At 40.3% G+C, this 72089-nt stretch overlaps 1 protein-coding gene across 1 annotated transcript; it reads right to left on the bottom strand.

The window, feature by feature from the left end:
• Window positions 1–14601: 14601 nt before the first annotated feature.
• Window positions 14602–71512, bottom strand: FRK (fyn related Src family tyrosine kinase). Its single transcript, XM_050892977.1, has 9 exons — window positions 71440–71512; window positions 71082–71355; window positions 45420–45541; window positions 37509–37672; window positions 36714–36882; window positions 24203–24361; window positions 19035–19216; window positions 16691–16856; window positions 14602–14861 (listed from the first exon to the last, which is right to left on the bottom strand). Exons 1-9 carry the CDS (start codon window positions 71510–71512, stop codon window positions 14647–14649), a joined length of 1524 nt encoding a protein of 507 aa, XP_050748934.1. The 3' UTR covers window positions 14602–14646.
• Between the last annotated feature and the right edge of the window lie 577 nt (window positions 71513–72089).

Genomic DNA, 72089 nt, shown 5'->3' with positions numbered 1-72089 from the left:
CCAGCGGTCTGTATGTGAAGATTTGTCTCTGAATAGAGTTAAAAGATTTTTTTCTCCATTTTTCTACCCAGAACTGCAGTAGAAATTCTGTGCATAGACCAGTTTCAGTATATTTTAAGCATAAAGGTGCCATGCTCTGGGCAACTCTCCTAGTATTTTCTTCAATATTATGATTTGGAAACACTTTTTTTCTCAGTATAGTTAGAAAGCCATAGAAACTGAATGGTGTTTTCCAAATACTTTGCAACACGCATATTTGCCCCGGATATCACCCCTCAGTTGTGATTCTTGGCATGTGATATCCCTTTTCATTGTACCATATAGCACGATTTATGTCTATACTTTCTTTTCTCCTGAATTCTCTTGAGAGCTTTATGTTTTTCCTGGGCTACAAAAAATGAAGCAAGTTATTAATATTACACCTGCTGCAGATGAAGAAACACTACTTTATACCCATTAATGAATGCTGTGTAAAGAATTTCATGTTTAGATAGCAGCACATCTCCATTTATCTTACACATTGTGTTGCAATGACCCATTTGGTTCAGAACCTTATGGTAAGTCTCAGGCACAGAAGGACACTGGGCTTAAGGAAAGACACGATAGTCTGTGGCTGTAATTTAAACTCTGGCAGCTGGCACCCCCTTACATACTAAATTAAAGCACTTTACAGTGATGCATCAAGCAGATCCAAGGGCAGAATATGGCCCTGAGGAAGCAACAGTTTTGAGAGATGGAAGATGCCATCTGCAATTGTTTTCTTGTCTTAAAGACAGAGAGACACTCTGTCTTCCCTTTACTCTCCACAATTTCCCAGTACTTTGTGGTTTTATGAAAGCTATCAGCATTAGATACATCAAACTCCTTTCACTCCAAGCACCACTGGATAACTTGCTTATTTCCCCAGCCTCCAGTCTGACTTGCCGCAGAAGGTCTGCCAGCCCAGCCTGTTCAATAGCCATCTCTGTGAGTCATAACACAGCAGCTCCAGATGGAAGACAGGGCAAACATCTCCCTCCAGAGTTATCACCAATTCAGTTCCCATCAATCAACCAGCAGCTGGGAGTGAAGAATCATTCGCTGCTTTGCCTGGCTTGCTCATGCCAAAGACTCAGCACATTAAAGCTGCACTTTCCCTCTCATCCAGTCCTTGGGGAAGGAAAAGCCTGAAGCCTCTCACAGACTTCCCACATGGCTACTCAGCCCACCACCTCCAAGCATCACGCCAAACTTACTGTAGGAAGGGGATTTTGTCTTAGCACTTTGACTTGGCATTTTTAATTCAGAGAACAAAGCCTTCTGGCTTGTCAAGCTAAGCATGTGGTTTACAGGTGAGATCAAGTCAGTCTCGCCTCCACCCAAAAGACAGAGGAGCGTTACATGTATTATTCTAACGGCACAGGAGCAAGTGATTGGCAAGCCAAAGGCACGTCTGGGTTAACATGTGGGAAACAAGCACACTGAATAAATGTGATTGCTCATGCCCGTTCTGCAGTTGGTAGAAGTAGTAGGAGTTGGCTGGTGAACTGTGATAATGGTAAGAATCTAGTTTCTGCTCTGTAGTAGCAGACGTGGCAGGAGGTGGCTGTTCCTTCAGCCAAGACAAAAATGGAGAGTGAACAGTTGGAGCACTCTGGCAGCAGAGTTTTGGCACGAAGCTGCACAGCAAATGCTACATCATGCCAGTGTGACCTGCTGAGCGGTGCTCTCAGCCATCACCTGCATGTGTGGATGGCTGCAGAAGCCCATACCTTGGAGGATATGAAAGAAACAAAACTGCATGGAAAACAAATACATAGCCTGAATAGTATCTTCTAATCTGTTACAAACACAAGCAGTAAACACCAGAGAATACTTCTCTGCTCAGAATTATGTGGGCTGGCAGACAGAGCCCTTGGTTTCCTCTGAATTAATAACCCTCCGCCCCCGAACAAGGATGTTTGCTTTTACAGGAGATGATGAGCCTTCCTAAGTGGGAATGGGGACCTGGTCTGCAGGGGAATGCCTGACTGCTGTTCTCAGGAAGGACATTCAGTGCCCCAAATTTGCCCCTCCGTACCATGAGCAGGCCTGGAAGTCAGAAGTCTCCTATTTTGGTTTTTTTTTAAAGCATTAACCCAGGCATTTCTGCCCTGTATTCGATAATAAGAGGGAGCTGAAACAGATCTACACCACACAAGGTATTTCCATTTTGGGGGCCTCTGGTTGATGAAAACTCAATCAAAGACATAGTTCTGATTCTTACCTTTGGCTAACTATGCAATGGCATTATTTTCCTGTGCTGCCTGGGCAAAGTGGGCAGGATCACTTTGCATCATTTCAAATGCATTCATCTGTTAAAAATTTGACTCAAATATTACTGGCATTGTAAATCTGGGGAAAAAGGAACAGTGAGCAGATAGATAAAAAGAAAATCATACGCTGCAGGACAGAGAGGAGGAAAAAAAATTAACCCAAGTGGGAAAAAAACAGTAAAGAAAGAAATTCAGCTGGGAAATTAAATAGAACTATATACAAATTATATATAGAAAGAAAAAGAGAAGGAAATCTACTTCTGTAGGCTAGCCTTTTGTGAGCATCACTTTTATCCCTAGCTTCTATATAAGTAGCAGACCTTGCTTTTGCAGAAAACCATGCATTAGGAAAAGAAAACTTGAATCACCTATGGGGAAAAAGAGAAAGGCCATAGGGCTAAATCATAGGAGTCAAAGATTTGAAACATTGAACTAAAGGTACAAAGCCAAAAAATACGCTGACAAATTCATAAATTCTACATAGTTGCTCCATTCAACATAAGACATTGTTCGCTATCTCTAGTCCTGGGAGATATTTTATTCACCCAGAAACCTGTCTTCAGTCTGTCCAAAATAGTATTTTAGTTCTAAGATACAGGGATATCATTAAATAAAGGGCATCTGACATTGCCGTAGGGCTTCCCAATTGAAAAAATGCTCTATCAGATGAGGGAATTTGGCATCATTGTATTGTTCCTATCTACTGAAGTTAAATAAAAAACTATACCTTCTTTGCACCTTTTGTACTTCGGAGTCTCCAGGGAAATTAGGCAGATCACAACTGAGTTAAGATCCCAAATTGTCATTCAGAAGCAAAACGGGTTTTCAACATTTTAAGTAGGGCAAGTGGATCACTCCCCAGTTTTAACCAAAGGAGTGGAATAGCAAAGAAACCCAGCTGGACTCTGACTCTGACCCTCTTTCTGATTTCCCATAGCAGCACTGAACAGATCTTTTGTAACCTATTGACAAAACTCTCTAAGATTTTAATATCCCCTCCTCCACCCCCATCTCCCTTTTTCCCAAACTCATAATCACTGGAAGCCCACGTGCAACTTGGTGATAAAGCAGGCCTGTTTGTAGTTCAAAAAAAAGTCTCTGTTTCCTCAGAACAGCATTCGGCTCATTCTTAAGCTTTCTTCTCCCAACTCACTCGTCACAATTCAAAAATGTCATGTTAATGTTTTATAGGCAGACTCCTCCTGGCTTCTTCTTAGAAACAGCAGCATCCTTGAATAATTTATACCAGTGTGTTTCTGCTCTACTTTTTTCCTGGACTTCAGTAAGCTTCTGTGAAGGAGAGGGAAGAGGAATCAAATAAGCAAATGCTAGCAAGTATCTGCCTCTGCATCCAGCATTTTTCCTCCATCGTCCCCCCAGTCTGGAAAGATGGGAAAGGAAATTCTTCTCTCAGAAATGTTAAAGGTTGAATTCAAGTTAAAGACTAGCAGGGCTTTCTAATAATAGCTACAAGGATCACAGCAGGTAAAATCAGGCTGAGCAAACACCTGTTTGTCAATATTGTGCTTAGCATCATAATTGAAAGATGTTTTAGTGAAATATGGGGTAAAGAGGGAGTTTGACTATGCAGGGGTCTCCACCCAGGGTTTTACATTGCTTCCCAAGCTGTTCTGTAACTTAAACCATTTATGCCTTTGCTGAAGCAAATATAAAAACAAAACAAAACAAAACAAAGCAAAACAAAAATGAAATATAACCTGCAAAGGCTGCAGGACTGCTGGAGTGTCCCTTCTTTAAGCTGAAACACAGAGCATGAGAAAGGGTGGGGGGAGGCCCAGGGGTGGGTGTCAGGCTGGAAACCCCCTGGCAGCGGCCATTGATGGGGCAACTGCACCCTCCTCCAGCTACCAGCCCCCCCTAGAAAGCAAAAGCCTCCCTCAGCCCGGGAGGGAGAGATGGCTGACACCTGAGGGCAGCCCAGACCTGCCACCCAGGGGTGCACCGCCGCCAGCCTGCTGCCTGATGCAAACCCGGCGTCGAGGGCGCTCTCCCGGCCAGGGCTAGTGTTTGCCCCTGCCTCTTCCCTTACCCTCCGGCGCGCAACCCTCGGTGCAAAGGCCTCAGTTTGCAGTAACTGTCCTGCTTCTGCCAGGCATTTCTGCAAGGCTGCCTTCTCCGTGTGCAGAGGACAAGCCATCCGATCTTGGCATTTTGGGTTTATGACCAACTACTCTGAAGGAATGAGCTTCTCAGTCACATCTTCTAAATATAGGTATGAAACTTTGAACTGTAATAATTTGTAGCTTCCTATTTGTTACAGTAGAAACCAAGTGGTTAATGATGTAAGCCGTTAGGTCCCTAGAGATGTGGGTCTGCCCCCCAGCTCTGCCCTGTGCCAAAGAGCCTGGTTGTTCAAAACGGGGAGACAGAGGTGGCTGTTTCCAATGCCACACAGGGAACATCCCTGCGCTCGCTACGGAGACTGCTGTACCTAAGCCTTGCTGACCTCATGCACCATGTAAACTTTGAAAAAGCCTTTTGTAAAGTTTATACCAGTACTGCTGTCTCCTATGCCACACAAGGAAAGGTAGTCAAACAGCCAAAGGAATTTGTGTCTTTGAAAAAACAGCTTGATGAGTTTCTTTGAATTATTTTTTTCTAGCCAAAATCAACAAATGACATCTAAATCCTACTGGACTCACGTGGTGTCACAAGGAGACCCAGCCTTTTAGCCTCATTATCTTGGAAACATCCAGAGGAGGACTCCAGGTATTTAGCTGTCATACGTTCTTGACTGCAGTGCTGGTCTTTAGACCAGAACACTTTATCCCCATAGGCATTCTCCCTCTTTGCCTCTTTTCATCCCACCTTCAGCCACTTAAGGCAGATATATTATTTTCAGTGTTTTACACTGCAAATCAAAAGTCAGTCTGCAGTTTGTACAGGCCATTCCTAATCTATTAACTGAACCAGGTAACAGCGCATCTGCAGTAACACAGGGTAAAAGCTTTCAGCTGAATGTTTGGCATGTACTGAACTCTGAGTTACCTATGATGGGTAAGAAACAATGGCATTTTAAAAGCTAGCCCAAAATGCCGCTCAGGAGACTATTTATTAAACTTTCGTCTTTCATTTCAAAACCAAAATACTGAACTTGGATGACTAGGTGATTTAGCCTTCTCCTTATCAATTTCTCAAAAGTACAGAGAATATGTATCTTCATTGCTGCTGTTGAAACTTACGCTAGCCTACCTGATATATCTTTACCAGCTAGTGCAGGGGTTGCTAACAGTGAGGCCAAAACATCACAAAACTGCAGAGACTAACTCCGTGATACATTTCTCCAGCTTTCTCTGTGAGGTTGGTAATAGATTCTAGTTTCCTATAGCTATTTGGTAGTGGTACCCAAGTTGTCTTGTAATGTAAAGCTTTCTCTGTAATATCCACACAGAATGAAGTCACACCTTTGCCTGAAGCATGGAAATACCATAAAGAAAATTGCTATTTCCTAATTTCAAAAAGCCTATTTGAAGTACTGGAAGGTTTCTTAACTGCCTTCATAGCCACAGAAATGTATTCACATTGAGAGTATGCAACTGTAAATTTTAATTTTAGAAGGACAAAAGTTTAATTTTGCTCATAAAATATAAAAGATAAGAAAGTAAGGGGTCAGATGTTTTTAGCCTTAAGAAACAGCACCATTATGATTTAGATATCAGTCATAAGTTAACTCCAAATCAATATTTGACACTTGCACTATATTTAAATTATATTGCTGTAAAGTACATTAAGAATTCACTATTGAGAATACAGTTATTCCACAGATCAGGCTAAAGAAGGGCCAATGTAATAAACAATTTATAACTGTAAGTATGTTTCCAGCAATAAAGTTCAAAAAACCATCCTAAATAAATCTTGTGTAATACCTCATTATAACTCATAATTTAGTTATATGAAGAATTAAAGAAATAAATTATGGTTATTCTTTAATACTCTGGATGTTTTATCTCTGCCCTTAAGAATCATTTCACATGATAATTGATTGCTGGAGCCACGTCTCTTATCTCAAGGGTGAATAAGAAAAACTTCACAAAATGATTTGAGAGCTTTGGGACCTATAAGAGGATGTGATATGCACTTATCAGACCTCCAGAAACCACAAGTATAGTGAAATCTCTTATCACTGTATGAGGCAGAGATTAGCAAATACACTTCCTTTATTAACGTGACAATTGATTAGAGGAAAATCATAGCTACATTGCACGCTGCTGAAGTGGAGTGGGTAAGTGTTTTCAGGAGTCAGACATGCAGTAATACCATGTATCACTGTGGTGCCAGGATGGGGAGAGCTATCGGGTCACCCTGAAGCTGTTTCACCCTACTGCTGACCCTACATAGCAATATGTGGCATTACTGGGCCATACAGGGCTAAAGCTACAAGCACGACAGGAAATGAGCTTGGCATAGGAATGCTTCCAACTTTCAGCTAATTCAGTCAGTTTGACACTAGAAGTTACCCTTGCCAAGCTAAATTAAAATTAGCTAGAATGTTCTAGATATCAGTAATGGCTTTGGTTAGGACTAGGTTTTCCTGTGAGGCCAAAAAAAGCTTAATAAACTTCGAAGTAGAAAGGTTAAAATGAAACATCCATACAAACCTAAAGATGTAAATGGATAACTGCTCCAAAAAACAATTAATTTATTGCTCTGGATTCTCTGCTTCCTTCCTCACCTTGTTTAGTTATACCCTCCTGAGAAATTGTGTTAACTTACCTAAGTCCTTCATCTACTTCTGCTAACACAGAAAGTCAATGGCACGAGGAACAGGCCTTCTGCTACTGCAACCTGAAGTCTTGTAAGATCTCCCAAAGATCATGGGAAAGGAGCTGAGCAGGGTATAAACGCTTGCCAAAACAAAGCCTTTCCCTGCACAATTTCCAAGGCAAGAACATTGTCTTGGTTGTGTGTGAGCTCCAATGTACACCAGTGGCATTTCAGAAATCACAGGTCTCATCCACATCAAAAGTCAGAATGATCCCAATTAGGAACTGCTGTTTTCAAATGGCCATTGCCAGATGACAGCAGCTACCCCAGCTGGACAGCCTGAAGTTGGTTGGGGTATTCCTACACATATCCACAGCATACAGACAAATACTTAGTGTTTGCTTTACAGGATTGTAAGCAAAGGCAGAGGTTTTCTTAAAGGCAACTGACAGTGATGAAATTTCCTCTTAGTTTTGGTCTCCGATGTGTGTTTGCTTTTTGAGGCAGACTGCCCGGGAGCCAGACCCTCATGCAGTCACAGTACAGGTAGGAAAAGAGCATACCAGCCTGCCCTCCGACCCAGCCACAGTTGCAGATTTATACTTTGCTAACACCTTAGACTATAGTCATGCCCTGTATCACTGATTGTTCCTCTGCTAAGTGTCTAGTCCATTTTCTATTTCTAGTCTCACAGGAAAATGCCAGATCAATACCAAGACCCTGATGTCAGGAATTTAGGGAACCATCACAATCTTTTGTACCCTACCATCAATGGATTTCTCTTCCCACTACCCCTTCCTACCGAAACAGGCCTGTGTTTCTCTTTCAGGGAAGGCTGTTGTGAAGCTTGTGATGTAGCAGCTCTCATACCTCATTTCTTCCAAATTCCAGTACTTTATTAATCTGACTATAGTAATATTATTCATTCATAGTTGAGGGGTCCCAACGATTTGTATTGAGTCATTTCTCATTAACTCCAAAGGCAGTCTGTTAACTGCGATAGGAGTCTATCTTATTATCTTAATTCAATGTATGTGTGTGTGGCAGAGCGACAGTTAAATAAATCAGAGAAGACCTGTGGGCTTCTAACTTGTTCCTGCATAGTCTCTCTTTCCATAACTGATCTGGTATCTGGCAGGGATGAGAGTACGGATGAGAGCCAGCTTGCTAAAGAGACAGGCAATGCTGATGGTGGAACAACTGGAAGAGGAGAGACAGTTATTATCGAAGTGTTGTGATAAGAGTGTGGATTCAAGTGACATTGCTGACTTTGGAGAACTGGTGCCTACATTTAGAAGATGAGGTAAAAGAAACAGTGAAATATACATTTTTGAAACTTTTGATTTTGGTGCAAAGTAACCCAGAGCCAAGGAGGTCTAGAAGAACATACAAGTTCAGTTTTCATTCTTCTGGCTTCTGAGAGGGATGTGGAACTGAGATGCTGGTGATGGCACAGAGTGGACAGGTATTTGTTTGTAAGAAGCTGCCTCATAGAAAAAAACCACTGACCACATTGTGTTCTATTTTTGGTCATTTTAAATATTTGGCAGAGTAATGGAGCACTTTGAAATACAAACAGGTTTTGCTGTTTGCAAATGTAAATAAACTAATCATAGTATAAAAACATCTGAGTAATTTTTTTTAAATATCAAGAACAGAAAAAAAATAGTGAGAGAAAAAACAATGCTGAAAACCATACATGACCAACAACAAAAACTTTAGCATGTTTAGATATTCTTCTAAGCACAGAGACAAAACTATTCAGCCAGAGAGAGAGACAGGAAATAAAAATAAAACTGTTTTGATATTGCTGTATATATATTTGAATTCTCTAGTATATTAAAACACTGAAGTCCAATCAGTATACTCAAATATTTATATCAAAGTAATTAGAGAAAAGAATGCAGTGCAATAAGCTTTTCCTTAATAGTGTAAATAGCGCAACCAGCTTATCCGCAGAGTGTTTTTCACAAATTCAGCAGCAACTTTCTGTTTGCTCTCGAATGTTTTACCATTGTCTTTTCCAAAGACATGAATAATTGTAAAAGTATGATAAACACTTCCTTCATTTCTTCTTCTTCTTCTTCTTTTTTCTTTTTTTTATTTTGAAGGGTAGTTGTGGGAATAACCTGCAAGTCTCAACAGTTGGTTTTTTTTTACTTTAGAAAAAGAACAGAAAAAACTCTTATCAGCGTAACTATTAAGTCTTTTTACTCTGTGGGAGTTCTAATCCTCCTGTAATAATATTGGTAAAGAACTGGGGGGAGAGGGAAGAAATAAAGAAGTTGTATACCTGTCTTCTCACATATCTGCCTAATTGTAGCAGAATTTATTTTGTTCAAAATAGTGGTGGGAACCAAGGTACAATTATTTCTATCATGTTTTTCAATTCTAGTGATATTTAGATCCAGGAATTGGCTAAAGTTCATTTCTAGGACACTGAATGCTTCAAATGTACATTTTCATTTTCTCTATACCAAAACAAGGAAGGACTGAATTCTTCAGCACAACGTAGCTGTGAAGATTAAAATGCCAAAATACTTTTCAGTGATTTCCCCAGCTTGCTTATACATGTTATTGACTTTTTTCTTTTGTATTAGTCATTCCTGAGAAGCCTGAGACTGAAAAAATAAATTACATGGACCTGCTAATAGTAAGCGTGGACAGAACAAAGTCTTTTTCATAGACCCCAGTTCAGTATTCTGTTCAAGCATATGCAGAGTTCTTCTGGGCAAACTTTTGCAGCAGGTGACTGAGGCAGGGGTCTGTCACATACTGGAGAACACATCTGGCCCAGATGTTGTTGGAACAGAATGGAAGCCACACAGCTTTCCATAAAAATATACCACACATCTGGATCTCTGAGCACAGTGGCACAACTCTTAGGTGCAGCATTTTTATCTGCTCCAAGATCCATACACTACAAACAGCTGACCAGTGAGTCGCAGTGACTGTGGGAGCACTGAGCGGACATGATACTACAACGCTTTTTAAAGGAGTGAAACAGAAGCACATAGGAGAGCATGAGGAGCAATCACTTGAATGAGTCATGTGCTCCATTTCTATGCATTGATAGTTTGAGTCTGAACCACGATAAAATAATGCATTCTGCTGCTTCAGTTCCTTGCATGCTATAAATTACAAATCTACACAAAGAAAAATGCTGCTCATAGTCAAGTCATTCAGAGAGCAAATACGAGATACAATGGACAAAAAAAAAGAAAGCAGTACAAGTGATAGAAGGTTCCCTGTTGCCCTATCACACGTTTAGTATCCCTGCATATGTTCTTGAATGCAGATTAGGTGAGCAAAGGTTCTCCAATAGGAGTCAAAAATAAACACTAGGGACTTCCTAATACTTACAGTTCAAAATAATTGCATTGCTCCATAACTTCCTGAAGAATGGAGAGTTCAAGAAAAATGGAGGTTTTTTCTTTCTGGTTGGACATTTTAAAGTTATCTTTTGTAAGACCACATAAAATGATTTAGTTCTCAAAGAATAACTGAATTACATAAATAAAACATTACATAAAAGACGTCTCAGTACAATTTATGTGAAGTGAATTTCACAAGGACTGGTCTATTGTAGAAAATTCAACTTATCTCTTTCTGATCCTTTTATTCTATCTAAACATAGAAATTTATGTCAGTTCAAAAAAAAGCTATTACTGTTTCTCATAACTGAATCCATTATTTTCCCTCCATGATCCATCAGGTAAAAACAAGTGCAATAGATAGCTCTAGCAGAACCTTGAACATAAAAGGCCTCAAGAATAGAGTGAGATAAGTTAAACCCATCTCGCTGTGCACTATAACTGGAAATGATAACCTTGATGTTTAATTTAAATCGAGTCATAGCAAAGACTTCTGACTATAATTGTTATCTGTCAGATAAATAAAATTATTATAAAATGGAATTGGACTTGGAAAGGTATAGTTTTGCCTGTTGCATTGCCTGTAAGCAAACTGAACTCTGTAAAGGTTTATCACCCTTTGCCGCCTTCTTCCTCCAGTCTTTCCTGGTAATGGATCCATTTGACTGCAAAAATATGGAGTGAAAGAGCTGAGAACAAATGATTAATTTTCCACATTACTCTCTATTTCCAGAGCTTTGCTGATCCCATTGCATTGCTGATTCCTTTGTTCCCCTGCCAGCCCAGGGAAAAAAAGACCCAAAGTTAGAGCTCAAATGAGAGTGGCAGCATTTCACTGGTATAACAGCAGTTTAGGGACAGGCAAAATAAGGCAGTGCAAGCGCATGGATTTAAGCCAGAAAGAGGAACCACTGGATCTCATAGCAGCATCTGTGGTTTCCAAGCTTGGCCTCAGCTGGATTGTTGATAGTGGCAAAGGGGCTCTACCAGGCACCAGACTTTCTCAGAGCGACTCAGGGCAAGAGAAAGATGAATGTTCTGGCCACGTCACCTACCTGCCTTCCTGCCTTTCCTTGCTTTCCACTTCTGCTCAGAAAAGAGCATGCACTCGTCGCAGGACACACACCAATGGGGTGGAGATGGTGTTCAGGTGTGGAAGACAAAGGCTGACTGCACCTCTTCACCTAGAGTACATCGCCTTGGGGAGGCCAAATATGCACATGCTGCCTCAAAGATGAAGACAAATAAACTAATTTATTTGATGCAGTGCCTATAATGAGACACACCAAAGTGAATCTGCCTCCTGCTTGCAGCCTGTGCTGCTGCTTGTCTGCCACCCTGGGCCAGCACATACTAGAGGCAGCTGGCAGATCCAAACTCCATTAACTAGCTGTGGCTGTGCAAGCATGCAAAGAGAAAGCACAAGAGATAAAATGGCAGGATGCAGCAGCAGGGAAACACGCCTGCTGGCAGCAGCCCAGCGTGCCAGGCCATATCACCTGGAGGCCATCACAGGCGGGTGCCTGCTCCTCACACAGCTCAGCAGGGTGCAGCTCACTTGCAGCTTCTGCTCCATTCAGCTAAGGAGGTTCATGAGGGCACACTTGGTAGAGGGAGCTTGAAACAGCTAATTTCAGTTTACAACATGTGAGTTATTACACACAACCCTCAACAAGGAGTCTCATCTCTCCTGGATGCCTTTACAGCAGCAAACAGAAAGAAGCCCGCCAGGGGTGCTTCAGAGGAGAAATGCAATTTTGGTGCACTGATTCACCATCTCAAGGAGCCTCTCTCTCTCCTTTGACTATAGGAGAAATTAAGGAGACAAAGTATTCAACTTAGCTGGACGAACAGACCTTCTATTCCTTGTATGTTGGCTTAGGAAGATATTTATTGTACAGGTGCGCTTTCTTCAGAATTACTGGTGTCACTTCAGTGGAGTTCTACAAGACCCTACTGACTTCCACCCGAGGGCAGAGGCCAGCACAGAGCAGCTTGGACCAGTTGGTATAATCTGGAATTCTGAAAACTTTGCTATTTCCCTGCTGTCGATTCCGCCCCCGCCCCCCCCGGCAACTCATCTCCTATGAACTGCACACGTCTGTGCTCTTTAAGATTTTATTTCTTTTATCAACAGTTTGTTTATCAACTCAACTTTTATTTGCAACATTCTTAATGTTTTAACTCTGAAAAATCATGTTAGAAATAGTGCTTGAACATCAAGATTGCAAATTTGACACAGAGATCTTTCCAAATAACAGCATTCCTATCCTTATTACATAAACTTACTCTGTGGGATTTGCTAACCTCATACTGTAACAGTGTTAAACACAGCTCCCAGCCAGATGAGAGATGCATGGATTGATGGAGGTTTGATAATAATAAATAACATCTCATTGGGGCCATGAGCCAGTAGCTAGCATGAGTCTCAAAACAAACATGGATGGAGGACAGCAGGAGACTTTGCCTCGGACTCTCCCAGTTCCTTCCACACCGGTTGTTATCAGGATGGGTTTGGCAAAGCCATTTAACCTCTTCTTCTTTCAGAGTGGATGATTACCTTCCAAAATCGCATGGATGTTATGACAGCTAATTAATTATCGCTGTATTGTGCTTTACAAATGTAATTAGTATAAAGAGGGTTAGTAGGGAGAAACACTGCACAGAAAATGAAAGTGAACAGAGACAGAATGCTAGACAGACTCTACATGTAGCAAGATAGAAAGAGGAGAAAAACAATAAATAAGGAAAGGAGTTTTGAATAGCAAGTACATAAGAGATGTGTAGGAAAGAAAAAAAGATGTGCTGCCTTCCAAAAGTAGAGGAGGGGAAAAGGAAATTAAAAATTAGAAGCAAGGCACTGAGATGAATGGATTTGAATCATAAAGAGAAGAAAAGAAAATGAAAAAGATGTAATAAAAGCTGCCCAGCCTTTAAAGTAATGAATCTTTTCATTTATTTATACCCTTTTTTGATATTAGAGGAAAATGGTAGCACACTTATACTGAGCTCACACTATGTTAACACAGTACAGCTCTTAATTCCTGGATTATGTTGTTAAATAATTAACTGATGAATCATAAGTAAATAATTAAAACTTGGTTCTCTAAGTCTCACAACTGAGAACATAAAACTGTCACAGTGATATCAGATTTTAGCAGAACCAATATTGTAGTTAATTAGAAAAACTGCAAAAAAATTCTAAAATCTATAGCTGTAAAGACTGCTAGCAGACGCACCTGGGCTCCACTTCCCCATGGAACAAAATAAAATGGATCATCTATTATTTAAATCTCCCATATTAAAGTTACATCTGGAGAATATGGAAGCATGGATTGCTAGTTCCTCTGCAAAATATGTAGACCTGCCCTGGGCCTTGTCCTGTTGGAGAAGGTCCGTGATTTGGGCAGCAGGATAGGAAAGGGTGTCACTCTAAAAGGCTAAGGCAGTCTTGAGTTCATCATGTTAAAATATCTTTTCCTCCAATATCCCTAAAATGAAGAACCGTAAACCAAATCTTTACACTTCAATGGACAATAACGCATCGGTTCTGTGGCACTATTTAACAACATTAAGAACAAACAGCTTCAAGAATCTAATAATAATTGTATTTATTCTTGTAAAAGAGGAACAGTAGATAAACTAAAAAAGGTCACTCTTTGCACCCACAAAACAAAATAATTCCTTTTCTCCTATGAACATCTGTTCTATTTTCTGATATAGCAAAAGCACATGTACTTCAAGTCTAAGCAAGGCAATTAATCTGGATTCTGCCATCATCACAGGCACAGGATTATTTTTATTTTTTTTTACTATGAGAGGACTCTGGAAGCACAGATCCTGCTGTGCAGAGCCATCACATTCCTTCATGAGAACAACCTGGTAGGAACGAAAAATCTAAGGAACAGCAAATAATCATTCCAACAAAGAAATGACAAAACGCTACAATGGTTATTGAGCAACACTCATTTCATTTGTTCATTCTTGCAATCTGTTATTTAAAAAATAAATAGAAGACATTTTATGCTTTAGAAGCCCCCACCCCTCCAGCTTCCTGATGCTTAGTCTTGCAAAACACTTGCCAGCAGCAAAAAATTTTAAGTGTCTTTCTTTGAGTACCAGCGCGGGGATGAAAACGTACCAGAATTCCTCAGCACCCCCTGATAACCTCCACGTCTGAGGTTAGGCTGATTTCACAGCCCCCCGTTCAGCCGTGTTGGCTAGCGTCTGTCCCTCACCCCCCGCCTGGGGGTTCATTTCACCACGGCCTGGGCATGGGCATAGGAAGAGGAATCGGTCTCGAAGTAGCACTCCAGCTGCCCGCAGAGGGCCTCGAAGGTGGGCCGCTCGCCCGCCTCGGCACTCCAGCACTGCAGCATCAGCTGGTAGAGAGGCGCCGGGCAGTTCTCCGGCTGAGGAAGTCTGTACCCCTTGTCCAGCATCTGGATCACCTGGTGTCCTGGCATACCTGCAAGCCGAAAGGAGTTCATCAGACTACTCGGGGTCTACTTAGTAAATGCCGCATATCCCTATCTCTGCCTGAGATGAGGCAACGGGATGCACCGCTGTGAGGTACACATGGACGCTGAGGGCAGAGCTGGCCTCAGCAGGCCCCCTTCAATGGCAACAGGCCACAGGAGTCACTGGAGGATCCCAAACCACCTCCAGCATTTCCCAGCCCCCTTGCCCCGACTGCGCCACCCGAGAGGCATAGCAAACAGGTTTGTCTGGGTCTGAGGCTTCTCCTCCACCACCCAGGTTTGCTGAAATTTTTCTGACATCTTTTTCACTTAAATTGTTCCTAAATCCCTCTAGTCTCAGTGACTCCAAAATCTCCCAAGAAAATCTGTCCTGCTGCTGAATTTTCCTCACATTTAGAAAGTTTTCCCTAACATCAGTCCTAAGTTTCCTCTGGTGCAGCTATGCAATGACATCCTGTCTGCTCTGTCACCACAAGTCATGAAGAAACAATTCCCCCACCTTTGCTATACTTTTATATATTAAGACTATTGTCCCGTTCCCTTTCAATTTTCCACTCTTTAAATTAAATCCTGAATTGCGTAATCTTTACTTCTTTTCCCTAGATCTCTGAATGGTGTTTCCTCTGTGCATGTACATGTACATTGCTCTGTACGCTGCCACCATGGATCAACATAACCTCTTCTCCTAACTGATTACTGAGGACAAGCTCCTGAAAGTAATACCAAGTAAGGAAATAGCCATGGCAAAAGGACATTTTCTACTGTAAAGTTACGGTAAACTATGCCTTTGCAAAGGGATAACGCTGAACATACTTTCAGACAATACCGAGAATCATGGTGTTACATATCACTTATACGTGTGTGTGTGTGTGCATATGCACACACCTATAGTTTATATAAGAAAGAGTTGAGGATTTTTGGCTTTGGTTTTCTTTTTTTTTTTCAGAACAGTTTCACAGGAGGTGAGGGTGGGAATCAAAAAGCAAAATCAATTTTTCCTTTTACAGGAAATACCAGTTTGGGACCCTGTGAAATGTAGTTTATGGCGAACACTCCACCACCTCAGGCCTGTACAGATGCAGCATAACTTTTTTTTGCTTTAGTCCTTCCTTTGTGTTCTCCTCACCAGCACAAAATGAGTCACAGTCAATCATCTCACTGATATCTTGTGTTATTGGAGCCGCAGTTCCTTGAGCATTTCTCACAGTGCTAGGAATAATAGCTGCTCTCATACCATTAAATCTACTTTTGAGGTTGGTGACATTTTATTCCTAATTCTTGTGATCCTTCTCTTTATGAAGACTTTCCACTGCAATAGTCAAATATGAGGGAAGGGGGTAAAAACACCATGGTTCATTTTTCAGACACCTTCTTCCTGCAGTGCCCGTGAAGCACTTCACACATAACAATCTGTTCTTCCATGAGATATCCTCAAAAAAATAAATTAAAAAAAAAACAAAACAAGGGCGGCATGGGGGACAGAAAAACCTTCCTTTTTTCCACATTCCAAGAATTGGCATCTTTGATGTGATGCTGGAGGGAAATAGCCAGTTGGCTTCGGTGCCTGTGCAATGCAGGTTGACTCCATCGAGGGGAAGCTTGAATGGCTGCTAATCACAGCCTTTGGAAAGCTTCCAGGGAACCTGGGGCAGCCAGAAGGTCTGACCCATTAAACGGGCCTCATCTGAACAGCCTTCTTTCTGTATTTACAGTTTTAACCCTTTAACATGCCCGTAGTACAGGCATTCAACTTTTTTGTGTGTTGTTCTTAAAGCAAGAAAACATTAGACATCATTCCTTAGGTAAAAGCACTTACCAGCGTAAGGCATCTTCCCGTAGGTGATTATTTCAAACAGAAGTATTCCAAATGACCAGACATCTGACTTAACGCTGAATTTGTTGTAGCGGATTGCCTCCGGGGCTGTCCATTTCACTGGGAGTTTTGTTTCAGGCCTAGCTTCATATACATTTTCATTTTCTACCTGTCATGGGTAAAATGAAGCAAGCCTGATTTCAGATCTGCTTCAGCAAAGCACTTAAGCACCTGACTAAGCTAAGCATGTGCTTAATCTTATCCTCTTTTAGCCAAGGACTTGCCTTTCATGGTATTAAAGCACGCACCTTCTGAAGTCTATTGTTGAATTGGGCTTCACAGTTGAGAAATGCTACCGTTCATCGGAGGCTTGTCTAAAGCATTTATCATTTCAAGCGAGCACGCAGTGTTGGAGTGGCTCGTGATTAATTATGACCTGCTACTGTGAATTCTGGACCTGGCATGCAAGATTTCAAAAGTCTGTCAGGAGTGGCAGTGTAAGCATCCTGCTGACACTAGAGACCAAATGGCTCCACGTCTGGTCTTCAGTAAACAGAGAAGGCAAGAGCAAGAGCTAATGAATTTCGGAACCTTTCTTCTGTGATTTATTGCGATGTTGAAGGGCCATTGACTTTGATAACAATCACTTAAGCAGGTTGTAGGGACCAAAGAACAAACTCCAAGTGATTCAAATTAACATATTAGCTTACAATGGGTCCAATTAATTCATGTAAAGTGAAGATGAAAGATACATAGAAAAAGAAGAATTATTTACTTGCAAATTTGTAGAATCATGTCCTTGAAGTTTTATAGCACAGACATCTAAACTTTGTGAACGTTTATTCTCTCTTTAATTCCTAAATGTAATTTAGTGTACATCAGTCACATCCAAGCCTTGGTCAGGTTTTTCACATGCAAATCCAGGCAAATGTGTACAAGATTTTGTTTGTTTGATTGTTTCTAATACAGAATATATGTTTCCCAGATGTAATACTCTATAGTTTTGAAAAGACTGGTTGTTAGTGTTTTGTATCTACATACTGATACAATTGGCATCTTGACCATAATACTTATCTCTAGAAACAAGAAATTATTTCATTATGCTAATTAATGCATACAGAAATACAGATTTCATTTCTCACACCTACTGCTTTGGGATCTTTGCATGTGACTATGTTAGTGCTTTGGCTTAGGAGACAGAATATTCCTAAGTCTGCCAAGACGACTCTATGACAGAGTATTTTAGTAAAGTTCAGTTTTAACAAGAAATGTCAACAGCTGTAAATTATTACCCCCTCTAGTGAGGACAGAGGAGAAATATCCATTGTAAGCATTGTTCTTTTAAAAATTTTTTTTTTCATGTTAAAAAATGTGCAATCTGAACTTATGCATAACTAGAAGAACCAAAATTAAGCAAAAAGCACTTTCAAAGTCCCTTGATGCCATTGTCAAGCCATTATTCTATACTTCAGTATGTAATAAATCCAACTCTGTTATGAACCTCAATTTCTGCTGCTTGAATAGAAAAAAACAAACGAGAAGCAGAGGGCTTTTTTCTCTGTTTTTCCTTCTCAGTGCAAGAACATAAATCAATAAAAACAATAATAAAACCTCAGAAATTATGGATTACATATTGAAATCCATAAAATATGGCAAATCAAATCTTTCCAACTCTGATCAAATAATTTTCAGTGGTAGGAAATCTCATTTCTAAACCACAGCTCTTTCCTACGGTGATCTTGGTCAGCGTTACTTGGCATTCCACGTCCTCAAGGGCTAGAGAAAAAAAAACAGTGCAATGGCAAAGAACTTGAAACTGCATCAGATTTAGAGTTCTGAGAGCTCACTTTATGAACTCCGCTGTTAGCTGTGGAGAGGAATAAGGTCCTTTTATGATTACTAGCTGCACTCGCAAGCATCATGGAGGCAGTGGGGAAGTGAACAAGGAGAGAATAGCTGTCAATACATTTTTATATACCTTCCCTTACAAGCTCAGGAATATAATTTTGCCATTATTCCTGTGATCTCTCTCCATGTGGCAGTGTTGTGGATAAAGGTTGTGCAGCAAAGGGTATTGCTTGCCAGGCTCCTTTCCTTGGTGGCTGAGTGGGAAGCAGACACCGGGATGCCATCTTCAGACTGACAGAAAAGCACAGGCCAGCTTCTAACTTGGCATGGGATAATGCAGGTAGAGGATACAAGTGAACACATTAGGGGTCCTTTTCTCCCTGGGCATGCCTTTTGCCTGAACCCAGCAATTCAGAGGCTACAGTTCGTCCTTTAGTTGACTTCTTCCACCTTGTTCCCCAGAGTTAAAGTAGAGCCAATTCACCCTCTCACAACCCACCTTAAAAACTCTTGCAAGTCCAAAGTCTGCCACTTTGTAAACGCTGTGTTCACCAACGAGAACATTCCTGGCTGCCAGATCCCGATGGATATAGTTCTGAGATTCAAGGTAAGCCATCCCGGAAGCCACCTGAGCAGCCATGTCGATTTGATGTGGCAGGAGGATTTGGGAGCCTGCATCTTCTGTTTAAAAAGAAGATTATAAGGATAACATAATATTTACGGTATTCAGATATAAATAACATAACAGCTGACAGGTTAAAATAGCCAACACAAATCAACATAATCACGCAATACAATAAAGTAACAGCCTGACCAAATGACAGAGGTTAGTGAATGACACTACTTAACATCATGTAGCTAGTTTCACGATAACTGAGGCCTGGAAGGAGCTTCTGACACAGTCCAAAGAAAAAGGCATTTATCTACCAATAGTAATGCAGATGTTTGCCTTTCTGACAAGTGCATAACCCATTCCAAACTGTGAGTAAGAGTTAATGTCAGTACCCACTGGGTGTAGCCAAAACTGACTAAAGATGGAAAAGCACAAAATTACGCTGGTTCCCTGTTCTCCAATGATTCTTACTAGGAAATATACCATCTGCTGTCAAGTGTAACTCTCATTTTCACTTTCCAGTCCACTTGACTGCTTCACGCTGTTATCTCTGTTGCTGCTACTCAACAGTAGGACTCCTTGAGCTGCTTTCAAGCTGCCTGCTTCTCTTGTAGAACTTTCTGAAGCAATGTGCGTGCCGTTCCCACCACTGCAAGATCAGCAAGTCCCAGAAACAGAGATTTGGCAATCAAAGATCGGCTGTTCAAACAAAGTAGTAGAACTTTGAGCAGAGCAACTTCCCTCCACAAATGAAGGAAAGAGCCTTAGGCCATGAAAAACTGCAGCCAAAACCAGTAAGACATGTACTCAAAAAAAAGTCATTGGGGTATAACATATTAGAATTCAAATTCAGGGCCTTTGTGGCATTTTGGGAACAGCTGAGCTCCTCATAGCAAAGAATTCATACCCCAAGGTAATCTAGGTAAGCCAAATCAGATCGTATTCAAGCATCACTGTCACCCAAACTCAAACGCTGCAGCACTGAAGCATGAGTGCCTACCTCTGTAGCCTCTAATATTCAAAACAATTTCAACCTGTTTCAGAATCTTAACAATATCAAAAAGCTGAGTGTTTGCTGCTACGTTTATTGATAATTCTCCTTTCTCATTGAGGATGGTGACTTTTCCTTACTGCCTCTGTGTTAAAGAAATAAAACATTTGTAGCTGGCAGTTTTCTGTTGCTTATTTTGAATTAATTTGTAGTGAAAGTGTGTCTTAGCATTGTTTTGCATAGCCTGCTCCAGTTCTGGCATTTTATCTGACCTAACCTTGCAATCACTCCTTATGAAGAGTGTGAAATTCCATTGTTTACTAATCTATTCTGCAATCTCCAGGCCTTGAATTTCCTGCTCATCTGGATGTTCTGAGATGAATAGGTAAAAGAAATGAATTTTAAATTATTAAATTTGCCCTGTATGTGTATTGTCCTACTTCCTTTTTGAGGCTAAACTCATTGTCATGATAATCCAGCACTAAGATTATTTACTTCTGTTGTTGACTCAGAAAGTCTTTTCCTCTCCCACACATATGTTTAATAGCTGCCTTGACCTTTAAAAGAGAGAGGGAGAAAAATCAGGCTATGTGAAAATCTATGGCTTAACCATCAAGAAAATCCATCATCAGGCCACAGAATAATATAACACTGAAGTTTTTCAGTTCTGATAACTGGCAGACATCAACATTTATTATTCAGCTTGCTGGACAAAGACATAAAACCACAAATGACGCTTATGCTGTATTTAATCAGAAAATAACTAAATATGTACAAGTACCTTGCATGAGTACCTGGGTTTTGGAAACTAGCTTATGTGACTCAGTTTGAAATCCCTCTCTCCATGTTCACTTTCACACTGCTCCTTCATCTGCACAGGCTGTGAACTACCTCCTGGTCAAAGCAGACAAATATGCAGACAGACTTGAGCACAGGTTTATCATCGCTCTGCCGATGCTCCAGGCTGGCCTGACACAAGCTTGCTCCAAGAGGCAGAATATGGCAACGTCACGGGAAAAAAGTATGACTTACAAGCCTCGTGTTTAATGAGCTGCTTCAGCGCAGAATAGGAGTTAGAGCTGCTAAACCCTCCCTGTCTTATTCCCTGCAGGACACACAGGTGCACTGGGTTACAGGACAAGGACGAGATCCACCTCTAATGGCGGAGCTGCAGCTAAAAGACTATTTCTTCCATTGGGGCCTGTTTGGGATCCCAGACCAGGCTGACTTACTGCCTTTAGCATGTGGGCTGAGGGAGGGGAAGAGGCCACCATTGCCCTGGCTGCTGCAGTATTTCTTGGAGGGTTTCTTTCTGTGAGCTGCTTCTGCACCACTGCTGTTCTGGTGCTAAAGAAGGGAAAGCTGTAAGGAGGAGCCTCAGCTGATCAGGAGCTGCAAAGTGTGCACAAAGATAGAGGATGAAAGCACGGGTCTCTCTGGGATCTGAAGTGCAAATCATGTATGTTTGTCTCATAAAGGTTTCTGAGTCTACCTCCAAAATCCCAGGTTGGGCCAGCCAAAGCGTGCAAGTTCAAGCACGGCACTCCATTAGTACAACTATGGAGATTTCCAGACCAGAGCCAGCTCCCATCTGGCTGGTTCAGAGCAGGCTGAAAGAGTTTACAGCTGCATTCATATGGGTATACATGTGGTTTAGTTTGTTTTGAAGTGTTTTAAAGGAGGAAAAACTACAACAAAAAAACAAAGTTAATATAACTTCCACACTCAAAACCAGGCACTACTGGTGAATTTATAAAACCTTCCCATGGCTTACTCTTTATCCTATAAAGAAAATGTAGCACCTCCATGTCCTTTTTTACTAATATTTTTTGACAAAACTATTGCCCTTATATGAAAAATTTATTGGAGAAAATATTAAAGAAGGCTTAGAGTCTGCACCCTGTTTTAAGCAATCAATCACAATATCTCATATAGGAAAGACAGGAAAATATTCTCATTGACAGATGCCTGACAATAAAAAAATAAATAAATAAGCAGCACTTTCTCCAGTTGAGAGCATTGCCTCCCTAATAATTCACCGAACTTCAAGACTGCATCCCTGCCAGAACAAGCCCCAGGTCTACTGGAATTGATAAAAACACTCATACATTTATGACAATTTCATTCACATCCAATAACAAAGAAAAGTTTTCAGTTGCATTTTTCTCATACTGGTGGCAGCTCAATAACTCTGCATAGCAGTGTTCATCAAAAAGTATCCCAAAGTACATTCACAGAGTGCACAGGGAATTCACATGCCCATCATTATTAAGTAGCTGTCGTTATGGTGGAATGCGATAGTCACTATGCATGAAATACTAGGGATTTTTAAAGCTGGAAGAACATACCATGCATTTCTAGGAGGGGAAACGTAACCAAAGAATGATCTCTGGACTTTCCCCTCTGCTACTGTTTGCCATATTTACCCATAGTGCACGCAGAGACAGCAGCCTTCTGGAAATGTTTTCCTGGTTCCTGCAGTGGCTGAGTCTCAAGAAAGCTTATCAGGAGCTGTGCACTGACCACTGGCCAATACAGATCCCTTCCCATCACAGAGCTCTACACAAGCTTCAAATCTCTTTCCTTATTACTCTTACTGACGGCAATGACTCTTCTCTGACCAATACCTATCAAAGCACCTGGATCTCTGCCTCCACCTCTTAGTTCTCTTTAGACCCCTGTGCATAGGCCATCAGACAAGGAGAGATACCGCTAGGCTGGGTTTCAACTGGCCATTTTTACAATTATCTTGACAGCTGCCTGCAAACCAACTGACTTTCCACAGTCTCTCTGATGCAGGGCTACAGGAGCAAGCGCTTAGGCAAAGATCAGGCTGCATACATGCGCTGCCCACAGCAAGGGCAGCTGCTGTGCATATGCTGGCAACTGATCCACACACAGGCTGCAGCGCTGATGTGTCCTGGACATGTTGTACTCCGTGCACAAACAGGCCAATTTTCACCTCTGCAATAGCTGTGACTCATCCTGGCTTTCTCAGAGCTATTTCTCCGGTGCAATAAATGTTTTCATGCACAGCAATCATTTCCTGATGTTCCAGGCTCTTTCAATCAGATAAGCAGCAATCTGCACACAAAGGCACCAAAGATGAGAATTTAAAGGAAATTTGTGCCTTGCTACCTCTGGTGACTAAATGCCTACAAAACTGTAGATGCTCTGGCCCAAGCTCGTTGCAGCCCCTCTCTGCGCAGTTCCTGGTGGGGCTGTCCCTCTACTAGAGATTTCTTTATCTGTAATTGTCCCTGGACTGAGCCTCACTTAAAAAATGGTTCCAGAGAGAAGCTGGGGGAAGGCATGTGTCATGGTAAATACTGTCTGTGGTATTTCACAGGGCTTTGCCTTATGGGCTGGAGACAGAGAAGAAATTTAGCAAGACAATCGCAGCGAACATTTTGTCTTCATGAGATCATTACAGCTTTAGAGCCATTTAGCATCTCAGAGACATCTGCCGAACTGGAAATGGGTAACAACACTAGAATCAAGCATTTCTCAATAGCAGGGGTGAACTTAAAGTGCAATCATTATGCTAGTCTGTTCCAGGCTGTACAACTTTATTTTTAATTATTATTCATCTTCAAAAGAGCACTTTGAAGTGCTGCTGAGATAAAAGCCCTGATGCGATAGGCAAGGGACAAATTCACAGTGAAAGGCTATCCCTGCCTAGTAATAGATTTCAAAGCTGTTAAGTACATTTTGTGGAAGTGCCTCTATTTCATGTCAAATATGATGACCTGTCCTTGTGGATGCTTATATTTTTATTCTGTTGGTGTATGTTCCCATCTACTCATAGAACTGGGTGGAAAAACGTGGGTCATTGTAAGACAAGAATCAAACTGCGAATATGATTCTCTCCTACCTCTCAAATACTTTGGTACGTCTAAAATTCATAAACCTCTTTCTTTCCTCTTTTCTCATCCCCACACGCAACAAATAATGTAGCTTTTATATTAAACCAGAGTGTTGTACTTCTATCTTTTATGTTAGTGTATTTACTAAACTGACAGCTGTGGCACCCCTTGAAATGAGTTTATAGTCATTTGCTTACTTTGAAGGTATTCTAGAAGACTTCCATATCTCATCAGCTCAGTAATAATATAAATTGGGTCCTCCAAAGTACAGACAGCATAAAGCTGTATAAGCTTTGGATGTCTCAAGTTCTTCATTATTTGCGCTTCCCTCAGAAAATCCTTTGGATCCATTGAACCTGAAACAACAGCATATAACAAAACATAAGCTGAGGTTATTAAAGGCCTTCCTACCAGCCTGGCAGTCTTAAGGGAATAACTGAGATTGTTTTCTGTCTTTCAAAGTACATTAGCATCTCAAATCTTCACAGTTCCCACAGAAAACAGACAGTGCAGCTGAAATAAACAGTTAATGAGTGAAACATGCCAGTTGCGCAGGGACAGAGGACATATGTGTTGCAGCCACCAGAAATATAAAGGCTAAAATTAACCATCCCCCAGGCCTCCCCCAAACAGAAAAAAGTGAGGCTAGAATGTTAACTGGTATAATTTAAGCAAACAATTATGTTACAAATGGTTAACAAAATGACCAGAAACTGAGGTAAGAGTGCCTAGGTAATGAACATTGCTGACAGAAAAATAGTGCTGCAATAAGAATTTGTTGCAATATTTTTTCAGCTTCAGCAATCAAAGCCTGAAAGCATTGAAATCACTTTGGCATATAAGGAGTAGATGTGTGCATTTTAGGTACATAAATACAAATAACTATTTATAATGTTCACATAATAGCAACCTTATTAGAAATACCAATGTATGCACAGATGTAACAGTAATTTTACACTCCCTTAAATGCAGAAGTATCTTAACAGCTAATGATCTCAATTTTTTAGGTCATAATATCTCTAGTTCTATTCATATACACAGTGAGGCAATGCATAAACTATATCAAAGAAACAGTACAGAAATGGCACAGGGACCTAAAGTCAGTGGTAAATTTAGGATTAGAGCTCATATGCCCTGAACAGGGGATTGATTAGAAAAAAAATGCACAAATGAAGAAGCAAAGCTTTCTCTATGAGTGATCCAGTAGTGATCAGATATTCTCAGATGTTTGAGGAAGATGGTAAATAACATCTACTTCACAATATTTGTACAAACAAATGTGAAATTACCCAACTACTCAAATGTTTCCTTCTTCCCAAATCAATATATTTTCATTAAGAAAAGATTACAGTGAAGGTTGGGGGGAAAAAAAATCTACCCAAGTCTAGTCTGCTCTATGCCATGTTTAAAAACAAACTCTTTTCTTAGTGTAAGCAGACTCATTTGAGAAGCCAAGGCTGCAAGAGTAAGAGTCTTTATTTTATGTTTTTTTAACACTAGGTAACCGACAAGGTTCATTTGGGAGTTTGTCTCTGTTCCAAACACGGATGTTTAAATGAAGTGAAATGCTGGAAGGATGCTAAATGGCTCAGCAATAAAACTCCACCAGAAAATCTGTTCTACAGAACGAACTGGCAAATCAGCCTGGGCCACCTTCACCCAACACCTACCTTGAATGCCATCTCCTGAAAAGCGCTCCAACCTATTTCCCAAAACATAGCAATGATGTGTGATTTCATATCCTCTCATCAATGCAAGAGGAATGACTCAGAAGTGCTTCTGACATAGACTTTATGAAAAAAGAGCCACTTGACATTGCAACTTGTGAGAGCAAAGATTATTGCAAGGGACAGGTCCTCCTCTCCCCCATGTCCTCATACTTTCCTTGGCAATCCCACAGGGTCCAATTTGACAATACTTTATAGGATGCCATTAGGAGGGATGGTGACAGTTAATAGATTTCCATGCCATCAATAAATGGATAGCAGCCAATAATACATCTCCTCAACAGGTACAGGCTATACCCATTTCCTTTTGTCACTGTCAGAGGAAAGTGGGGGCCTGCATGAAAAGTAAATGACTCATACTCGGTCTGGATAAAGCAGAGTTTATGACAGTCAGATGGAAAAAAACGAATATCTGTAATGCTAATGCTATGTCCTTTTCCTGTTTACAGCTTTATTTGTTACAATCTTTACAGCTTTATTTGAACTTTCCACCAATCCTAGATTTCAAAAAAATCCTAGGGTTGCCTTTATAGGGTTTGGACTCACTTTGATACTGATTTAATATTGTGGTCCATTTGCTTACTCTTTTCAAGATATGTGCATTTGTCGTGGAAAGCATCCTAAAGTCTACAGAGAAGGTGCCTGGTGTGAAGTATTCTGCCTCCAAAGGTAAACGCATGAGCACGACTAGTGATTTAGCATCAGTGCCAAAATTTGACAAGTTGATCCTAAAAAGGATAAAGTATTTGCTATCTTGGGGTCTACCAAATCACCTGCCCTCTATGGATCATTATACAGGATTTCTTCACACCATAGAAAATGACAGTCTGATTTGTTCCCATCATCAAAGTTTACCTACAAGGAATCTCTCAGTTTAATCATGCTATAAACTTCTTCCAACAAACTGAAACCATGCAATGTGTTTTTCACATATGACAACAATAAGTTGATCAGGAGGGAAGTATTCCATTAGCTGAATACTAGCAAATCCTTCTTTATGCTGTAAAAGTGATTAATAATAATAACGATAACAAACCAGTGACAAAGATCAATAAGTATTTCCTGCATATTTTAAAGAGCATATGTAACCTTCAGTTTTACTTAGTTTATATCTTTAAATAGCACAAGTAGCAGATAGTGCCCAAAACCCCCCAGAGCCCTGTAGCTCTTATACTGTAGTTAATAAGCGGGTTGGATGCTAATTGAAAAAATTAAAAAGTGTCTTTATCAAGTGTTTTGTCTAAGATTAGGTTTTAGCAACTAGATAAGCAAAGTAAAAACTGCCTCTAAAAACAATCGAACATGCTTGTTACAAATTAGTTAGATAAAGCCTGTCACAATAGTGGCAAAAAAGTTACAATACATTTCTTTGAGAAAGTTTATATAAATGAAGTATATAAAAAACCTGCTACATGGAGTTTCAAATAACTGGGTTTTTTTAGTTTGTAGTTGCATTACATGTGTTTTTAACGAAGTATACGTTTTCAGCTGTAAGTGGTAAACACAGTATGAAGAGCAGATTACTGCAAGTAGAAACCACTTGATCAAAAACCAACTAGTTAACAGAAGCCTTTACTGAAACAAGCATCCCTTGTGTAAGACACCAGTTTCGAAGTAGATTGATCAGTACCTGAAGAAAATACATGTGCTGGGTTCGTGTAGCAAGGAACGAGCTACAGGGGTGGCTCCTGTGAGAAGCTACTAGAAGCTTCCCTGGCCCCAACCTGGACCCGCCTCTGGCCAAGGCCAAGCCCAAGCCCATCAGCAACGGTGGTTGTGCCTCTGTGACAGCATATTTAAGAAGGGGAGGGAAAAAAAAACTCCTGATGTGCTGTGAGAGTAAGGTGGAGGAAGAAGAAGAGGAAGAGGAGCAGGAGCAGCAGCCGCTGTTACAGTAAAGAGAGCAGGAGAGGAAGAAGAAGATGGCAGAAGAAGAGGAGCTCCAGTGAGGTGTGGGATCTGAGAGAAACAGCCATGCACACACCGAGGTCAGTGAAGAAGGGGAGGGAGGAGGTGCACCGGAGCAGAGATTCCCCTGCAGCCCATGGAGGGTTAACGGCAGAGCAGAGATTCCCCTGCAGCCTGTGGAGGACCCCACACCAGAGCAGGTGGCTGGGCCTGGAAAAGGCCGCAACTCTGTGGTAGAGCCCATGCTGGAGCAGTTTGCAGAGGGCTGCAGTGTGTGGAAGGGGACTTGAGTTGGAGGAACTCATGGAGGGCTGACCCCTGTGAGAGGGACCCCGCGCTGGAGCAGGGGAAAGGTGTGAGGAGTCCTCTCCCTGAGGAGGAAGGAGCGGCAGAGACAATGTGGGATGAACTGACCGCAACCCCCATTCCCGCCCCCTGCGCCGCTGTGGGGGAGGAGGTAGAGGTATCGGGAGCAAAGCTGAGCCCGGGAAGTAAGGAGGGGTGGGGGGAAGGTGTGTTTTTAAGATATGGTTCTGTTTCTCATCATTCTACTCTGATTTGGTTGTTAACAAATTAAACTGGTTTATTTTTCCCCAAAATCGAGTCTGTTTCGCCTGTGACCATAAGTGGTGAGTGATCCCTCCCTGTCCTTGTCTCGACCCACGAGTTTTTTTTTTTTTTTTTTTGCTGTATTTTCTCCTCACCATCCCACCGGGGTGGAGGAGTAAGCGAGTGGCTGCGTGGTGCTTTGTTGCCGGCTGGGCTTAAACCACGACAATACGGTTTTGATAACTTGAATAGAAAATGTTTTTGTAAATGTCAAAGTCCTTCTTAAGAACAAAATGTTGGAATATGTTTCTTTGATGTGTTCTATGATGCGCTGCTTTGCCAGAAATCACCTCTAATTTAAGCTTACTTAAAGCAGGTATATCAGTTCTGATTACTTTCTTTCTGAAAATATTTTGTTCTACAATTGAGGAAGCTTCACATTATAAGATAAACACTCATAATTTGGAAATGAGTTAGAGAGGTCGGTTATTTTCCAGTTTCCACTGGCCTAAATGTAAGTGGTCCTTAAACATTTGATAAGCCCCTCCAGAGACCCTTTGTTTGTAACTTTCAATAAACCTTCCGAAATTACTTCAAAGTAGCCTTGTACTTCAGAGCAACCTTGTCTTCTGAATAAGTTTATACAAAATGAACTTATGTACAGAGTACATTAAGCATATACTGTGATCTTCTGAACAAGTTTATGCATAATAAAGAAATAACATTTAAAAGACCATTAAAAAGTTTTTGGTGACACAAGAGACTGAGTGTAAACTATTCACATTAGCAGGAGAATGAGACAGGTATCTGACAATCCTCAAGCAGCTTTCTCACCGTACAGAAATGAACTTACAAGTTAGTGTAAGGTTATGTATTGAACTAAATGGAATAAAAGAATTTCTTTGTTCAGACTTTCCTGAGTGCAAAGCTTTTTACACTGCATATGCACTAAAGAGATGACATATTGAAGAACTGAAAATATTATTAAAACCTCTGCTGGCAGTACCAACCCAGAGACTATTTTGATAAAGCCTCCTGAAAAAAAAAAAAATCATGCTTGGGCAGCTTCCATGCAAAAAGAGAAGCTTGGGAGATGCTTTACAATATGATAATGACAAATGCATCTGTCAACTTGAACAAGCATAAGGAACTTTCTCGGATATGATTACTTTCTCAGATATGATTAATGGGTGATGATAGATGTCTGCTTTACATGCTGACAGTTGGAGAAGCAAGCTAGCCCAGACAATAGGTTCTAGAGAATCCATCACACTCAGCATAGGACAAAGTGCAAATCCCTGCTGCAACGATTTCCACTTAAACAGAAAAAGCAGTGTCTCAGTGAGGAAATAAACAGAAATGTGAAATGACATGGTCAGGCACCTACAGCAAGACAGTGCTGTGCAGGGCCAAGAACAGAAATAGCAATTGTTGGCTTCTAGACCATTTTCCTCTCTGCTGATTACTACACCTCTTTGATGTCTGTGGGTCAACAACTCCAAAGTCAGAGATGTTCCTTAAGGCAAAGATGTTCTTGTGTTTTGTTTTTTCATTCACACATCCATCACTACATTTTTGGCTGGTAAAATGTCACAGATGTCTCCAAAGCAGAGTCAAAAACCAGTGAACAAATAAGAGAAGTATCTGAATGAAGGCATCGCATTACTACTGCTTTTTGTTTATAGTCACAGTGATCAACAGATTGTAATAAGGATAATGAGAGGTAACGGACAAAACATGGACTGAACAATGTTAGAGCAGAAGACAGCGAAGAGCAGAATGCTCATGGGGAATTTCAGTTGTTGTAATTGTGGTGAAGGGACAAGGGGTGGATTGTGTGTAAATTGTCCACTTCCATTCGGTGTTGTGATGATGTTATTTTGATTTTGGTGTGGGCAATTCTTTTTGTTGATGTGAGTGAAGTTTGTGAATTTTGTGAAGTTTGTGTGGTGAATGTGGATTTTAATGATAATTCTTAAATATGTGATTCGCAGAGGCGCGGAGTGGAATGTATTGGGTTTGCATGGCAAGGTTTTGGTAGCAGCGGGGCTACAGGGGTGGCTTCTGTGAGAAGCTGCTAGAAGCTTCCCCTGTGTCCTACAGAGCCAATGCCAGCTGGCTCCAAGATGGACCCGCCACTGGCCAAGGCCAAGCCCATCAGTGACGGTGGTAGTGCCTCTGTGATAACATATTTAAGAAGGGGGAAAAAGTTACTACATAGCACCAATTGTAGCCAGAGAGAGGAGTGAGAATATGTGAGAGAAACAACTCTGCAGACACCGAGGTCAGTGAAGAAGGAGGAGGGGGAGGTGCTCCAGGCACCGGAGCAGAGATTCCCCTGCAGCCTGTAGTGAAGAACATGATGAGGCAGGCTGTCCCCCTGCAGCACATGGAAGACCCCACGACGGAGCAGGTGGATACCCGAAGGAGGCTGTGGCCCCATGGGAAGCCCGCGCTGGAGCAGGCTCCTGGCAGGACCTGTGGCCGCGTGAAGAGAGGAGCCCGCGCTCGTGCAGATTTGTTGGCAGGACTTGTGGCCCCGTGGGGGACCCATGCTGGAGCAGTCTGTTCCTGAAGGACTGCACCCCATGGAAGGGACCCACGCTGGAGCAGTTCGTGAAGAACTGCAGCCTGTGGGAAGGACTCACATTGGAAAAGTTTGTGGAGGACTGTCTCCCGTGGGAGGGACCCCATGCTGGAGCAGGGGAAGTGTGTGAGTCCTCCTCCCCCTGAGGAGGAAGGAGTGGCAGAAATAATGTGTGATGAACTGACTGCAACCCCCATCCCCCTGTGCCACTGGAGGAGACAAGGTAGAGAATTTGGGAGTAAAGTTAAGCCTGGGATGAAGGGAGGGGTGGGGGGAAGGTGTTTTAAGATTTTATTTTATTTCTCATTACCCTATTCTGATTTGACTGGTAATACATTAAACTAACTTCCCCAAGTCGAGTCTGTTTTGCCCGTGATGGTAATTGCTGAGTGATCTCCCTGTCCTTATCTTGACCCACAAGCCTTTTGTTATATTTTCTCTCCCCTGTCCAGTTGAGGAGGGGGAGTGATAGAGCGGCTTTGGTGGGCACCTGGCATCCAGCCAGGGTCAACCCACCACACCAAAAGACCCTAGAGTCTTGTGACTCTTCCTGCAAGGTTAATAGAAATCTTGTATAAATATAAAGATCACAGACTAATCATTCTGACATTTGGAAGATCTTCATAATCCACCACTGGCTCTGAAAAAAGCCTCCAAAGAGTCAGGGGAAAAAAATGTTCTGGATCAATAGACTTCATCTTCTGATGTTTTCGATAGTGAAGTATTGAACATTCTGTTTGGAGATGGACAACAAACTGCTAGCAGAAACACGAATTAATTGAAAAAGTGTGGTTCATTAAATCTGAAAACATCTCTGGTTGAGTTCTTTTTCCTGTAAAATCTCCATTATGGTCCTTAAGGGCTGTGTGTGGAGCTCTGTCCATAGCTAGTGGACTGCAAACCCCAAACTCTGAAGCTGGTTAAACTAGATACTCCATAAAGGCAGGGGGTGACACCCCACCAGGTTCATCAGAAGATGGACATTTCCTGTGGCCTCCTTAGGAACCCTAGTCCTTCTGCAGTTCTTGGTCAGAGGGCTCCCAGGCTGACTAGTTTAAGATCTCATAGGCTCCACCAGCTTGACATTTTCCTCAGTTTTGTTACTGTTGTAAAGTCTGTGGAATTACAGAACACTGCTGGTAGCTGAATTCACCTCCTCCAACAGGACGCAATTATTCAGGCACCTAGATCTAAGTTAGTTGCCCAGACTTTACAATCAATGGAAAGAAACATGCTTTAATAGCATGTTATTCTCTCATTGTAATGTACATTTCTAATCTATAGTACGATTTATCTGACACGTAAGTGCTTATTTCTTCCAACTAATTATTAAAAAACCTGATATATCTTAAGATGTTAGAAGGCTAAAAATAGGGAAAATGTAGCTAGTATGCTATGCATCAATGTTTCTGAAAGAAACACTTGTGAAATTTCCAGTTTGTGTGCAATATCTGAAAAATTGGCTCTTGCTCCAAATTAGAATGGAAACAGATTTCTGAATACCCTAATTACTCACAAGTCAGCAATCACACATTTGCGTCAAGTGAGAACTGGTTCTGGGAAAAATCCATCACTGCCATCTCACCAGAATTCTGGGAGTTTAATTTTTCCTACAGGTTGGAAGGTCATCTACCTAAACACAAGCATTTTAAGCCTTTTAGTAGCAATAGCCAGAAATTAGTGTAAGTCCAGAAAAACCATTTGAGAAATGAGGAGAATACCATATAACAAGAAACTACATTTAGCTTTTCTAAAGACAACTGAAAATTGGTTTAACTCGCTCTGTATGTACCTCTAGAACGGAAAGAAAAAATAATGCATACGAGGGGGCTTTTATTTTATTACAAGACGACATAACAAGAGTTAAAGAGAAGACATCAGGTAAATCCCAGATGAGAAATTAGGTCCACATTCTTACAGGTATAGTGATATACTATTGACACAAACTGTCAAAGATAGCAGAGGCAACTTCTCTCTGTGCCTCCATCTCAGGACTAGAAGACTTCTAGTTATTATCTAGTCGAGAACAAGCTGTGTTTTGATTAAATATAAATACTGTATCTCAGCAGAGAGGTGAAATGTAATGGCATATAACAGCAAAGTATTCAGACTATACGTCATCTAGGACAGATGTACACTGCAAAATAACACTCAGCAGAAAAACTCAGACTAGCAGAAGTCCCTTCTGGCTTTCAGGCCTATAAATCTATGACATACTGATTGCATTATGCTCTTCTATATTGTTTCCTATGTGATTACCTTACTTGATTAACCTGCTCCTGCTTGGTAATGAGAGCATGGTTTCATGTCACAATTTCTCTGGTGGTAAAACCATTTTAACAGAACCTTCTTTATCTCAATCCCCGATATTTGCCAGATCACTTCCAGTTTATCACATTCCTCTGTTGTTCTGATGACTTTCTTTTCCAGTGGATCTACACTGTAAAGCAGCTTAGCAAAAAAACTTTGATTTAAAATACTTCCCCTCCTCCCCCAGTGTAAAGACAACTGATTTAGATCTTTGAGCCAAGCAATAGGAGAGGATCATTTTACAGTGTGTTACACTTGAAGCCTGAAATATTGCCTATGTGAATATTGGAAGCTTCAATCATCAACGTATAACATGATGTATTTCTTGATTACTCATGAACGACTATGTTTTCCATTCACTTATCATCTTTATATTATGATGAATGAAATTACCAGACCTAGCCTTTGCTGTAACTTTATTAGTACCAAGCTAAGCACTTACTACTCAGATTAGGGTGAGGGTATTGGGGTTTTTCTTTAATTATTGAAATTTTATTCCTCATGAGTAATGATGAGAACAAGCTATGGAAAACCAATGTGCTAACTGATTACAGTAAGGCACTCCAAATGGTGAAAAACATTGTGTAGAAGAGGATGAGTCCCTAGAGAAGTATACTACAAGGTTAAATTCTTCCATTTGAGACTGTTTGAACTGTTTTTGTAGAATGAGATAGTTCACAAAGTACAGTGATAAGGGATTCAGTATTACCTATATAGTTTATCAAGATGGCTTCGAGAATCAAAGTCTTCATTCTGAGCGTCCCTAAGTGCAATGCACAACTTCCTTATCACAGTATTAGATCACAAACTCTCTGCTATCCAAGCATAGCATCCAGGTGGGGCTTGTGACTGCCCTAACTCAATATAACCCACTGTGAAATCAATGAGACTACTACTGTTGACCTTAACAGGATTCAGACTAGGGTGAAAAAAACAGAGATGGAAAAAGTATTGATTAATCAAGCCCCTTTTCCCAGCTGAACTATGATACTACAAAAAGTATCACAGTTGAAGGGGTTTCTTCCACTATACTGTGCTAGTCTGTACGTAATAACGAGCTTGCGGTGAATATTATGTTTATTCCAGTGTAAAATTTAATTTTTAGCTAACAAACCTACGGAAGAATTTTATGTGATCATTTTTATTGTTTTATAGTCTTCTGTAAGTGCATTCTTAGGATATTCTATTATTATAGAAACTGAAAAAAACTTTTCCTGCTCATGTCGCTCTAGAGGTATTGTGTTCTCTGTGTGCTTTATCAGCAAGATATTGAAAGGATACGGAATTGAAAAACAGTCAAAGAACGGATTTCCACAGATCAGTTTGGCCTTAAACACATTAAAATCTGTTCCAGATATAAAATTAACTAACTTTTCCTTTCCTGCAGGTGGAGTATTAGTAGCAGTCAGCCAGCTTATCAGCATCAAAAAGAAAAAAAATAAAAGAAAAAAAAGAAAGCAAATTGCAGCTGGAACTCGCCACTAGTGTTTCACATATTTCTGGGTAGTCTTGTCATTCTGATTCAATCCATTATTAAAATAGAAGTTTGTTTCACAGAGAACTGATAATATGTACTGTCCTCATTATACAGAAGGAAAAGCTGAATTAGAGTTTTGAAATGAGTTATTAAGAGGAGATGAAATATGATTAAGATAGCTTCCCATTTTTGCATATGCAATACCAGATAAATGTCAGCTCCACTTTCCTGCTAAAGCAAATAAGTAGAAATGTATGCATTGCAATTTGTTCAAAATCTTAATTATTTTGTTTTATGAGAAACAAGTCTTTTCCTAGAGTGCTAATTGCCACATATTTTCCTAAAGAGGAAAGAAAAAGACAATTTCTAAAAGAAAACTTAATATCACAAAAATTTAACATAGCTTAGTCTTTTTCTTCATTCTAGCTTCATTTATTTCCTTCTTTAAATATCATTTAAGAGATTTCACACTTTAATAAGGACCGTTCAGTCTTCTGCAATAAAACGGACTTGTCCAGATGTTGCATTGAATCATTAAAGGAAAGTAAACTCAGATGGACGAATTAGGTTCTTGCCTTATGGAGAAGAAAAGCAAGCATCATACTGGACTGTTTAAACAGAGGCCTAGGATGTCGGAAAAGTGAAGCAAATCTCTCTCTTTACACATCTAGACTTATTCTTCCTTTTAGCCTCATACTTGGAAAAAATATGGTTACCCCCTTGAAACAGCCCAGTAAAGATTTTCTGTAAACAATGAGACATCTAAAACATCTGAGCTACACAAAGAATCTGGTTGAGCTGTTTAACCTAAAGAAGAGAAGACCACAGAGGAACGTGATAATACTTTTCTAGGATGTAAAACACTTGTAAAGAGGAAGAAAATAATAGGTACTCTTTAGTCATGGTGTATAAGACAAGAGGTAATGGGCTTGTACTGCAGAATGAAAGATTCAGGTCAGACACAAGGAAAAGACGACTGGTTTCAGACTTGTGGTTTCAGAATTCAATAAAAATAGGCATATGGATCCCTGTCACAAAAGGTATAGGCTTAGTGGATACTGTCTTAGGAAAGGGAAATGGACAAAGAGATTTCAAGATGGTTTCTGTGTTTACTGGGTCACTAGGGAGATGCATCAGTTCAGTGAAAAAAGTATGCTGTCTTTCACATGAATTATAGAAGGTCTTTAGTCTGAGCAGTTTTTCTAATTTCAGGTAAGCAGAGAAAAAAAGGTGCTTATTTGCTTTCAATTTGCAAGTCCCAGAACACAAACAATATCCTGATACAAGACAGCCCTAAAACACATGCTTAAATTCCTCCCTGTTCAGGAGACCATTCAAGCAGGGCTCAAGCATATTGTTGTTATTCGAAATCAAAGATCTGAATCTGTTCTGCTTCCTGAAACATGATCATTAATGCCCAACACAAGCTTTTTCAATTAACCACAACTCATTATATTGTTATCTCTTTTTAAAAAACATGTATCATCCAGGCTACCTTTCTTATCTATGTGGTTCTTGCCATCTGCTGGCAGATATTTTATGTTGTCAATTTAAAATGCACAAATTACTTGAAGTTAATGAAAAATAATTAAGAAAAATGTAAAAGCTGTATTAGTAAGAAGCCTATATTATATGCAAATATTGGGTATTAATGTTTTGTATCAAATACTTTGAGAAATTTTATTCAATCAATATTAAGATTAAAGCACTTCTTAAATACAAACTTAACATAGTACATATTCTATGTTACCAAAGGAATCATTATAATATAGCATCTAATCACTAGAAGAAATTCTACAGATGACAAACCAGTAGTAAATCGATTACTTCACCTACAGATGAAATGTAGTCATTCAATTCCATAGAAGCAATATTGTACAAAAGAGATGGCCTTGCTGCGGTTGCCTTTTTATGTAATATAGATGTTGAATGAGTTCAGCTCATATGGAAACAGAAAACTGTATAAAATTGTAATTCAAAATACCAAAGAATATCTGGACCTTGAGCTTTACTAACCTTCATGTTGAAGTGCATGGATTTTAAGAATGGTTGCATATATGGATAGGGTCTCTTTTCAGCAGCATTTAAAAAATAAAGGAGCACCCTTGCTAACATTTCACATTATTAGCATTTAAGAGTAACTCACATACCTGGTTTTAATGTTTTGATTGCCACGGGGGTGGTATTATTCCACAGTCCTTCCCATACCTCACCAAACTGACCGGACCCTAATTTTTTCAACAATTTCAGAGATTGTCGGTCTATCTCCCACTGATCAACAGTTTTATACGACAAATCAAAAGTAGTAGGAATTTGTACCTGGTAAAAGAAAATAAATAATACAGTAATTGAGGCTTCTAATATTTTTTCAACAGCATATACAAGTCATTGTTAACCATGTCATGTAAAGTCGTAACTGATATAAATAATGTTTCCTTAGAGTACACACACGTGATAAAGTGAGCTGAGAATACAAAATACAGCCCACATCCTGGGTACTTTTTGTTAGAAATAAGAAATACTCTAAAGAAAATATCCTGCCATTAAAAGTAAAAATTAGAAATCATCCCTCTAGCAAGCTTTTTGAATAGTGACGTATTGCTTGCCTGAACCTTGTGGTTTTGTCTCAGTAATTATGGACAGCTAGAGTTATGAAGTTGGAGATTTCATCTCCATATACATTTATAAAAAGGTATTCATAAATCATGATTCGGCATATTTTCTCCTCCAGCCACACGATGATTTGTTCAAAATGGCATGGTGTTTTATTATTAACACGTCAGCTTCAAGAATGAAACTGTAGTGCTACCCAGAACTTCCTGAAAATAAGCAGATCATCAACATTCTGAAACGGTAGAAGCAGAGATGGGGTTCACACCTTCTGACTGATACCTGATGAGTTAGCTTACAAAAAATATGCTGCACAGTGTGGCATCCACTCTTACCTTTAGGCATGGCTTTCTGAGCACCACGCAGAGGCCATCACTGTTCTTACTATAATAGTCAACAAACTCATTCAGAGTTTTGAAAGTTTTCCTTCTGCTTAGGAAAAAGCCTCCTTCATCCAGCTTTCTGATCCTGTAGTGCTTCACAGATACACCATCAAAAACTAAGAAGATTTAAATACATTAGGTTTCCGGGAATTACAGCAGTGGTACAATATAGCTTATGGCCAAACCATCATAAGGTTCCTAAATGTATTTATGAGGACCTTATTTTAGTTTCAAAGATGACAACTATAAAAAACCTCTTTCAAACCAAAGCCCACTGTTTAGATAGCGTAACGTATCTAGTCTACCAGTCTTCAACCATTTGGGTTCGGAGATTCTTGCTTGCACCATAAGAACTGATGCAAAAATACATAAATACATCTTCTGTGAGGCAGCTCATATTTTCCATCTTTTAGGGCACCAAAACCAGCCAGGAGCATCTAATTCACAGTAATAATTTAATCAGTTTTTAATATTTCATTTATCAGTGTTAACATTCCAAATAGCAGCTGCTGGGCTGGCAGGCATTTTAGAGCAAACAGATATACTCTCCACACGGCCATGATTCCCTGAAAAGCACTCACATCTTCCATGGGTTTTATTGAGTTTTGTGCGTGTTTGGAATATGTAAAAATCAGGCCAATAATGCTCTGTTTCGAGTAGCTGATGACTCCCTTTTCATTGAATGTGTTTTATTCTAATCTGTTGTTTCCTAATCAACAAGACTTTTCTCTCCTCACCTCCTGTAGGTTATTTACCTGCATGTCATGACACCTAAAGTGTCCTTCCCTGTGACCATCAGAGCACCTTAGAGGTGTCTGAAAGAAGGCTGGGCCACTGCATGCTGGGGCTAGACCTGGACAAGCAGCAGACCAGAGATGGACAAAAAAATGCACTGTCACTCACCTAGTGTGTTATTTAAGGACTATTAGGCTTGTAATTGCCATTTCTGATGTCTCTGTCATATATGGCTTAGAGCAGTGGTCTCCAAAGCAGAGTGCGTGCAACCCAGGGAGTGCACAAGACAATCCTTTGGGGTGTGGGAAAAAAAGTATTTTTTGTACTGTTGATAAATAAAATAAATATTTCAAAAATACTGTTTATTTCATCTTTATCTCATCCTTTTTAATTTTTTTTGTGTATGTTCTATAATGTACATAATCTATCAGTATAGTAATACATGTATATAATTTACAAATGAATAAGTAAATAAACATGTATCAGGGGTGAATGCTCAAAAATCTTTATACTGGTAGGGGTGCACAATCAAAAAAGCTTGGAGACCGCTAGCTTAGAGATCTCCTTTATAAAGGAGTATCAGCAGTAGCAATGGCAGGCTGAGCGTCAGCAGAGAGGGCAGTTCTGAAGAGCTGGAAAGGGATTTAGTCGCTTATGTGGGGTGTCATTTAGCATGACACTCCATGACTGAGACATCACTGTCCATTTCCAATGGGCAATGGAGAGTTTATGTTACATACTGAAGGGTAGCTGATTTAGCTCCTACCAATGCCACGACTGTTAGCTCTAATATTAACAGCGTTCCACAGTGAACCTAGCAGGTAATGAGCAATCCTGACCATATAAAGCATAACTTAAGAGGGAAGAGGTTTAAGTAGTAGAATAAATTTTCTGCATCTCAAACAGAAGATGAATGCATCAGTGGAAGGAGTTTTTCTGATCCTAGGAATTTCAGGTGGAAAAATGCTCAGAGCTCAAGGAATGGTACCAAGCTGTAATGAGATTAAGTGAGAGACAAGTATTTGAAAGTGTGGACGGGGGTTTTTGCCACCTGTTAGAGCTGGTGTGGGAGCAAGGTGAAGGGTCACAGGCTGCCCAATTAGGGTGGGGGCCAGTGAGATTAAGAATCGAGCCAAAGAGGAGAATGGGAATCATCTAGTAGTCTGGGGAATGGCCAGAAGGAGAAACACTGGAGCAGGACTAAATTTGAAGCACCACATTTTGGAAAAAGACAAGTAGCAATAGGTAAAAAAAGGGGAGAGAAATCAGAGGGGTATCCCACCCTGCATTTAATGAAACAACGCAGTGCTTTTCCGTGATGAGCGGAGAAAGAGCTCGCAAGGGGAGGAGGATTCTCCAGTTGCCATCCTGGTCCTCATCACCCAACATTATACCTTTCCAATAGGCCAGGTGACTCCTTCCACACCCATCGATTTGGGAGATGATTACCATTGTCCCTTCTCAGGCTCCTCACACAAGACAAAAGTCTGAAAAGCAAAAGGGAGGCACAGGGGAAAGGCCTTCTGCTGTGTACCTCCCGTATACCTTTTAGTAGCCAAAATTCCAGCAAACATACTCAATTTGGTCATGTTGACTAGTGGCTACTCTTAGCTAAATAATTTAATGGAAATATTTTTCAGTCTTAGAAGCAGCCTCAGTCTGGTACATTCAAAAATCTAATTATTGAAAAAGTTGTTCTTGCTTTCCTCTGGAGATATGATAGATCCTTGATGCTGTAACACTGCATCAATTTTGGCAATGGCTTTGGTTATAATAACAGAAGAATACACAGCTACATATTGTAGGTAGAAAAAATTATAGAAAATTATTGGTTGCATGCAATTTACAAAGGTGATATAAAGTATAATTTCTCTCATGATTTCAGTGATTAAAGGAAAAAGTAAAATCTCTCCTTCCTTAAGTACTATCATGTATGATCAAATATTTTTCTACTGTACTGTGCGATTGTCATCCCAGGCCACCAGAGGGCATATAGGAGCTGTTGAAAATATTAGGGGATTTTATATCTGCCCCAGGTAATATTTTTAGAGACCCAAGAACTTACAATTCTGCATGAGGACCAGAAATGAGAATATTTGTAAATATAACTCCACAGTATAAAGATAATTACATCACACTTTTCAAATGCCATTTCTTTTTAATTTAACACCCATAATTAGTATTTTTTATTTATAAAATGCATGTATATTTTTGTGATGTATCATTTGGAAATGGGGCTGAAGCAAAATGAAGGAAAGAGTAATTCAGTAACAACAGACTGAAAATGTAATGACTTTTCCAAAGTTCACAGGAAAGTGCATCTGGCCAAATGAATTGCTATTTATGATGCACTGAATAAAAGGCTGGCAAGATGACTGTTAATCCAGTCTCAGTTGTATATCGCAAGTGGTAGTAGTTTGACTACCTGCTTTATTTATCAGCAGTATTATAATTATTACTTGTGAAGCAGCTAATATTAATGCAAAAGTTGGTTTGAAGGATGTGCTCTAATTTCTTAAATGAGCCTTGTATGAAGCCTTATGATAGGCAGTATCCAGGTCAGGCGGTGATGTGTGTGGAGAAGCTGGAGAAAATTTCTGCGCTGATACCATCTCCTCTTGTGATGAGCAGCTGAGATTAGTGCAGTATTTGACAGGGGGCTGTTTACTTGTATCCCAGGACTGAGTCTGGCTGTACAAGTCCTGCACCGTATACTCGCAGCGCTGCAGCATGGTGCGGCTCCTCTGCCCAACATGACACAGAGCACGTGTCACTCAGGGAAGAGCTAGCCATAACCCCCTCGGTGCTTCCAGTCATCCCTATGTCCACACCAGACTGCTAAACAGAACAGGATCGCAACTTCAGCTTCATACAGCTTGACAGCAGCTGGGTTTGAAGACTGCAGTGGTTTTCTCCTCAACTTGCCCTTCCCGAAAGAATCACAGCTCCCAATTAGACTTCTTGATGGTTTTGGTTTAACAGAAGCATTCTCCTTTCCCTGCTTCCCATCTTCATAAGGTTGGGCAATGCAGAAGTAGATTTTGCCACCCCAAGGATGAGAATAAAATAATTTACTACTCCTTCCCCAGGGCAGCAAAATTTATGGTGGCATCAGCAGAGTCAACTGCTTCACCAAATGAATCATGGAGCCACTAAGGCACCATTACCGCCAGTGTCCCAGCATCTCTCCTGTCAGCAGTCCTCCCCCAGCACTGGCAGTGCAGCTCTGCTGGCAGGAGCTATGCTCGGTCTCCATGCCCAGGGTGGATGTGGGAGGAGGGTGGCTTATGAGATCACCCTCACCAGCACAGAATGGGTGCAGGGACTGAACCAAAATCGTTCTCCTGCTATGGCCATGATTTTGCCACTCCTATCAGTCTGTTGCCTTAAACAATTACCTATTTTTCCCTATGCTGAAAGCCAATCTGGCCTAGAGGAAACGACACGATCTTTTTTAGGAGCATGAGAAAAAAATGGAAGAAAACACAAACGATTTACATTGTCATTTAATGCAATCAGTCTTTCAGATACCATTATTCGGTGAGGGGGGAAGTAGAGAGCCTCCTGCTATCATTGGCAATGACACTCAATTAAGCTGAGCACATCTAAATTATGGCTTTTAATTAAAAAGAGGCAATGCCTAAGATGGCACCAACATGTTTAAAATTTAATACATTTCACACCAGATGCTGGAGTCATCAACATAAAAATCTGTCGACAACATGTGCATTTTTAAAATGGGAAAACCTATTTTTAAAATGTCAAACACTTTAAAATGATAGCAACACATCTCAGTGGCCTCTCTGGTTTGATGAGCTTTCCATTTAACCATTCACAGATGAGAAAAACCTTTCTGAACATGACTTTCTGTTTTTAATTTAAATAGTCATTTATCATCTAAATCTTACAAATTGTAAGTTTTCCCATCAAGCCAAGTTAGAAGTGAAAAGTGTTATTTTAATGAAAGGTAGGGTTTATTTCTTTTTCTTTTTTTTTCCTAAGGAGATCCATTTGTCTCCCTCATTAACATTAAGTCTCTTATACATTGCCCATATGAGTATGAAATCGAGCATGAAAGTCATAAAATCAGTTTATGGGTGCTTGGGTAAAAATCTCTCTTCCTTTTCTACTTCTTTCCATTTTTAGCTTTCTTACACTTAAATGTTAGGCTGGACAGAGCATTACAATATTTTCTTAAAGACCTTGATTCTGAAAGCCAGGTTGTCACTCTTCTAGCCTTTATCATCTACTCTGGAATGAAACCAAAACAGCAATAGAAAGTAGAGCAAACCCAGTCCTACAGAGGATGGGAGTTTGGGGGTCTGTTCTTTCTGCACTGAAAAAATTGGAAACAGAATATAGGAACATATTCCAAAATATCAGGCTGTGACTTCTCCCCTGTCAGTGTATCAGCCACCATGGAGATAGAAGCCATCCAAGACCTTTTAAAAGAAATAGTTCTGAACCACTATTCCTAAAGAAAACACTGCTTTTCTGCCTCAGCTTTGAGTGTCTCATAACTCCTCCTGATGGAACAAAGAGGAGAGAGTCAGAAAAACTGCCTTCTCCATAGCATCTGGTGGACTAAACAACCTTCCTTCCAATTAATACTCCCCACAGTACAATCCACTTCATCATTTGCTTTAGAATGCACTAGCTCTCCCAAAAGTAGACATAAGTAATGAGATTATGGACATACAATGTCTAGACCATTATGTATACTATTAGGTTGGAAGCAAAAAAACTTGCAGAACACAAACAGACGCCATTCAGTCAAGCCTGTTCAGTAAGCAGCAAATAATATTTAGCTCTTCAGGATGAAGTAGCATGTCAAAGCTAAATTACGTTCAAGTCTGGGAAGCTGCTAAAAGATCTAGCAGCACTGCTAAATCATGTCATTAATATTCACTGTCTAAAGACTGCTTCAGAGTTTATTCTCTTTCTTTGCCTAAAAGAGCACAAATGTTTAATAAATCTGAGATGGCACATATATACATGCATACATGCTCAGAGGACAACCCATGTTTGTGCATGAAGGAGGGCTGGCTCCTGTAGCTGGAGCCTTGCCTCCACGTATACTATGTTCTTCAGTACCGCTCTTCCCTTCCTTCATCAAACCAACCAGCATGGAAGAAATCCACACTGATGGTTTCATATTGCTGTTATCAGCCATCATCAAGTCTCCCGTTCCCGAATAAGCTTATACAGAAACCTGAAAAATGTCTACCACAAGCTTTTATAATTGAATCAAATATACTAAATCAGACAGAATATAGTTTCTATCCATGATTTGTAAGGAAAAAATTAAACAGCAGCATCAAGGGATGATCTCATCCTGCCACAAATGCTGGCCTAATATTTGTTTTCATTCACTTGGATTTTTCTCTGCAGTACTTCATAGTTTAAGTAAGGTACTGCTGCCTTCCTGTTAGAGAAGTAGTCAGGATGCAGGGTAAAGAATTAAGGTTTTGAATCTTTCCTAGAAGGCTACAGCTGGAGAATAATAAAAAGAAATTGCATTTCCACCCCTAGGTGCACAAGCACAAGATTTTTCATTGATTTTTAGTAAGGTGTCATGTATTCACGTGCCAACATTAAACAGATAATACAGGCCTATCTATCCTTCCCTGCGTAACATCACGCTGTTATCAGTTTAGCCCAGTCCTTGGATGAAATCAGTTCACTGATGAAGAACACTTGAAGGAAGCTGAAACCATGTAAGACAGGGATAAGTTGGCATATAGAGGGGAAGCATTTTGAAAGGTCTGCAGCTGTAATACAGTCTTTGGATAAAAGGGTGCATGCACAGGGGTCAGTTCTGTCACAGTTCAGGAGCAGTCTGATTCCTTGCTGATGTTAGTTTTCTTATCAGCGCTTCTTGGCAAGAACAAACTTCCCTGAGGGCAAACTGAAGACTATAGAAGCAACTCTCTCAGAACTGTAAATATCATATTTATTTCATAAACTTCCCTGTATTTCACTCCATGGGCAACATATATTTCTTTGTCTTGGCGATAAAAAGCAACCCTCCCATTACCACAAGACATTGCAGGTATATACCCTTTCCTTATGATTTGGAAAGAGAAACCAAGAGCATGTCAAAAGTTCATTAAGCTGCTTAATGTGTTTCTGTGCAATGCTCAGAAGGTGACTGACACATAAACATCCAGGCAGAAGAGGAGTCAATATGAAAGAATCTGGTTATGCACAAGGTGCCTCTCATTTTGCTGACGTAATTCTGCACGTGACAACTCACAGTTTATTCACAAACATCAAGAGTCTTTACTGGCGTATGGAATTATATAGGTAGAGCACATCAGGAAGTTTGAGTGTATAGCCCTGTTGTCTCAGGGACAACATTATACTCTTGACTCACACTTTTATGACAAGTTTGATAGAACGGAAAACAACCAATGAACGATCACATTTACTGTCTAATATGGCAAGTATATGATATGAAAAGGATGACGTACATATATCTAAGTAAAATTATTATCAAATAAGTTATTATTTGTAATTAGTAATTTGTAATTATTTGATAGTCTTTCAGATTCAAATAAAGGACTTTAAATAAATTTCAAAACCCATCATCATCATAAATCTAACTTTTTACTGATGTTTACAACTAACTTTTCAATGAAATATGACTGATTGTAAAGTACAGCTTTGAAGATCTTCCTATCATTTTGCCCCTGAAAACAAATAAATATAAACCTAGGGGTGTGCTCTAGCAGAAATCTCATTTTCTTAAACTGCAGATATCTGCCAACATGGTTTAATTTTTATTTTGTGCACTAATCAGAACAGTAGTGTACAACTGTAATGTATTTTTTGGCATTTTAATCATGAAAAAAGTTTCTATTTTAAGGCAGCTGGCACACTGGAAGTACTAAGCATAAGAAAGTTAATTTCTGTTCTGAGTATATTAATAAACAAAGCCTATAAAATAAATGTTAGTAAAAACTCAAATTACTCTTGTCAAGTTTTCTTTATATACCTCCTAGAAAAGAAATATTATTAACTTAATTTCATTTTCATGCCCACAGTTTATCGTTCTCAAAAATGAAAAAGTCCAGATCACCTGAGAAATTTTTAAAACATTGCTTAAGATGAAAAACTAGAATATACCTGAAAGTGAGTATTCGCCTTTTAGACTTTCGCTTTCTCGTATTAGGAAGGTTCCTGCCTGGTTTCCAGGGTATGACAGTTGTCTCTCCGCATCTGCTCGTTTGATTGGGCCAAAAAACCATCTGAACAAATAAAAAACATTAATTTTACCAGTCAGTGAAACATAACAGGAAGACAATTTAGCTTTTATAAACATGCTGCATATTTACTAAAAGATAATCTGTGCTATGCTAATTAAATTCCAATAGCATCAGGGAAAAAAGCCAACAAGAACTACACAACAAATTTATTGCTAAGAAAATATTGCTTACACTTTTGAGTGAAATCTGGATTTTACTGCTGATGGAAAGTCCTACTGATTTCAAGGGAATGAGAATTCAGAAGTGACAGATTGGTCTTGTCCCAGGAAAAATTCACCGAGAAATTTTGCCAAGGCTACCATGGCAGAAATTGATGCCAAGTCCATTGATGGCACTTGAACTATGTAGAGGTGCAGGTATGTGCTAACATCCCGACATCTTAAAAGTCAAAAGATCCCAAAACTGCAGAAGGGCTCTCGGGTTCCAAGATGTAAACCACCCTGCAGCCTTCCCCATTCCACTGCCATGTCAATATCTCAAATGAGTTACTGGCAATTTTTCACCTCTTCTGTTGTTAGACAAAAAACCCCAGTATGTCCCTCAAGTCACTGCAAACATCTCAACATCCATGTTCTGTGAAAATCTACTCCTATCTATGCCTTTTAAAACATATTTTTCATCTCTTACTAAACCCTGTAGTTTACAAGGACTTGTTCAAGCAACAGTTTTAATTTGCTCCTCTGAAGGTACTATTTAGCTCTTTTGCTGCTTTGTGCTGAGTGTAAATTAAATGGAAATAAGACTGAGATGAGTCAGCATTTTCAACTGGGGCAGCATTCAGCTTCCATCCAACAAACATACAAAGTTCTTTCCAAGATTAGCTCCACCCCTTATTTGAAGCAAATGGTGATAAAAAGTTAACAGAAATATGCCATTACTCATAGGAGAACTCCTTTTAAATTAATCATAGCTAAACCTATTATGCAAACTTTTAAGATAAATCAACGTATCGCACCACATGCAAGTTGCCTATTCAGTTAACTACTTGATTTGTCAATTACTAGTGAAAAGTACAGAAGGAGTCATCAACAAACTACTTTAGTATCTGTAAGGCTTGTAATCATCAAGAGGAATGGAGGAAATAAATGAGAACATTGGGTGACACCGTGGCTGAGCAAGCATGAGGAATGAAAAATGGTTTTGTATGAATAAAGAGCAAATAAAAAAAGGCAAATACAGATGGCGGTAACCCACACTGAATATGCTTTGTTAACGAACGAAAATGAAATCCAGATATTCCAGACTGCATTCCTGTTCTCTGACTTGAAGATGATTTGGATAAAATAGGCCTTGATACATATTTGGCAAGGAAAGGAATCTCATTAGAAAGCTGGAATGTGTTAGTAATAATCTTAATTACTTAAATGTGTTCATGAATTCAACTAATTAATTAAATTAATTCATTAATTAGACTGTAGAAAACTAAGTAATCAATAAATGTTCAAATCCTTGACTGAGGTTCTTGTCAAAGGAATGAGAGGATAGAGTACAAGTTCAACTCTATTCAAGTCCCAAAGAAAATTTGTCTGCCCTAAAAACTGAATTAGAATCTTTCTGAAATGTCTAAATACACTTGCTCTGAGAATAACGTCTGAAGACTAACAAACTATATGGTCTGAAAAAGATTTGAACTGGTATTTTTCTCCTTGAACTGTAAGATATCACTTAGTAATGTCCAAACCGACTGCTTCTCATAAGAGTGAGGTGTTCTCATAAGAAGAGGTGTTTAATTTTGTGTCTCTTTTCTTCATGGGTTAAGAGGATAGCATCCTTTCAAAAGGATTTCATGTTGTACCAAAGCCAAAAGAGCTTCCAATGCATTGTTAGCAAGGTTGAATTTTATGTTCAGGATAGTCAAAACTATAGTCTTTACATGACCCAGTATTTGTACATACACTGCTAATAACTCAAATTGCTAAAGCTGAAGACAAGAGCAGTAAGACAATGTATGTAACGAGGAAATTGTTGGTTTATTTGGGAAATACAATTTAAAATAGTATTACACTTGTGTATGTAAAATCATGTCTACAATATGGACTACAATTTTGGAAAAAAAAACATAAGTGCATATTGTATTTAGGCATAAGTGTCTGTTCCTTTAACTTCAAAATATTTCAAATGATATGTTTATTTTTATTAGGTTGGAAAAACTTCATTTAAATCAATATGAATTTACCATTGAACGTTATATGGAGGATATGTAATATGTAGGTTCTGACTCCAGATAAACTTAGCAGTTAAAAAGATTCTGACTTACAAAATAAGATAATTACAGCAACACTGTTTGAGAAAGTAAGTGTAACTGAAGCAATTATTATGGAGAGTGAAAAGTGGACACATATTGTATATTACCTTATTTGCCTGACTTTATATGATCTGATTAAAATGTTTCAGAAAAATATAATGAAAATTACTTTTAATAGCACTTGAATATGGGATTTTTAGTTCAAAGTCATTGAGTTTGCAATAATAATCATACAGTACCAAAAGCAATACTGGTTGTGAAAAAATAACCCCTTAACCTCAAAACAAATAATTTAATCTGTTATTCACTTTTTGTTAACAAAAGTACATCTGAATTTAAAGTACTATTTTCATTATAAATGGAAGTTTAAATTCCTTTTATAAAGCATGAAGGGCTTATTTCAATTTCTAGCGATTGAACTTATGCTTCAAAAAGCTTAATATTTTACTTCATCCAAAAGTGTGTATCTTAGAGGAAAAAGTACTCTAAAGAGTAATAATGAATCAAAGTAATTGCTCAACATGAGATATTGTTCTGCAGGATAGGAAGGTCAGACCAAAACAACACCCAATCCTTAGTAAATCTATTTGTGTTTTATAGCTCAAAGATAGATGAATGTTTTGAAACAGAACACTTGGAAAAACAGAACTAAAACATAAAGCACTATCCATTGCACAAGTTACTTAACCAGCACTTTCTCTGACTTCAGTGTGTTATACTGGCACTAGACAGTTCAGGAGAAAGTTGAATTAGCAATTCATACACAGTTTCGCTCTGAACTTCAGCTCTCAGCCAGATCAATTTGGGTCACAACTGTCAATGCAGGATCAGTAGATTACCAGGTATGGCACAAATGAGTGCATTCAGACTTGGCCATAAGTTTCCATTTCTAGCAGGAGCTGTCTGGTTAGCACAGCAATAGTGCTCTTCTGTCAGTGAGACCCAGGAACATGCTTTCTTGGCCAGCACTGCGTCCAACACCCCAACTCCCTTTTCAGTGTAGGATGCCAGATCTGCTTTTTGGTGATTCTTTCTAGCAGCTTCCTCAAAGTCCCTTGTTTCCACCATCAATCATAGCTCTCAGGAATCCCTTCATTAAAAATTCCAGGCTACTTCCAGGTCATTTCTGGCCGCCGTATGTAAGAGGACTTTGGGGACAGAAAAGATGACCTTCATGTAGGTCCATAACAAACACAGTCCTTACTTGGTGCAGATGATGCCTAATACTAGAATACCAGTGAGGTTTGTTGTGGTTATTCAGAGCGTAGTAATCCCATCTCTATTGGCCATCAATTCCACTGGCAGGTTTTTGATCACAGGATCATCATTATGGATCATAGCAGGCTTTGTCATCGGATGTTCCCTGACTGTGACAGTATCACTGCTGAGACCCGTACTCCTATCCTATGATCCTTTTCTTCCAGCAAAAGAAAGGCTATATCTTCATCAAGCTGAATGCTGGTGATTATACTCAAAGGGCAAATTTTTTAAGAAACAGAGATCATGTCACCTACGCTTACTCCTGCCTCCCCATTCAGTCCAGCTTGAATTAAAATGGAGTCATGAGTTCAACAGAAGTTGATGGTGTTAACTGGCTTCATCACTGCCTTTGCTCAGAAGCCCTCTGTCCTCCAGGGTGCAATGCACTGCTGATCTCCGTCTAAATGTCAAAACCCCATTTACCTGGCTCTGCTTTGTGTCTCCCTGTGATTTGCTACATAAAAATCCACTAAAATAAAAATAGTTACTTCTACTTCTGCACTTTTTTTTCATATGGCAGGAAGATATGGCAGGAACTTCTAAGCTGGAAAGTAGAAGTGAGGAAGAGTAACATGGGCCAAGGGTTATTGCATGCCGCATAGCTGCTGACAGAATCACTAAAGCAAAGAAAGATAGGGAGGCAAAGTTCTGCAATGCTGTACCACTGGTAAAGTTTCCAGTGCCTGGCAATATGCCTAGAAGAAGACAAAACCCCAGTGGAAAAACAAAAACCACAAATATCCCCACCCAAAAGAGTATGCAAAATGAGTTTTCTTCCTTCTGTTCCCTCTCATTAATGCAATATCCCCTTCTGATCATATCAGTGCAATGCACTCATTCGAGGTAGAGACTGAAGATTTAACAGAAGATCTCAACTCATCTGGGAACTACAGGGTCTTTTTCTCTCCTGAAATTAACTCTATCCAACACTCAAATGCAAACAAAAGGATTCCCAGCCATGTTCCAGATGAAAAAGCTCTCAGGGGAAAGATTTTTTTGGCAGCCTACCATTCCTTGGACAGCCCTTTTACACACACACACACACACACTTACACTGGAGCTCTATGCTTGGTCTCTCTTAAATCCCTGATACCCTAACTCCTGACTCTAATGCAAGGTGTGTGCTGAGCTTTAGCCAAAGCCTCCCAGTCATGGGCCAGATGAAACACTTCTTGGGAGACAAGTCTTTTCTTGGGCAGACCCCTGCAGCTTTATTCAAACTGGAGCTCTAAGGTTTGTCACCCTCCTAACCCTAAAACTAATCCAACCCCTACCACTAATCCTAGACCTGGTTTGAACCTTAGCCTAAAAGCTGTTTTTTGCAACTTTGATCTTCCTTGGGCAGTCCCTTAGCAGCCATAGTCACATTGGAACTCTAGTACTCATCTCTCCCCTAATCCTAACCGTAGGCATGGGCTGACCTCTGCCAAAGATCCTCAGTCATGTTAAATGAACAAGCAACAAGGCATGGGCCAAATGCCATGGAGGAGGACCCCTTGGCACGAGCCTGACACAAAAGTTCTAAGGGGGCAAACCTTTCTGCAGCCTCAACCTTCCTCGTGTGGCCACTGTGCCACTCCCCTCCAGCAGGAGCTCTAGTATATTCCTTTCTCTGAACCCAGCCTCTTGCTTTTGCATTGGAGGACCCACAGCCAAAGACACCCAACCATGGTCAAGGCGAAAAATTTGTTACTGGAGAAACTTTTTGACAGCATAGCCTTTCCTTGGGCAGTCCCTTTGCAGCCGTACTACAACAGCAACTCTAAACTCATGATTAAGGACTCTGTGTGCATCCTCCGTTGGGATGTGGGTAACATCTTCACCAACAAGCCAAACATCAACTCTGAATTAACAGCTACGATCTTTGGCTTTCTTGGAAATTTCAGCAGATCCTTCACTGCTCTTTTGTTATCCATACTGAAGACCAGCAGAGAAAATGATGTGGAAGTTCTAACTATGTCACCCATTTCCATTAGGGCTCACCAGAGCACAGCTTCCCACTTTTATCCTCTACCTTTACTTAGATTTAATACGTATAGGAGCAAAGTCAGAATTAGATCCACAACATCATACCTGAAGTCACTGAATTTTTTTTCATAACTAGCTGTAGCTGGGATAAGGGGGGATTATTTCAGTTTCTCATTCAAGTTGCAGGACACTGGAGGTAAGATAAGGCTAAAGGCAGAGGTCTGTGACATAGTCTCAATTCTGTGAATGTCCAACTAAAAGGGAAAATCCTGAGGGCTGAGTCAGCAGTAAGGTACAGCCACAAATAGAAACCGTGATAATTACAATAGGAATGAGGGGGGAGGAAAGGGGAGAAAAATTGCTGAGAAGGACTACATGGCAAGGTCATTCAAAGGTGTGGAGGGATGAGGCCCTCTATAGACAGATAGGAGCAGCCTCACATTCACAAGCCCTGGTGCTTATGGGGGACTTGAACCACCACGATAACTGTTGGAGAGACAACACAGCAGGGCATAAGCAATCCAGGAGATTCCTGGAATGCATTGATGACAACTTCCTTCTCCAAGTGAGAGAGGAGCCAACGAAGAGAGGTGCTATGCTGGACCTCGTTCTCACCAACAAGGAGGGGCTGGTGGGGAATGTGAAGCTCAAGGGCAGCCTTGGCTGCAGTGACCATGAAATGGTGGAGTTCAAGATCCTTAGGGCAGCAAGGAGGGTACACAGCAAGCTCGCTACCCTGGACTTCAGGAGAGCAGACTTTGGCCTCTTCAGGGATCTGCTTCATAGAGTACCATGGGATAAAGTCCTGGAGGGAAGAGGGGCCCAAGAAAGATGGTGAATATTCAAGGATCGTCTCCTCCAAGCTCAGGAGCGATGCATCCCAACAAAGAGGAAGTAAGGCAAAAATGCCAGGAGGCCTGCATGGATGAACAAGAAGCTTCTGGGACAAACTCAAACACAAAAAGGAAGCCTACAGAGGGTGGAAGCAAGGACAGGTAGCTTGGGAGGAATACCGAGAAATTGTCCAAGCAGCCAGGGATCAGGTTAGGAAAGCTAAAGCCCTGACAGAATTAAATCTGGCCAGGGAAGTCAAGGGCAACAAGAAAAGCTTCTATAGGTACATTGCTGATAAAAGGAAGACTAGGGAAAATGTGGGCCCTCTCTGGAAGAAAACGGGAGATCTGGTAACTCGGGATATAGAGAAGACCAAAGTACTCAACAACTTTTTTGCCTCAGTCTTCACTGGCAAGTGCTCCAGCCACGCTGCCCGAGTTGCAGAAGGCAAAGGCAGGGACTGGGAGAAGGAAGAACCACCCACAGTAGGAGAAGATCAGGTTCCAGACCATTTAAGGAACCTGAAGGTGCACAAGTCCATGGGACCTGATGAGATGCATCCATGGGTCCTGAGGCAACTGGCAGATGAAGTGGCTAAGCCACTATCCATCATATTTGAGAAGTCATGGCAGCCCGGTGAAGTTCCCACTGACTGGAAAATGGGGAAATATAACTCCCATTTTTAAAAAGGGAAAAAAGGAAGACCCAGGGAACTACAGGCCAGTCAGTCTCACCTCTGTGCCCAGCAAGATCATGGAGCGGATCCTCCTGGAAACTACGCTAAGGCACATGGAAAATAAGGAGGTGATTGGTGACAGCCAACATGGCTTCACTAAGGGCAAATTGTGCCTCACAAACTTGGTGGGGTTATGGCGTTAGTGGATAAGGGAAGAGCAACGGACGTCATCTGCCTGGACTTGTGTAAAGCATTTGACACTGTCCCGCATGACATCCTTGTCTCTAAATTGGAGAGACATGGATTTGACGGATGGACCACTGGGTGGATAAGGAATTGGCTGGATGGTCACACTCAAAGAGTTGTGGTCAATGGCTCAATGTCCAAGTGGAGAGCAGTGACGAGTGGTGTTCCTCAGGGGTCAGTATTGGGACTGGCGCTGTTTAATGTCTTTGTCGGTCACATGGACAGGGGGATTGAGTGCACCCTCAGCAAGTTTGCTGACAACACCAAGCTGTGCAGTTCGGTCAACACACTGGAGGGAAGGGATACCATCCAGAGGGACCTTGACATGCTTGAGAAGTGGGCCCATGCAAGCCTCATGAAGTTCAACAAGGCCAAGTGCAAGGTCCTGCACATGGGTCGGGGCAATCCCAAGCACAAATACAGGCTGGGTGATGAGTGGATTGAGAGCAGCCCTGAGGAGAAGGACTTGGGGGTATTAGTGGATGAAAAACTGAATATGAATCAGGAATGTGCACTCACAGCCCAGAAAGCCAATCACATCCTGGGCTGCATCAAAAGAAGCGTAACCAGCAGGTCGAGGGAGGTGATTCTCCCCCTCTACTCCGCTCTCGTGAGACCCCACCTGGAGTACTGCATTCAGCTCTGGGGCCTCCAACATTAAAAAGACATGGACCTGTTGGAGCGAGTCCAGAGGAGGGCCACAAAGATGATCAGAGGGCTGGACCACCTCCCCTATGAAGACAGGCTGAGAGAGTTGGGGTTGTTCAGCCTGGAGAAGAGAAGGCTTTGGGGAGACCTTATAGCAGCCTTCCAGTACTAAAGGGGGCCTACAAGAGAGCAGGAGAGGGACTTCTTACAAGGGCATGTAGTGATAGGACAAGGGGTAATAGCTTTAAACTGAAAGAGGGTAGATTTAGATTAGATGTAAGGAAGAAATTCTTCACTATGAGGGTGGTGAGGCACTGGAACTGGTTGCCCAGAGAGGTTGTGGATGCCCCATCCCTGAAAGTGTTCAAGGCCAGGTTGGATGGGGCTTTGAGCAACCTGATCTAGTGGAAGGTGCCCTTGCCCATGGCAGGGGGGTTGGAACTAGATGATCTTTAAAGTCCCTTCCAACCCACACCATTCTATGATTCTATGATAACAGAAGAAATAGCAGGAAATCAGTCACATGAAATTTATTTTCAAAAATAACTGAAGACATTAAAATGGACAGCATGATCCTATCCTGGATCAGCACTTTGTGGCATGAGGGCATCTCACTTCTCATTTTTCATAAGTGCTGGCAACTGGGATTTACCCTTTCAGGTTAGAGTAAATCTCATGAGACCGCTAAATCTCAGCAGCTGGGAGGGTTTGTTGCAATTCCTGTGGTTCCCAACCAGAGGTCTTCATTATGGAAGAAATGATGACAAACAGGTTAGCTGGCCCTCCAGAAGATTAACTGGAGTGTGTTAACTGTGTCTGTAGTACTAGGCTATGAGGAGAAGAAAAGGTTTCTTAGACTGAGAAGAGCAAAGAATTACTGCAATTAGAGCAAAAGTCTTGGATGAGGACAATGAAAAATAGATGCTATATATATTGAAACCAAATATATCCCAGTTTCTTCTGGAATGCAGAAAGCTTGTGCAATAGCTAAAACAAATAAAGCTTTAACAGTATATAAAGTTTACATTTTAAATGCCTCAAAATCTACAGTCATAGAAAGCTGTAACTGCTAAGTCAAGAACTCCCAAGTTAAGAGATGTCAATATTAATATTGATTTCATGGCATCAACTCAGCCATTTTCAGGAAAACCCAGTATGATACCATCTTTAATTACATGGCCACATCCAGTGCTTCCTACCGCATTAATATGAATGCTGTTCACTGAATAGTTACCCTCTATTTTGTTTTGTCATTGCGTAGACAGTTTATTTACTGTACATTGTTTAGTCTCTGCTCTCAATACAAGTTATAAAATTACATGAATGGCTAATTTCCTAGCAGCCTCTATTATAGTGTTCATGACTATAATATCTGAATGCTTTACGAACATTCATTAATTTCTTTTTGTGGCACTTATGCTTGTAAAATATTTTTTACAGCGGAGAAACATCACAGAAAGGGACTAAGGCAGTAAGACATTATTATAAGCATTTTCTACTAATTTTGGATGTCCAATTTGAAATGCCTAGGGCCTACCTTTCAGGGAATTTAGCATTGTGCAGTATGTAGTAGTTTATTCGGAGAGCAATAGCTGCTAACTTCTGTGCCACAGAAGACAAGGAAAGATGCATGGAAAGCTAAAGAGACAGAGAAACAGAGACAGAGAGATCCTCCAGGGTCTTATTCAATTACTTTCATCATATGACCATCCTGTGATCACTGCCCTTACTCAGCACATGGAAACCTGAACAGGCTTGTGTGCGCCACTCTTCACTGCCGTCATCCGTGCAGGACAAAGAGGGCTGCTGAGCCAGCTTTTAATCCATGCCAGGTTTGCAGTCTGCTGTGGGTAAACAGTAGTGCAGAAGCAGGGACAGAAGTTTACCAATGGTGCCACCAGCACGTCCTCTCTGTGCTGAGAGGGAGGCTCCAAGCACTTGCTGGGTTTTCCCAAAGTATCAAAAATATAGAATGCATCTGTCAAATTCTAATGAATATGTTCGGTTACCACATGTAAAGTACAGTTTTCTTTTCAAAGGCTTGGTTAGTTTGAAGCAAAGTTTTCTTAGATAGCAAAAAAGCACACACTTTTAATATAGTAATCTCCCCTACCAAATATCAAGCCCTTCCTCCAAAGTACATGCACAAAGGATTTCTCGTAGTGTTCTGAGCCACTTTTTTTGCTTTCAGGGAGAGAAAGAGGCAGCCTGTGCCTGGTATCAACCCTGGAAAATTCACATCCAATCAGGTAAAGCCTGGAAAAATTATAAGCAACTAAACAAGCTCTTCTGATAGAAAATATTAGGCTGCCTTAATTATAAGACTAATGAAGTAATATAATTTCTCCAAGAGCTGACATTTCAAGAAATCAGGAAATATCACTGCAAAGATGAGACTTCCAGATATAATATAGTTAAGAAACAGATGTGCTTTACAAATGATGAACTGTGTGCGTGAAGGAGAGCGTGGGAGATGAGCACTGGCTGCTTCAATTTTCCCTTTATAGTCTACAGTGAACCCGATTATGGCGTTGGAAAAAAAAGACAACAGAAAAATCTGTAGTCAGGCTAAACCATGAAGATATAAACTTGCAAAAGATTCCTTTCATGAGCATTTTCAAAAACACAAGCCTTCCCAGATATGGCACAAGAGTCTACATAGTCAAAGGTCCAGGATTACTCTAGGGCTTGCAGACTTTCACTGTGCAGAGGCTGGAAAACCTAAGAGGGGGTTTCAGGTTCCTTGGAAACAGAGCCCCTCCTCCTTCCTTCCTTCTACAGGCTTTCCTGGGATTGTTTTTAATGCTGTCTGTCTCTCATTGTCATTTATTATCAGATACTGAAGGAGGCATGGGACAAGGACAAAATTTAAGAGGAAGGAATTTAAAGCTAATGATAAAGGAATGCATAGGACACTGCAGGAGGGAGAGAGAAAACAGGACAGTAAAAATTCAAAGCAGAGAGGACAGTAGAATATTATCAAGTGGATGGAGGGAGAGAAGGGAGAAAGTCAGAGCTAACAGGCAACAATGAAGAGAAAATAAAGACAAGACAAAACTGAGGACTGCATTTATTGCCCAAGGGCGATAACCTGCTGCCGCCGGAGCTGCTGCACCTGCTCAGCAAATGCTGGTTTCCAGCTTATCCTGCTCCCACAGGGCATGTGTCTTTGGCAGCGATTTCAGTCCTACTTGGGGAAACAATTTCACAGACTAACTCTCACTGTAAGGATTGCTCTCTACAGATCTTCTCCCTTTCCCTTTCTTAGTTCATCACACCACTCATGTTTGTACTTGCCGAGAGAATACTTTAACATTCATTTTCATCATATATTTATTGACTATAGGTCACCGCTAAATGTACTGGTTTAAACCTTACTCATCAAAGTACCAATAGCAACAAGTGTGTCAGATGAAGCCTTTAAAAGTGTTTAGGTAACAACAGCCATCTGTATCTACATAAGTAAATCAGTTAAAATCTTAACACACTGCAGAAAGTACCTGACATGGAAAATACTTGAAATAAAAAAATCATTTAAAATGTACTTGTATAGTGACACAGCTCAGTTCTGATTACTTATTTACCATAATCAGAAACTAGTTTCCTCCAAGGGAAACTAGAAATTCAGGTTTTCAGGGACGGTTATGTAGGGCACCACACTTAACCTTTCGCAACCACAATGAATTTGCCTCATGCGTAAAGATCTGAGTCATGCATATTGCTCGAATTTTTGTTGTTGAATAACTTATCACAAACTAAAATGAAGACTATCCGCATGCACTGTGTGTGGGACCTGGAGCTTCTGAGTCTTTTCACAATGACAGTGGGTGGAATAAGTCTGTTTTTCTTTCCACGGGGGAAAACATAGAACATGTGAATAGTTGTGAAAAACTAAAGGCTCATTTCTACACTATGTAAGTGGCAGAGATCTATCAAAATGACAGAGCAGAGCATTAGTTTACGTTATGTATGTATGTAGAAGTCTGCCTGTATGTTTGAAAGTGACAGCCTGTCTGTAGCAACACACTGTAAGTTCCACTGTATTTTCCATATTTCAAGATCAACAGTGTGATTTTTCTTTAAATAACCATTACAATGCGAAATACGCAGTTTTGGAAAATAACAGATCCCATTTTGCTCTTGGCTTTTGGATAACATTTTGTTAATGTTCTTGTCAACAGATCATAGCTGACTGGCTGGCGTTTTTCCATAAATACTAAATTTATGTTAGACTTGAGAGAGTTTTTCTGGTGCGATGGCAGAATATACGACGTGATAATGGAAGAGATATAAAAGCAAAAAAAGGGAAAGAAAATTAAGTTATACTTCTCCATATGTCATCTAAACAAAATATTATAGCTTAACTTGTAAAGGTACTCAATGTGAAAAATTTTCAAATTTAAAGGGTTTTTTATTTCTGTTTTCAAATGGAGCTTCCATCAAAATATAAGCATTTTTTCTTTTAATTTTGTTCAGAAAGGATGAAGTTATCTGAAAACAAGATAGAACCAAGCAATACCCTTCATTTTGTTTCAGGCCATGTTAAATATTTTGATTTGATACAAAAGTAAAATGAAGGACTCTTGAGGAACATCTCTGCTTCTTTCTTCCAGAAGGGAGCCATTTTTCCTTTCTCTCTTCCCATAATTATTTGATCATGACCATGAGCACTAGGACACAAGTGATAACATTCATCCACGAAACAGGGGCTCTTTAGTTAAAATGAGGCAATTTAAACCTATGTCTCTAACTTACCATAGTCACTATTTTGCTAGAATATACAACGTGCATAGATGCTTACATACAGTAATTTGGAGAATGTACCACTGTTACAAGAGAGGTAATCCTTTTGGGACTGAACGTACATGAACTACCACCAAAATTAGGCAGAACCTTTGCTACCATTTCTTTTTAGCAAGATGGGAAATTGCAGGTCATTGCCAGAAAAAAAGCTTTATACTTCTAGACTCAAGGACCAGATTCGCCACACTTATATTGCGTAGTGCCTTTAAAAAAAAAATGGTTTTAATTTTACTACTTGCCGAAAACTTGACTCTGACGCTGAACAATAGCTTGCTCCAAACAGTCCCAATGACTGCAATGTAACTGTAGCAAACGCTTGAAACACCCATCTACCCTGGCAGACTGACCTTGTGTATACCTGAGACCAAAAAGGAGCCCCAGGTTGCACTAACAAATCACTGGAGGAGCCCAGCTGAAGAAACTGCAGGAGATTATTAGCCTGTGAGTAGAGGGCAGCAGATGTGTCAAAAAGGACTCTGAGCCTCTAAAGTCTGTTTTGGTCTGAGAAATATCTTTGCTTTGTGTTACTCCGTTGTTTTTGTTGGAAATAATAAGCTGTGCCCTAAAGAAAGGGCATGCCAGGGCTTTAGGGACTTTTACAGTAAGTAACTGCGTGGGATTGTTTGGATAAGGTAATATTCAACAGTGAGTAAGTGTGGTAAAACCCATCACAGAGGTAGGCATTTCCTCTTACAGTCTAGAACAAATTTACTGTCTTGTAAACGTAAACACAAAGATTATTTGGGCATTAGTCTAAAAAATCCATGGCACGTTGTGTATAAACCTTTTTAGTAAGTATTTCAGTAGGCCATAACTGTACTGTCGTGTGATTCTGTTGTAAGGGATTATGCATAATACTACATTAATTTTTCAATAGTTGATAATAGCAGTTGACTGTGCTGCAAACATGGAAATTAATTTGCTCTGAGTCTGCTTCAGGATGACAAACCATTGCACCTTTGGCTACTCTTGCACTCTGTAATGACTGGGAAGTGACTATTTCTCCTGTAGGGACAGCACTACAAGGCCAAGTGCATGAGCTCTGTAAGTTAGCATAGCTCACACAATACTAGTTTCACTGCAAAATAGGAACAAAAGATAATAAACCAGCAAGCAAATCACAATCTGATAGAGTTAATTTGCGGAAATCTCCATAAATAAATCTCATCCTGTGAGCCCCCGCTTCACTATTGCATAATTAATTTCAAAATTTGCATTCATTCTCCACAATATTGGTCACCTGCATGCTGTATTATTTAATCTGCTCTGAAGTTCTTCTATATGAGAAAATAAATGGTAGATGAAAGTGATATCATATTACTTTTTTCTGTGGTGTTTTAGCTACGTAAGTCCCTGCTATTTCTCCAATTTAAGAGACTAAGGTCAATCATCAAAGTTTGTTCCCAGTAGTGGTTTTGTACCTGGATAAGGACTTCATTGCATTTAAAACTTGTTCTAAAACAACTTGTCTTTGGAGTCAATGAAAGGCTACCATTCGCTTTAATGGGCATTGCTTTGGGACATTGGCTGTGAAATACAGCCATATAATCACCTCTTTCTAAAAAACTTAAAATGTGTTCCTCAGACCCTATTTCTGCTGCATAGAGTCTTCCAAATAGCATTGTAAAATCTTGCATCAATGCTAGCAGTACCTGTATGCGTTTGTTAACACATACATGAACAAAAGTACTGATATACTGCCATAATATACTCTAAAAGTAGCAATAACTCTGCTATTCATAACAACTGAGGAACAAAGTTGAAACCTTGAGGTAGCCTTAATGTTAACATGGTACAGAGAACACTAATAACATCAATTGATTTAACATTAAGGGAAACTCAAAAGGACAAGAAAATGTTCAATCATACATTCACTTGAACCATTACAGCTTCCAAAAGCACTCAATTGATTTTCCTGAGAAAATCATTCCTGAGAAATTATTTTCTTTTCTCACAGAGAAACTCACCTCAGTACAGAAGTAATACAGAAACCCTTGGAAACAAAAAGCCCCCCTTGCCTGCACAGGACACTGGTGGCAGAGCAGATCTCTCCATCCATTTTATGCAGAGCTCTCTCTTGGACATTCTCTTGGGCACATACCTCCTCAGCCTACTGCCAGCAGTCTGAGCAGACTCGTGCTCTCTCTCAGGTCAACTTTCAGTGGAGAACAACCAGGTCACTCTGTCCCCAGGGGGACAGGAACTGTGCAGTCTGGCACCCCCAGGTGACCCTGAGCCAAAGGACAGAACGGTTCTTTCACATGGGGACAAATTTCTTAACCAAATGGTCTCTCAGGTTTCAGGGTAAATTTTTCAGGGTGACAGATGGGAACGGTGACACACTAAAGACACCTTTGACTTCCAGAAGTAAAGCTGGAGCACATCAAACTCAATATCAGTGTGTATATTATCAGCCCAAGACTCACACACATGGTTTCTTTTGTAAGAGATCACAACACTGTGTCAGAAAGGTATGTTAGCATCAAAAGGAAGTTTCTGGGTGATTTTTCAAACATTTTAGCTCTGTAATAAGAACAAGATCTCATTTTCTCTTTTCTTGCCTTGCAGGTATTCAGAAGACTAATAATTATCTTTCCAAGCTAATCAAGTTGTCATTCTGGAACAGCTAAAAACATCAGGTGACTTTCCATGGATAAAAATGGTACTGATTCATCCATGTCAGTGGCTGAGAATATATACACACTTCTAAACATTCATAAATCTGTAGGATTTTGGGAAAAGCATACAATAAAAGGAACAGAAAGCCAAGACACTCTTTTTTGAAGTAGAGGTTAAGGGGATTTAGGAGCGGCCGCCTCCTCCAGCCACTGCGGCCCAGGGACCTCCTGCTTGGCTGCTGGAGCCCAGCCCAGGGACACAGGGTCTCTGCCCATGCTGAGGGATGTGGCTGCCGCTTTCCCACTTTCAGGTTCAACCAGCGGTGAAGATGGGCATGTGTCTCAGAGACGCACAGACACACGGAGAGGACACTGACACGGCCAGTCACACAGACTGCCACAGAGAAGGTGCTGCCTTCAACAGCACCCATGTGCAGGACTCACAGAAAACACAAGCACAGTCCCCTCCTCCTCCTCTTCAGCTGGCAGAGCCAGAAGGTCACTAGTGATGGCGTGCAGACACAGACACAGACACACACACACACTCTCTAGATTCACAAGCACACACACATTTGCGGATCCCCCCCTCAAATACCGGCACAGCCTGTCTCTCCATCCAACAACCCTGCCCTGATCCTAGCCCCTCTTACCCACACTCGCCTTACGCATGCTGGTCCCCCCAGCAGCTGGTTTCGAGACATACTCCAGTGGCTGGTGGCCAAGACTCCCACCCACTCCAGCATCTGGCACTGAGAGCCCACTCGCTCCAGCAGCTGACACCACCGGCCAGGGGCACCTACACCCCGGCTCTGACTCCAGTTGCTGGCCCAGCACCCAGTCACACCAGTCCTCCCAGTAGCTGGCACTTAGTCCTTGCAGCCATCACACATGGGACAGAGGGTCAGGTTACACAGAGAGAGAGTCAACAAAGGATTTAGTGAGAAGACAGGACAGAGTGTGGTGACCAGGCACAGGGCTCAGCCAGACAAGTGTACCGACTGGCCCCATTTTACATGTGAACAGCACCTTTTATACCCCTTTCTGTCTACCCCTTCTTTGTTCCTCCCTGATCCCTTTTCCCTAAACCTTGCTTCATCACTTGACATAGCCCCACAGACCCCCCTCCAACATCCTGGACCCCCAGGTTTGCATCCTTATCAGTTGAAAAGTCCGAGTTTGCCTGCCGTTTCTTGATAGCCCATCAATTAGAGCGAGTGCCCAGGTTTATTTCTGATTATTGTCTTTGATAACATTAATCAGTCAGGTTTGGTATCCCTATGTGTTTGTCTCCTTCCCTTTCCTTATTGGCAAGGTCCTCAGATAATCTTCCTGAAAAAGAAACGTTCCCACAGTCTGCATACCCTTATCAGTGAGTGCGACTGAGCAGGCTTGAACTCATCACCACCTCCCTTCTCACGTGTTCCTCAGGTTTGTCTCCGCATGTTCTTGTGTATGGCTCCTTTCACCACATACCCGTAGCGGAGCAGAGCCTCCTTCCATATACCCTTACAGAGACTTCCACTAACTGAAAAGATCAGTAGTTTCAAAAGGAAAATTGAGGTTTGTGAGTTCTCGTAATTTCTGAAATTTACGGTATATATTCATTCCCATATGTGAGTCTCAGATTTCTTTTTTTCTCTTCTTTTGCAGTGAGGTTTGAAAAAGTGTACTGCAAAATCGTTTGTGCTATAAATACAGAAAAATATTAATTAAGCTAGCAATATAACTGCTTTAGTGAGAGAAAGCTAAGAGAAAATGTTTACCAACATTACTGCAGATAAATTTAGAATGTAGAATATTATAGATTATAGAGTAGACTGCATAGAAGTAATGAAAATGTCAATTAGTACAATCCTTTATGGAACCATCACTTATTATTTAATTCATTGCTTTGTTTTTCCAGTTTTCAGTGATTAAGATTAGTGTACCAGCATGGAAAAACCGTATGTATTTCTATTTGGTTTAAGTGATAAAGAAAAGGAATGCATTCATGATCGATATTTTGTTTGATCCTCTGAAAAGCTATTTCCAGATGAATTCTAGGCATGTCTGGAGAATTGAAAACTGCGAAGATGTAGATTTCCATTCTAATTTCTTGTAGCTCTTATGGGGTTTTTTATGCAGTTATGAGGTGCAAACCTGAATTGTTTAAGAAACATTGAAACATTTAAGAAGAACGTAAGAAACAAACCTGAAACATTTAAGAAAACTCTGATGAAGAATAAGCTTCTTAACTAATGAATTTTAATCTCTTATATTTAAAGTTCTAACACAAGAAGGGTCTTCGAGTATGTCCCGTATAGTACTATTTAAAAATCACTGAAAATTGTTTTTTCCTCTTACATGTAGTAGTAAATATGTAATAATATTTTGTCTTTTTTAAATATCACCTAATAAATTATATTCTTTGCTGTGCATACTCTGCTTGCATAACTTGAAAAGGAACAAAACAGTTTATTACAGAAAAACATCTGAATCCTGATTAATCATATTTTCTCTACTAATCTGTTTTAAAATTAAAGTGCACGTAAATTTTGTGTTGTCTAAACTAGGCTACTGGAAGGCTGCATCATTACTATAATGTTTGCACAAGGCATCTTTGCTATAGCCTCATGTTAGAAGATAATGTCTGTAAGATAATAAGAGGATACATCCTGAGTTTAGTTCTGCATCTTTGGCAGGAAGCAAAATTAATTGATGGGTAAATCTGTGAGGGTAAAGTCACTGAGGTCTGCAGCCCGGGCTGACTCAGGTGCATGAGGGTAGACGGGGCAGATAGGTGTGTTCTGTAAAGGACCGGTCCCTGAATTTCACGGGGACCTGTGAAGCACGACCATTTCCTTTTGTGCCTATTTATTTTGAGCATGGGTTTTGTTGAGTCACTCATGACTAAGCAATCACCAATCTGGAAAAAAAAGCCGAACACTTGTTTAGGAATATAAAACTTTCTGCAGAGATGAGAGGGTTTTTCTTGGGGTTTGGGTTTTGGTTTTTTTCCTAATAGCTTGGTCTGCCCACAGACAGAAATAAAGAATTGTGCAGTGTCAACACCTATGCTTTTGCTAAACAGACTTGACAATAGGTCTGTAATTAGACATGGCAGTGATGTACCCTCTGACATTGCTTATACAACGGTTCCAGCCTCTGGTGAAGTACAATGGGAACAGACCAAAGAAAGTGGATGGGCCTGTGCACTTTTCATAAAATGTTTCTGAAACAGAATAATGGGGCTAGAGGGGCCATTGGTCTGACCTCGTAAGGTATCTCTTATGTTTTTATGACTTAATCTCTTCAGTACAGATATGATCCTACACAAAGAAAGCCCCAAAGTCTTCTATAACCAACAGTGCTTTTTACATGTTACAAAACAATTCTTCATAGAGACACTTGACCTAGTTTGTTTAAAATCAGCCCAGCTTTAGGACTTCTTAGCCTGGCTGAACTGCTGGTTACTATTTTTCAGTTCTAAACCTGCTCAGAGATCACTCAGCTCTGCACAGCTCTATTATGCTGCACGGAGAGCCATCAAAGACAACTATTGAGGAAACAGTAACCATTGTACAATACCTAGTGAATGTTTTTGCCAACAACATTGCTCAAAACCAACTAATCTGGGCTAGCACGCACAAAGCTTATTCCTACTGAGTCTGAAGAAAAAACATCAAACAGGACAGTCGGGTTATTCTGACCAGTATATGGTCTTTGTTTTTCTAAAAGGCACTGTAAAGGCCACCTAGGTTTCACAGCGCCATAAGAAAAGCTAACTGGCTATGTTTGCCGGTTTTAAGGATATTGTTTCTGGTCTTCACATGATTCATTGTCAAATCTTTCACAACAGAGTAATGGAAACTAGTACATAATGATTGTAATGTATAACGTACACACTAATTTCAAATAAAGACAACGTAGGAAGAAATTTCTTCATTTCTGAAAATTTGAATAGACAATGTTGTATATTTAGAAAACCACATTGCCAGAAAATAGGTGACCTAAATTAGACAAGTTTGCATGACCTACTCATCTACAATGCCATAATTCCTTCCGCCTTTCTCAACAGAGACACACATTTTCTGGACATGGGTATACACATGGGTGTGTAAATACTGCTGGCACTTGACAAAATCTGACATTTCACAGTTCTGTAAACCATCTCCTTTTGTGTTTAGTGTATCTTTACATATTTAAGATACGAGTTGAAATGAAGACAAAATTTGAGATGTGCTTGAAGACAGCATTGGAATGCTCAACCACAACTAAAGAAGTCAAGTGATTAAATTCATGGTCTTTTTGTAGTATTCAATCATTTAAATTCAAGAGAGGCACTCCAAAACACGCATGGCAGTTCCAGACTTTGGGTACTTCAGATGCTATGAACACAAGGTCAAAAAACGTCAAAAGCATGATCTTCTGGCTTTGCATTACACACCTTGTCTCACAGGGCTGTTTTGCATGGTCTTAAAAGTATCAGTCTTATAAACTTTATGTTGTGTGTGTGTACATGTGCATGCACACACAAAAGCACATACATAAAGTATATCAATTGAGAGAAAAGAAGGAATTTCAAATGAGTTCACATACAGCCATTTCAATGATTTATAATAAATACATATTTTGGTGATAAAGAAACCTTTTCTACCAAAATCTATATGAGAATAGCTTTCGTACTTAATGTAACAGTTTCCAAGAATGTGAGAACAACCTACCACTACTTTATGTAGTCATGTTAGCAATGAACAGTTTTTACAAGTTCATTTCAGTAGAAGGGTTACTGCTGATTCTGGTGGTGTCCTCGGAAGTTTGTACTGTAATCGAGAGAGGAATTGCAAGAGCAAGAGAGAGAGAGCGCACAGAAACCTCAGTGGATTACACTCAGTTTTCTGAGGTGTTCAGCAGAATCTAAGGTTTCACATTAAAAAGAGCCTCTAGATATTTTGCCTCTAAATACCACTTTGAAAAATGACCCACATGAACCAAAGAAACCCCATAAGGCTGACTTTGCAGAAAGTCTGAAACAGGTCAGCCCAGGGAACGCTTTATTGTTCATGTATAGTAACTCAGATTCAGTCAATGTATGAAATAGTTAAAGCTGAGTCAGGTCACAGAAGGTGAAGGAATTATGGAGATTGACAAAAATAACCTACAAGCCACTTCTGCTTTCAAAGGGTTGTTTAAAAAGCTCATTGTGGAATTGACTGGTGAGGTTTCATTGATTAGGTCTGGGGCTCAGTTTCCACCAGCTGGGAAATACCTACATAAGAAATCGCTCTGAAATAAGGAATGTTTCTGAATCTGGTAAAAGTTAAAAGTAATTGCTGTGATCTTCTTTGACCTAATCTACTAGGAATTGTGTGGATTTACTTCCCTCAGCACAGCAGTCTTGTGTCAATAATGTTGGCATGAACATATGCAATGAAGTTGACTTTCAATAAACAGCCAACAGGTCCATCAGGATGGCAGGCGAGAACCCCCTCTAAGTACACTCTACATTTCCTCTAGAAAAAAAGAATTCATGTCACTCCAATAGTGAGTTGGGTTTTTTTATTACTTTTGCTTCATTAAAATTAACTGTACAGCTGGGCTATATTTGTTGTCCATAACAATTTGCACTATGTCGTTTTCTTGTTTAGTTAAAACAACTGGCAGTAATAAAATAAGGGCAGGTGAATGCGTTACTATGGTTCCTGTTTATAGTGCAGAATAACAGGCACAGAAAGAGCACAGAAACGGGAAGGTGACACTCCTTGCCAAGGAAATTTATATCTTTTAATTCAGAGTTTGGTGTTAGTTGAATTGCTCTTTCCAATCATCCTTTGCTGGACATGCAAGTTAAATTATGTGACTGTATCTCCAATTGCGTTTTTTGCTTTCCTTTTTCTAGATGTTATGTGTCTAAACCCAGAAAGAAGAGCATTCTGAAGTCATGGGATGTGGCAGATACAACCTCACTCAAACTTCCTTAGAAATGAAAAATGTGTCTGGCTTGTGGTTTTGACTGCTACCTGTGATGCTGAGAGAAGAAAAGCACCAAGTGTTCTTACAGTTGCTCATTTGTCATTAGTGTAGTCTGTGTCTGCTTTTGGTCAGATATTAAGTAAAATAACGTTTTTGTAGTAACAGATTTATTTCCTCATGAAGTGAAAGTTCACTGTGCAACTACGGTCTGCTAGATGAATGCTTCCACTCCCCAGCTGTCTTGTCCCACCTATCCCAGGTAGGGCCAGGAGAATACACTTGTCTCCAGAGCCACTAGGCACAATCCCTTCACAATCCCTCCACCTGACAGGTTGTTGTTAGTATAAGGAGTAATGCAGGTGCTAGAAAAGATCAGCAATAAGAAGATGCTTTACTGGTAAATATAAAAATGAAGGGCCTTGTTTCCTCAGTCTGTCCAAAACAGCCTTCATAGTAGCAGTTGTGCATTTCCTGGACGTATTTAATCTTATGTAGCACACATTTAGACTGCAATGCTGCAGCAGGCAGAACCCAAGCCATGGATTTACCTTTTTTCCCCCTTCCCCTGTTCACACAGATTGTTACTGATTTCATCTGAGTCATTCACACTGGAAGGGATCACTCAAGCCAAAGGAAGGAAGCAAGAGAAACTTTTTTTTAACAAGACATCATGCACAAATAGGAAGTGTTTGACTTTTGGCATAAGTTAGTTATATTATATAATATAAATATAATATAAATATATTAGCAAAATAAAATATAAACAATGTCTCCCTTCAATTTTAGCATACAATTTCTACTAATAAACTTTGGTCTGAGGAAAGCAACACAGTAAAGAAATCTCATTCTTTCTCAGTTCTGCTTGAACATTCTGATAGCCAAAGATACACGAAAATTCCCTTTGTTATAAATAGTATTTAATTTTTGTTTTCCCCAGACTGGAGATATTGCACGTCCTTTCTGCCCTTTCATCCAGTTATTGATCCACCTTATCAGCACTACCTCAGTCATATTGGACGGAGTCAAAGAGACTTCCAGGACGAAAAACTGTTATCTAAATGAGGACAAGGAAGAAAAGTTTCTCACTTTCCTTCATTCTCTTTCTTACCAAGGAAAAGTTCAAAAAAGCCTTTCTCCCTGAAAAAAATCACAGACACTTTAGTGAGGAGACGAAATGGTCTGCTGCAGCACTTGCCGAGAACAAGCAATTACCTAGCATTATCCTCTGCCAGAATGGACAACACAGATCCAGATAGACTTTCTGATCTCTAACTGTCTCAATAATAAAGACCATGTCAAAATGTTGATAAAAAAGGCCCAGATATATTTTGTTGTTAATAATCTTGAAGGCTACAGGCAAAACTAAAATGATTAGCAAAAGAAATTTAACTGCTCTCCATGCAGCTTTCAAGCATATATTGGCTAAACTTACATAGTGGCCCTCTCATCTCTAAGTCATTCCATGACTTATAGAGTATTTCATGCCCCTCTATCCCTTTATTTAAGTGAATTTATGGAGTATCTATGCATGCATATGAAGGTCATTTTTTTTAAAGTTTATATACAAACATGCTGAAATCAGCTGTTAAGAATATGGTCAGTTTGTTTTTCTTCCCAAGCTTCCTAAGAATCAATCCATGAATCAAGTCCGTTTCCCAGAACAGTTTAGCCAGTTTGTCTTCATCTAGTAAGATGGAGATACAGTTCAGAAATAAGCTAAAATTCCCGTTGTCTCTGAAGATATACAGAAGGTAGTTGGTGCTAGGAAATGTACGTTCAACTAGCTCAAAGACTGCTGATCAGCTGTGCCTGGCAAATATTGCAAAGCATAAACAACACACTGCAAATATATGGTATATATGCATTTTGGCAGGTGAACATGAGATTGTAAGTCTTCCATTCTTTGTCAGTTCTGTGCTGGGACCATAAAGGACTGGTGTAAAGGATGCAAGGATGCAATAAAAACTTTTCCTATTTCCACAAATGTCTATATCATGGCCATGAACAATTGGTCAGCACCAAAGGGGAGAGCTAATTAAAATCAAAATGGAAAGATGAAAGAAGTTGAATTTAAAGTTTGGGCAGAGAATATGATTAAAGCATTGAATTTTAATTGAAGAGACATTAGAATAACTTTTTTCACTCTTGTTCTTTTACTTTAGGGAAAATAAGCGTTAGTTCTTTAAACCATCATTACTGTTGCTCTTATTGTTTCACTAGGATAACAGAGGTGTGAAATGCAGAGGGTGGGTGAAAGGGAATTCTTGGAGGAAATTGTAGCAAGGAATATTCCAGTTGGATACAAGGCAAAAAATTCCTCACCATGAGGGTGAAAAGCTCAACTGGAAATGCTCAACTAAGCAAATGGGTCTAACTTTATTTTGGCCATGTTTGAGTTGGGACGACTGCTTCAAATGTCCTTCAGAGGTCCTTTCCAGCCTGAGTTAGTCTATGGTTATATGTGTGTGGCCTGACAGCAGACAGTCTTGTATACGTATGCAGATCACTAAAGCCAACTGACTTAGAAGGAAATCTGAGAAAAGACAACATATTTAGCCAGATTAGTTTTGGTACAAAACTGAAAACTCGTTTTGGAAGAATGACTTCATCTGAGAGCTGTAAAAGCTCTCAATTTCCTCCTCTCCAGTGTTCTAACAATCTATAAAGAAAGATCTTTTGCCAAAACTTAGTCTTTATTAATAAAGGGAGAAAGGTATCTAAAAAGAGTAAAATAAAATAAAATCGATTCTGTAACAAGAAAAAACTAGAGGTTATGCAACAATGCACTTTGGCAAACTTAACTTTGTATTTGATGCTGTAGGTGTAGAAAGATAAGAGGGACCTTAAGAGCCGAGACTTTGTTGTATAACTGAGCAAAATTACTTTCAAAGTATTAACAGCAAGCAGAAATCTTAGATGACTTGTAATAAAACTAGTTCTTGAAAGAGAGCAAAGGCCAAGCTGAGTTGAATTAGAGCCTACCACCATTTCTCTAGTGGTTCAGAAAATGCCTTCCCTGCAGATTAATTTCTGCAATTGGAAGAATTCTTTGAACATGACCATTGAAAGGGTTGTCTGCCTGAATACAGAAATAGAAACAGCTGGTCAGACTCCGGAAATTAAGGTCTTCAGGTTAGAGAGGAATCTTACAGTTGCCCTAAGATGCCTCTAGCACAAATTCTACAGCTGATAAAAGACTGGCATAATCATATCTGAGCCAAGTTTCCTAGCCCTTGGCAGTACAGTGGGCAGATCAGATCGGAGATGATGTTTCAGGTCCAAATGAGATTTAACTGAAAAGCTGCAACATTATCCCTCTAAAGTCAACATTAATTCTGAGACTAATAAGGAATGCCATTTCTGCTGTCTCTTTCCACACTGATAATTTTTGCCAAAACATACCTCTGGAACTGCAGTCAGACCTATTTCAGCAAATGCTGCCTCTGACTGCAACACACATAAGTAACTGCATCCCAGGCTGACTCAGACCTTACTCATCCTCACTAGGGAGCCAAGTAACTGATTTTGTGTGATTTCTGCTCTAGTTCAGAATATTAAATAAGATCGGACGTGTTTTGAAGGGGCAGAAAAACATGGGCTGCATAATTAAACTCTGTGAAAGTTTAACAAATTCAATTTGTACTCCATTGCTATATCTACTCTTTTGCCCTTTGCAGTACTTACTCCAGTTAAGTTTGTCCTGAGAGTAGAGATTTGCCTCCAAAGAAGAAACAAATAGTGTAGAGGAAACAATAAAAAACATACCTGTTAGAGACTCACCCATCATTTGTAAGAAGATGTAAAGGTGTAAAGGTAGCTTCCTGAAACTCTGATTAATTGATAACTTTGCAGCTGGTTAGGCTGAACACTGTTTGGGGCAGGGGTCATATCTTTTCACTCTCTGGGAAGCATCTGACACACACTGTTATACAAATAAAAATAATGAACCATCACAGTGGTAACCAACCTGATATTCCCAGATGCTTCTTAAACAGGTGATTAGGGTATATCAGAGAGGGAAATTATTTAAACCAAAACAAAATCCTCAACACTCTGCCTTTTGTAATTGATTTTCTTGTGACCACAGTGTCTTTTCCTTGCACACGCCAACTAGCACTATAGGACCACTAGTAGGGCCTACACTAGCAGGACCGCTGGAGGCTGAGTGTGGCAGGGTACTACTCAGCAAGAGAAAAGGCTGTAACCTCCTGTCCCAAACCCATTTAACCTAACAGAAAAGAGACTGTGGTGTGTGTTATGTGGGTTACTCACGGCTCAGCTTCAATGCTCTGGTCAGCAGCTATGTAGTTGGCGGGGATGTAGCCCTGGAGCTTGCAACCAGGACGGACCGACCCTGTTGGCAGGAGGAGCCTAGCATACCACCAGCCCTCGTGGGACGCATCCAGCACTTCAAGCTTATCCCCGGCTTGGAAGCTCAAGTCCTCCTCAGTGCGAGCCTCATAGTCGAAGAGTGCCACAAATCTGCAAATATTCACCAGGTGCTGGCCAGGCAGTGGAGGTAAAGGTTTCTCTTTTATCTTACTGTCTCTGTCTTTCTGTCCTGCTTGGAAGTCGTGCCTTACCACAGCAAGGTTGGCGAAGACTTGGCCGACTTTCTCATCCTGCTCACCGTCTCTCCCCGAGAATAAGCACGGGATGTAGGGCTCCAAACAGGCACAGTGCTTCTGACAAAAGTTTCCCATCCTGTTTCCTTGTGCCTTCCTCTGCTTCTGCTTTTCTTTCACTTTTCCCAGTTGCGATACCCTTAGACCAATTTTTGCACCATCAACATTTTAGCTTTTTGCAGGATTTCTTCTCCCCCTCCTCCTTTGGCACAGAATGAAACAACTCTTGGCACGGCTGGAAGCTCCTCTCCGAGCTCCAGAGAGCTCATTACAGGCAGCTCCTGGATTGGGAGTGAAACCTGAGTATTCAAGTGCCGGAGCACATGTGGAGGGAATTTCTCACTTCCTCTTCAGAACAGGAAAGAAACACAACAGCCGTGCTGGGCTGAGCTCCAGGAAAAACGGGGGAGCGTGGAGCCTCTTCTCCCACAGCAAAACAATAAAGTCAGAACATCTAAGCAAGGGAGGCTTCTCAACTCTTACTGCTTGGGATGGGTGTTTTATCTCAGATGGAGTCCTGTCATATGATCAGCAGTGAACGTCTGTAAAGTCTGTCTTGGTAATGATTAACCAAGCTGACCTGCCTGTTTCCTCAGCAGTCTCCCACGTGGACAGCTTGAATATTTCTTTTTGTTTCCTGGTTTGCGCTGGTTTT

This window comes from Gymnogyps californianus, chromosome 3 (assembly GCF_018139145.2).
Source record: "Gymnogyps californianus isolate 813 chromosome 3, ASM1813914v2, whole genome shotgun sequence".
NCBI lineage: Eukaryota > Metazoa > Chordata > Aves > Accipitriformes > Cathartidae > Gymnogyps > Gymnogyps californianus.
Note: the sequence above shows the minus strand (reverse complement) of the source record. Positions and strands in the feature narration are given on the sequence as shown.

What these genes read in the sequence shown, in the direction of transcription:
- FRK (XM_050892977.1), bottom strand. Translation starts at nt 71,512, where the DNA reads ATGGGAAACTTTTGTCAGAAGCACTGTGCCTGTTTGGAGCCCTACATC. An exon ending in CAGAGCATTGAAGCTGAGCC is followed by an intron (nt 45,542 to 71,081) that starts GTGAGTAACCCA and finishes TTATTTGTTCAG; the next exon opens with ATGGTTTTTTGGCCCAATCA. An exon ending in TCTTCTAGAATACCTTCAAA is followed by an intron (nt 19,217 to 24,202) that starts GTAAGCAAATGA and finishes CTTTTTAAACAG; the next exon opens with AAGATGCAGGCTCCCAAATC.